The sequence below is a fragment of the Cebus imitator genome, unplaced genomic scaffold (genome assembly GCF_001604975.1).
Source record: "Cebus imitator isolate Cc_AM_T3 unplaced genomic scaffold, Cebus_imitator-1.0 Scaffold49, whole genome shotgun sequence".
Lineage (NCBI taxonomy): Eukaryota > Metazoa > Chordata > Mammalia > Primates > Cebidae > Cebus > Cebus imitator.
This window is the reverse complement of record NW_016107364.1, coordinates 2,907,588-2,979,676: the sequence shown is the minus strand read 5'-3', so window position 1 is coordinate 2,979,676 and position 72,089 is coordinate 2,907,588. Positions and strand designations below refer to the sequence as shown.

The following is a 72,089-nucleotide window of genomic DNA, read 5'->3' as shown; positions in this document are numbered from 1 at the left end:
CTGAACTCAGTCAGTGCTGCTTACAGTGACAATTATCTAAAGTACATAAAGTATTCAGCCTACCCTTCTTCATCCAGAGAAATGTAAGGGAGCCATTCTTATGCCACGCGCATTGTTCTTCAGTGCAATCACCAGCCAGATCCCCGCCATCTGAGTTCGACGTTCCAGTAAGGCTGCCTGGGTTTGGCCTGCACTCACCACTTATCTAATGGTGAGTTTAAGAGAGTGGTGAGTTTAAGTGACTTAAACTCACCACGCCTGAGTTTCCTAAACTACAAAAGGCAGATAATGCATGCTAACAGAAATACTGAGCACTAAGAGAGCAATCAACGTTACCTGTTAGATGTACCTGGACCCTTCTTATAATATAACATAGCGCAACACTTTGCTAAAGCCCAAGGGTATTTTAACTTTTTCAGAAAAAAAAAAATGGAGAGGGGAAGAAATAAGCCCACCTTTCTGAATGCACTTTGTTGGTATTTGAAGGACCTTCCATTCTAAAAGGATGGGTGAAGTATTTTTTATAATGTTCTATAGATGCTCATTATTTTCTGATAAGGAACAATTCATCAAAGAGAAATGCTTATCTGGAATCACATTTTGAATAATAACATCCAGAATTCAATCCAATTTTTTTAACCTCTACTTAAATCCTACCTAGCTTTATAGAACTTAAATAAAAATTTCTTAATGTTGTATTTCATAGGGTCATATGTTACGGCGTGATAGGTATATACGTGTGTTTGTGTATGGGCACATGTGTTTATAAGGGTATGCGTGTGTATTTGCAGGTGATGGGCAGAACTGAGAATGTCATTAAGACTGTCCTAAAAACCTTTATCTTTGTCATCACTTTTAAGAAAATGTTCCCTAACAAATTCAGATTGTTCATATATGAAATGGGAAGTCCTGGTCGTTACATCCTTCCTCAATAATTAGAGACATGCTTTTTAGATTTGGAAAAGAAGACCCTATATGCAAAAGTAGGAAATACAACTGAGACAGAATTACCCTCTGACAATTTATATGACATTTACTTAGCTCTGGTTTATTAAGAAGCTTTGATAATAATTTTGAATTTTAGTGACCTGGTGTGTGGTTTCAATTACAAAGTATGATTAATCAATGCTTGGTATCAGAATTTATCTGTAACCAGATGTAGGTGGATAGAAGGTTTTATTACATATGGACCCTAACTCCCTCTTGATCTAAGTACAAAGCACTAAAATTCATAGGTCACAGATTTCCTAAGCCAATCATGGAGCTAGAAAGGTATTGCTTCAGAAATTGGATTATAGCTGGAACTGTGGAAAGAGAGACAAGTGATGATGCACCATATACATACACATGCTCATATGCATTTATTCACATATTTAACGAGCACCCATGGCATATCCAGTTATCTAAACAAGAAAGACAAAGCCTTGCCATTGCTGAATTTACTTTATTGTTTTTGCCACCAGGTCAAATAATGTATCCTAAAGCAGAAGAATTTCAAAAGAATTATGACACTTGTGGAAGCCCAGGTCCAGTGTACTTAGGAGTATAGAAGGACCCTATTTCGCAAACTACGTTGCCTCTCTAAACAAGTTCTTAAAAATCCCGAAAGATAAAGCTCAAGCTCAGAGAATATACCTCCGCATCCCAGAAGCCGAGAAAACTTACTTTCAGTCCTGAAAAACAATTCTGCGAAGTGAGCATTGGTTACTTTATGCTTAGTAATCCTGTGGACTAACTCAAAGAATTATCCATTGGTGTATATGTGAAAAACAGCCACGTTGACTATGCCTTAAGATGTCATGATAGAGGAAAGCGGCCTTCGGACACGGGTAGGGGCAAATGGTCACAAAACAGAAAAAAAGAGGACCAAAAACACGCATCCTGTTTTGAAGAGATACAGGGAAGTCCAGCATTCAGTGAGGATGCAGGAAAACTTCTATAGCCTGTAGGAATTAGAGGTTATGTGGTAGGATTTAGAATATGAGTATGTAACCCTTGGGAACAGTTGCCTAAAGAGCCTCAAGCCTTCTGATTTATATATGCACATACTACATATGGTATTTGTTAAAAGCTAGATCGCCTCTACTTTTGGGTGGTGTGAGTGGGAGGGGAGGAAGCAGTAGGCTACAATCAGTCTTTATACATGTCTGAGTTTCCCTATATAGCTTGCAACCACAGGGTATTAACACTGAATCAGCGTGTTTTGCACAGAAATCTATTAAAGGCTTCTCTTTCTTTGTTTATTGTTTTAATTTTTTTTAAATTTAAGGTAATTTTAGATTCACCTGCTTTTGTAAATAATAATAGAGTAATATTTGTTTCCTAATAGTAAAATAACTTTGACTCATTTTCACTATCTAAATAAGCAAATATAAGGAATCTAGCCTTAATTTCACTGTTGAGATAAAAATGGGCATTTAAAACATGAGCATGGAGAAGTAATAAAAGAAAGCATTAGAGACAGATTAAAATAATCAGATTGTTTTTTATTGCCAGAATTTTATGTTTTGAAAGCATCTGTGGATGGATAAGATTTATCTGCATAGCAGTTTAATAAGAATCAGGTGTCCTGAGCCCTAATCTAATGCTTTGGACATCAGACCAGCTACCTGCCAGCAATTAGACAATCACCTGTAGTGTCAACATGTATTGTGAAAGGCTTTAAAAATGACAAGTAAAAATTATGTTGACATCTTTAACCTTTAACAAAAAGGTGAAGAGAATCCCAGGTTCTTCCCCAGGCACTATAAATGTAGAACACAGAAATTTTCCATAGAAAATGTTAGAGATTTTGAGCGATGAGGGTAGAGAGAGATCTCAACTAGAAAATACTTGGCAACTAAAGAAACTTCAAATATTACTATAAAAGAAATCAGAAATATGTCTAGGTTGCTTACACAGAAGAATATACTGAAAATCAACTAAAGATTATATCTCTCATTTCTTCAGATATTTTAAAATTTCATTTTTATAAATGGGAAACAAAAAGGCATCAAGCCTCCTTTAAATTCAATATTTTAAATTTAGAATTAATGTTTTAATACTACACTGTCACAATACTAGCAGGCTTTCTAACATTCGCCACAAGTTCCTGCATCAGTGTAGAATATCTCAATTCAGAGGGCGAATTGTGGAAATTAAATAATTATATATAAATAAAATATTTTCACTTCTATTTGAGACCTAATGCAAAAAGCTCAAATGTTCATATTGTAAGAAGGAGGAGTACAACTATTTAATGCAACTAAAATAATGCAACTATTTTGAGAGTCCTAAGCTAAATTGGGGTTTCAGTATCACATCCACCAGCAACCCTGCCCTAATTAGAAATGAAGGGGAGGTGGATCTAAGTGTTTACAGTGTGCCTTTCACAGGATCTTTCTATTAGCTGGTGAGTTGCCTAATGTCTGGTTGTCTCACCCATGACCAGAAGGTGGCTCACAAGGGAAACCTGATGATACCAGCAGAAGCCCTTATCGCTCTTGTCTGACCCGAGTGCAGTTTATGCCTGCCTGGCTATCCTCCGGTACTAGGGGCCTGGCCTTGTGTTCTCCTCAGCTAGGGCAGTCCCTTTTACTTCAGATGGAAGAAAAATCAACCCACCACTACCACAGAAGATAAGCCCAAGGATTTATTACTTAGAGATTCTGGGAAAGGAGGGTGTAATTATTTAGGAGAGCAGTAATGAGTCAGTCATGCCAGAATGAAGAGGCAGGCAAAGAGAAAGAATACACATGGCAGCCAGTAGTGTATATATAAGGCAGTAGGGTGTGGGTTACTTTCAGTTCATGGGGAAATGCCTGAATGGTCCGTTTAAAGGAAGCACTGGGCAAGTGGGTGCCCCCACCTACTAGGTGGCAGAGATGCCCTAAGTTCTTAACTCTGGCCACCAGCTTGAGCCATGAGGGTATGGTACAGAACTGGACGCTGTGTCACAGGTAACTGAGACCTGCTTCTGGTCTAAAAAAGTTAGAGCTATATTCAAATAAAGGACAAGGCAATATAAAAATCATAGGAAGTCACTGCAACAACTAACATAAGGTCTTCCAACGTAAGAACATATTTTCTATTCTCTGATGTGCTTTAATTTCATAGGCTATGGTAACAGATAATGGACATCTCTTTAAAGAATAAAGTGGGGCCATTGTAACAAATATGAAAAACATATTTGAAGATGTAATTTTATTAAAGATTTAATAAAGATTGCAGTGAACTGATTAAAAGAAATAAATTACCTATGGAAATATCCCTATAGTACATTAGTGGACAATTTTCCTTTCTTGTCAATAGAAAATTTCAGACACATCTTTACTTAATATTGCCAAGATCATAGATTAAATCAGTGGTAAAGCCATTTATGAAATTCCAATTTACCAAGAGCCAAATTCAATTATATTTTATAATGCTATGATCTGTTAGTTGCTGCATTTTACTGTCACTATTATCTAAATGTATGTTAAAGTGTGACACAAAAACATCATTTCCAAAATATAAGTTATATAGTAAAGTTAATCCTGTATTTCACAGAGATTAATGTAAAGCAAAAGCACACACAAATATACATGCACATTTAAGAACTGTGTTTGCACTTTCTCCTTTTAATAAGCAGAAATCATACTTCATGAAGGTTTCTTGAAAACATGTTTCAAAGAGCTGAAGTTTTTGTCATAATGAATTACAACATGATAAGTTAAAGGAAACAGTAAAGTTGTCAGAATAGGATAAGAAATAATTTTTGATGCTCAACACAAATTCACTGGAGGTAATGGAACACATGTAGTAACTTGGCTCTCAGCCATTCTCTCCATCCACAGCAAATACCTTCTCGAAATAGGCAGCTGCACCACACTTATCTCAGGAAAATATTTCATTGCTATTGGCAGTGTAGTCAAAAGTTTTGAAACTCTGCTCATTATGTGAAGAAAGAGCTTAACAAGCAGGCGTGAAATACTGTACTGCCTCTAACCTGTTCTTCTTTCTGAATTTACAGAGTTTAATGAATCATTTAACAAAAACAGCCTAACTACCCAGGCATTTAAAAGTCTGATTCATTCATCACCTGAAAGCCTTAACCACAGGGATGATACAGAGATGTCTTACAAATTGGAATAAGAATTCAACCATTTCTTGCAAGCTGAGTCTCTCACCCTCCAAGTGTTGTTAAGGATTACATAATATGTTTTCCCCCTTATCTTTGAATCTTTAAACATTCTTTTCTTCAGTCATAGTTTTATCTTGGAAAAAGTCTTGTCCTTTAGTGGCAAATCTTCCTGAAATCTGGGGTGCTACTTCTCTATTCATTAGCTGGATTGGGAACAGTGGCTTATGCATAGCAAGAAATAGCAGCTCAGTAAACACATTTGAATGAGAAAATGAGGAAATGAATGCATGAGTGAGTGAGAAATGGAAAAGTGTCAAATGAAATGGGTATTGATTTCAGTGAGTTGGGACTTTCTAAATCTCTCTAACCACTTAGAGATCTCGAGGTATTAGTCTGTTCTCACACTGCTATAAGGAAATATCTGAGATTGGATAATTTATAAAAGAAGTGGTTTAATTGACTCAGCATTCAGCATGGCTGTGGAGGTCTCAGGAAACTTACAATCATGGCAGAAGGCAAAGGTAAAGAATGTACTTTCTTCCCAAGGTGACAGGAAAGAGAAAGATTGAAAAAGGGGAAGAGCCCCTTATAAAACCATCAGATATCATGAGAACTCACTATCATGAGAACTCACTATCATGAGAACAGCATAGGGGAAACCACCCCCCACATAATCCAATTACCTCCCTACACCAAGTCCTCTCTGCCAACATGACACAGGAGATTACAATTTGAGATGAGATTTGGGTGGAGATGCAGCCAAACCATATCACTCAGATATTAATGCATACGAAAGGATTGTCACCAGGTTCCTTTTATGGCCAGAGTCACTTCTAAGTTACCATTAGAAGTTGAGCACCACTGTGTGGAACAATAGAGAGAGAAAAAAAAAAAATCTTCCCACTGAAGGCACTTACAGGCAACTACAGTGGGACTGACCCAGGGCATCAACAAGGGGAAATGAGAGGTTAGACAGATCATCCATTTCTTCCTACAGATGTTTGTCTTATCAAATGAAAAGCAAAGGAAAACAGAATTGTCTTCATTTCCCTAACGTAGGCATCAGAAACGTTGAGTTGTAACCTTATTTCTTTCTATGGCTGTCCAGGTAACCCAGGAAAGAAAAGTTCATCTCTCTGTGTTTCAGTTCCTTTGTCTCCAAAATTAGGATATTAATTTTGACATCTGAAGGTTTGAGAACAAAATGAAATTTTATTTCTGAAATTGATTTGAAAACAGTTAACTGCCATACAAATCTAAGTTATTAAACTTTTAAAGATAGATGAGTTGAAGCTGACAGCTGAAGGAGGCAGAAATGGGTACTGAATATTTATGTTAAACCCAGAAATTTCTACAGCCAGAAGTGCAAGTCAGAATTATTACAAAGTATGCTCACAAGTCGAGTTCCAAAATTGTTGAAAATGACATCTCTGCCTGACAGCTACAATGGAACTTCTCCAGTGAGCCTTCACCTCAAAGTAACTAAAAAATACATTTTTAAAGACAAAAACACACGCATGTGATTATACCCTTTCTGTGCATCTTCCTGGCTCTAATACCTGGGGTCTATATCAGTCATGTGTCCCTTTAAATTCCTTGGGTGTTGCATCAAAACAGGTAATAGCAATGCCTCAACCTCTAATTTTTGCCTCTTATTCTGTTTCTCTCCACTGATAATCTCCATTTTTCCATAGGAAGACAAATTCTAGTTTAAAAAAAAATAAACAGAAACAAGCAAAAATAAAAACTGGGGAAAAATGATTGAAGTTAAAAAGCAGGAATTTGCAAATTAAAAAACCCATTCCATGCTCAATATCCATGATTAAGGAAATAAATACTCTACTGGAAACATTGAACTCGGAACAAGATGCACAAATTATGGTATTGTTAAATATTGTATAAAGATGTCCTTTCTCCCTCCTTCCCTCCCTCCCTCCCTCCCTTCCTTTCCTTCCTTCCTTCCTTCATCTTCTCTCCTCCTTTTCATTTTCCTTCCTCACTCCCTTTCATTTTCTTTCTTAACTTCCATCTTCCTTCTATTCCTCACTCTTTTGTCCAGTTTTTTCTATTTCCTTATTCCTTTTTCTCTTTTTCGTTTTGACTTTTTTATTTTTCTCTGTATGTTTCATTATTTTTCCTTCCTTTCTCTTCCTTTTTTTCTTTCATGTTTCTCTTTTGGCTTATATCTGTATCCACAGCTTCTCCTTCTATGGATTCATCCAGCTATGGACAGAAAATATTTTAAAAAATAAAAAATACAACAAAAAAAATACAAATTAAAACATTCCCTATAAAAACTATTTTAAAACACTTTATATTTGATATTACAAGTAATCTAGAGATGCTTTAAAGGCAGAATGTGGATTGTTTATATGCAAATACTATACTATTTTACAGAAGGGGCTGCAGCAACTGTGAATTTTGGTCTCTGCAGTGAATTCTAGAACCAGTTCTCCATGGATACTGAGAGATGACTGCATATAATATTATGTAACAGAAACATATTGGTCTTATAACTGGAAAAAGGTATCCATATATATAATATTTAGATTTCAAAAAAACTATTAGGAAAGGATAAATTGAAAAAGAGCTCATATGTTGAACCCTTCAGCTATCTATTGGCTCTGTGCACCTGGGACTTCCTTCAATAAAATTACTCCCTGATTTGAAGAAAGGTGACTGAAGAAGCTGCAGTAAATTCATCTTCCAACATTACAAACTAACTCTTCTTCACAAAATTACAGAGGACCTCTTTTGCACTCATTGCAGAAATAGAAGAAACTATCTCAGTCAGGAATAAAAAGTGAAAAAAGAAACCAAAGTGGCTTTTTTTTTATTTCCAGCTTTACTGACGTATAATTAACAAATAAAAATTATACATATTTGATGTGTACCACATGTGTTCATGCGCATATATGTTGTTAAATGATTGCTACAATCAAGCTAATTAACATACCACCTCACCTAATTTTGTGGTGGTGAAAATACTTCTCTTTTAGTAAATCAGAAAATTCAGTAAATCTCTGTTAGTAACTCTCAAGTGTACACCACACAGTTATTAAATATCGTCACCACCTTGTTATGTCTCCAGAACCACGGTGTTTCTTGATATTTCTGCTACTGCCAGTAAGTCCATAGAAGATTATCAACAATAGCTTTTGTAACAACCAATCAGAAAAGTTCTCTGTTTAAAATAACATCACATAGAAATACTCATAAATGTCTTTAGAGGAAAGTAAATAACCGTATCTTTTATTACTGAATAAAATAAAAGGTATGTTAACAAGATGATCTGTTTTATTACTATAGTATCATATTCTTATCTGTACGAAAGAAAAAATCAGCCTAGCAAGATTTTCCAGATTTAAACTAAGACTACATTTACATATAGAAAAAAATACATAGGCCGGATGCAGTGGCTCATAACTGTAATCTCAGCACTTTGGGAGGCCAAGGCGGGCGGATCACCTGACATCAGGAGTTCAAGACCAGCCGGGCCAACATGGTGAAACCCTATCTCTACTAAAAATACAAAAATTAGCCGGGCATGGTGGTGGGCACCTGTAATCCCAGGTACTAGGGAGGCTGAGGCAGGAGAATCACTTGAACTCCAGAGGCAGAGGTTGCAGTGAGCCGAGATTGCCCCATTGCACTCCAGCCTGGGCAACAAGAGTCAAACTCCATCTCAAAATATATATATACACACACAGACATATATATGTACAAATATACATCTGTAATACATAAGATGCTTTAAAATATATTGAATATTACATTAAATGGAGAGATAATTTTACAACAAATCAAACAACTGACATTATACCATAAAACATATATGTCTAGATTAATGTCTAGATATCCTGATAAGAAGCATAAGTATTTTTCTGATTGCATGAAAACATGTTTATTAATGGGTATACAAACTTCAGATTCAAATTACTATATTCATACCTTTCTCTAACTGCGCCTTACATCATAGCATAGTAAACTATTTGTGTAAATAAGTAAATGTATATGGCAAAACAAAAATATTGCCCCATTTCACAATTTATCTTGTTTGGTACTTTAAGCAGCACACTGAATTATAATTAAAATTATCAGTAAAATGACATTTTGAAGAAAAATGGCAACAGATGAAAGAAGCTGAACATAATTTAAGCCAAATCACAATAAGTGTGTAGAGACCAAGGATGCTATGCCACATGTCATTCAGTAACTGCCATATGTGCAGGTCTTTACAAAATTTTCCTGACCTTTCAACATAGCTTTCCCACCAACGTTCTTGATGGTGATGATAACGATATTATCTAATTTTCTAATATTCACTGTAGAAAACATACCTCAAAGAATGTCACAGGGAGGAAAAATGTTATATATAAGCACACATAGAGTTAGACATTCACATTTGTATACATTCTATTATTTTAAATGCATCCACATATAAATCCACCATTTATTATAATCCATTTTAAAATATTTTGAATTCCTTAAATGAAAGTTTCCAGGCAAAGAAAAATAATTTTTTAAAAAATACTTTGAATTCCAACAAAGCTTTAAAATATATGATTCCAGAATGGATAGAGGGCCAGGTATGGTGGCTCACGACTGTAATCCCAGCACTTTGGGAGGCCAAGGCAGGATGATTGCTTGAGCCCAGGAGTTCAAGTCCAGCCTGGGTAACTTAGCAAGACCCTGTTTTTATAAAACATTTAATTTGATTTAATTTAAAAATAGAAACTAAAATTAATTTTAAAAAGACAAAATGAATAGACTGATCTAAACATACGCTGGTAGTATTTTACACTATGGCATATCATGACCACATACAATGTATTAAGCTACAGGAGAATATGGTATAGAAGAATGAAAGCATTCATCCTTCACGTTTATCTTTTCTGAGCAGACCTAAAGTTTATTTCAGAGAAAAGTACCTGAACAGAATAATGTAAATAATAAGATCCTAGACTTTGCTGTTTATCTAATGCATGCCTAGGTGTTTACCTTAATTTCATCATAAATAATGTCACATGAAAGCAGATATTGTTCAATGGCCTACTGTTCTCACTTGTATCTTTTGATAATATAATTTAAACTATATTATAATTTAAATGTTATTAGTTCTTATGTGTTAAGCTTTTCTGCAATGTCTGGAAGGTAAAAATCCAAATAGACTGAACATTTTCTATGTCCATTATCTAGTTCCATTTTATTTTCTCCCCTGTGGGCTAAAATGAAAATTTTGTAATTAATATTCTTTGTATGGCCTCCTTAATGCCATTCTTTTTAGAAACACTTGGTTACTTAATAAAGTCATTTGTTCAAGCAGATCCTTTAAGCAAGCACATTGCTCCTTGGGAATAAATTAGGCATTTTCAGAAGTATTTTAACACTTTCACAAGGTTAGTCATTAATACCTCATAGAAGTCAGTTAATAAAAAGGAAAGAATATAACTCTTTTCTATACAAACTCTTCTATAAATTGGGAATAAAGATTTGTGCTTAGAATATACATTAACTAGTAGACTCTTGAGTTGTATTAGTCAATGATAATAGCAATGAGGATACCATAAAATTACCTGAAGAGCAATCTAAGGGCTAGCAATCCCTCATGGAGTGCCTTCCTGCAAGGTAGCACCAGGACAGCTCTTCCATGTTTATCACCTAATTTCATCATCTCAACTTTCTGAGATACATATGCATCTCCACTTGTCCATTGAAAATAACAGAAATGTTGAGATGAAATAAATAAAATTTTCAAAGTCAAAACCAAGAAACCTTGGATGGTAGGACCAAAATTAACTTCTGAAGCCATTCCCTTTCCATTCTAATACATTACCTTACCTCAAGTGGGAGGAATTGAACAAACCAAAATATAAATGTTGTTGTTGTTGTTGTTGTTGTTACTATTCTACTTAACCTGACAAAGAAAATAATATATAAAGGTTTAATCATGTGTATATGCGTTATTCATTTCCATTAAAAATTGGATACTGCAGAAAGAACAACAAATGCATGTGAATAAAATATATTTAATTTCCTTAAAGGGTTTTTGGGCTTTTATCATTCTTTCACCATTACAGTACTTTAATCAATTTTTTTTTCTCATTTAATCTGTCCCTATGCAAAATTATTAGCACAGAAAGTTACAAAACTAGTCAGATGGACCAGAGCAATTATTTAAAAAAAAAAAAAATTGAATGGGGTAAAACAGAAGGGTGGCAAGAAAAGTCATATACATCTGAAAAGTAGCAAAATAAACAAGCAGCAGAAACACGGCCACCAATGATTAGATGAAATAAGTGAAACTTTTTGAAATTTTAAGTTGACTAAATGTACTTTCCTTCAAAACAAAGTTACACTTTTGGAGATATCAGGATACATTAATTAAGCCTTTTCGTTTTATTATGTTTATTTATGTGTATGTTTATTCTAGCACTTTCTCCAAATCTTTCCAGCTCACTTCCTTCTTGCAGGCTCCTAGCAGCTTTATGATAAGGCATCTATGCAGGCATGTACATGGCTCAGTGTCATTAAACAATGCCGCATTTGATTTACTCACACTCCTCAGAAAGAGACAGACACAGAACACAGATGGAAGGCAGCATTTCTCCATGGAATGGAGAAAATGAAAATAGGCAGTCATGGGTTAATCAAGTTCATATTTTTGTGCTATTCATTTTATGTAGCATGTTAAAAAACCAACAAATTATTAAAGTAATATACATTGTATTATATGAGAAACATTTCTTAACAAAGGAGTGATTTAATACTTCTCAAATCAAATGGTCTTGATACCCAATGAAGTGTTTATCAATGCTGGTTAATAAACTGCAATTAATATGAAAATTCAGAAGCAAAAATATTGTATGTTTACATTTGAAAGAAGATCAAACTGAAAAAAAGTAGTCTGTTTGGAAAGAAACATTTTAAGAATATCAATGGATTAAATATTCAATTACCTAAGCTAAAGAGCCATTATAATCATGTAGTATTTTATAATAAAATATAACATTTTGTTTTCTTAAATACATAAATATGTAGAAGGCTAAGTTCTACAGTCTTTAGTTTTTCTATTACCATTTTGAATCTTAGTTACAAGAATGAGGCAAGAAGATAAACAATTTATCAATATATGAATTATAAAAATTTTCCCTCTAGGAATTTATTTCTCTTCTGATTTTACCTTTATTGAGTTATGAATTTATCAATTCCCATTATTTTTTTAAAAAACCATATTTTAAATACTACATTGAAAGCTAGTCTTCTAAGTTCCACTATATTTAAAGAAAATATATTTAGGCTGTTAAATTATACTTTAACTTTTTGGTCAATTATTTTGATGAATTCCCCTCTTGAATTTCACAAAACTATTTGTATTTGCTTTGTGTATATATCCAAATCTTTTTAAGGTTAAAATTACCTACTCAGGCTGTGGTAGCAAAATTCTGCAGTAGACCCCAATATTCTTTTTTGAATAATTCAAATACACAAATGTTGAAATATTCAAATAATAGAATACTTGTGAAATTAAGATACCAGGTATGTTTGTTTTCTGTTCACCCAAAATTATACTGGATGCGCTGGCCTAATCTGAAGGAGAAGATCTAGAGCATCAAAGAGATTCTGCTGCTGGCAATGAAGAAGGCTGCTATATTGTGGGCAGGGCTAATGGAAAGAGCTACAGGGCGAGAACCTGAAAGAGTCTCTAGGAGCTAGGAGCATCCCAGCCAACTGCTACCAAGAAAACAGGGACTTCAGTCATATAGTATCCAATGCATCTGCCAACAGTTTGAGAGATCTCGGAAATGGATTCTTCCTTAATAGAGCCTCCAGATGAGGATATATACAGCTGAGACCTGCTTCTGCCTTATGAGAGAGACACTGAGCAGGAGGCCTATCCAAAACAAGCCAGGCTCCTGACCTATGGAAACTGTGAGATAATGAACTCTTATCGTGTTCAGCTGCTACAGTTCTGGTAATTTGTTCTGCAGCAATAGGAAGTGAATGCACTCTTCCTTCCCCCACAATCACATAAAATGGAAGATACCGCAATTAGGAATATTTAGGCCATTATTTAAAATCTGTCTGAAAATGAATTGGAGAATTGATAATATTTTACACACACTAAGTTAGGACAATGAGAAAATAATGAGTCATTATTCTATTTTCAAAATCCAGTTGAGCTATATAGCATTTACATTTTTTATTCACACTATAATCTACGTTTGGACATTCTTTCCTTTCCCTTTCTCAATTGCTTTTCTTGTTTTTTACAGAAAGATCATAATGTTTTTAGTTATTCCTGTTTAAAATTTCAGAATTATTGCATTTACAATCATATCAGGCTCTTATAAACAGGGTTATATTATTGACATTATTGTTTATTACTGCATCTTTTGTCACTTATTTTTTAGTTTCCACTAATTATCCAAAACATATTCTTTGATTTTCCCATGGTTATATATTATTTTCAAATGGCTTCCTACTTTAATGGATTTTTATTTGGGAATACTGACCTGCCCTAGAGTTGGCTATTACATAAATACCGAAGAGCTAATTGTTCTGAGAATGATTTACCTCAATTTTCTAAAATAATTCTACTTTAATCTTATTTATATAAGCATTTGAGAAACATTATAAACAGGAATTAGAAAACTGTACATAGTAATCCTGTCTAAAAAATAACATTGTAGCACAAAATTTTGGAAGGAATATATATTTGAGATTCTGTTCTACAATCTTTCTGTCTCTCTCTTTCTTATGCTCTTATTTTAAGCACCTAGTCTCAGGTAAAAGATTCCCTCATCTAACTTTAGCTTTTATAGGAAAATAATGAGTGCTTTCACTTCTCTATTTACTTAAAAGGACCCTGGTTTGATTTATGTTTACCTTCTATCATATGTCATGGGATTGAGCTAATTTAAATATAAATAATAATTCATGGTGAATTTTTATTTTTATATAGTTGTTTTTATTTTCTTTTAACTGTTGTATCATTTAGTATCCTTTTTTGTTTAGGAGAAAGCTAAGTTGTATCAATAATGGAATTCCCTGGATAATCAAATGATGTCATATTTGACATTACTTGAAAAAAACAATTTAAAGTCATGTGATAAAAATTACCTGATTAAATCCTATGACAATCCTACAAGATGGGTGTAAAAACCTGGCCACAGGTAACGGAGTTACTAAGGGAAAGGTTGGAAGTGATCTGGGAAGTCCGCCCTTCATGTGTTGTGCTCTATGGCATGCTGCACTGAAGTTGTGGCTCATAGACCTTTAGGCGTACTCTGAGACTTTGAACCTATTCTCCATGCAGAGGGCCTTCAGTAAAGTATTATTTACTGTGGCCCCCCACAATCTCAACTTGAATTGTAATATTCCCCATGTCTCAAGGGTGGGGCCAGGTGGAGAGAATTGAATCACGGGAGTGTTTTCCCCCATACTGTTCTCATGGTAGTGAATAAATGTCACGAGATCTGATGGTTTTATAAACGGAAGTTCCCCTGCACAAGCTGTCTTTCCTGCCCTCATATAAAATGTGACTTTGCCTCTCATTCACCTTCCACCATGATTATGAGCCCTCCCCAACCATGTGGAACTGTGAGTCCATTAAACTTCTTTTCCTTTATAAATTGCCCAGTCTTGGGTAATTATGTCCTGGTATATAGGAGGATGCATTTGCAGGTACCATGATCCTCTGATACCTGTTAAGTGGAAGTGATGCTAGAATATGTCTATGGATTGTATTGCCATCACCCAATCCTGTGCACATTACTTAAATCCTAGAAACATCAGTTTTCTCCTTTGTAAAATGTTGATTAATAATACCTACCTTTTTGTATGCTTATTAAATATTAATTACTGTTTATATTTAAGTACTAGAAGTATATTATGTATCCATCATTAGCATTATACTAGGTAATTATTTGCTAATGACATTAGACTTTAGGAGTTAATCTATTATTATTTAATGCTAGACATTCAAATATTTAAAAAAAAAAGAAGAAGAAAGTAAGGAGGTCTTTGGGCTACTGAAAGAATAACAATATGCTAGATCACACAAGAAAGGATAAAATTTGTAGTTGTTGAAATTAGGGATGTATCCAAAAGCCAAATCATATATTATCTTAGAGGCAAAGATTAGGATTTTGAATTAATTCTTCATGAGATGGGAAACAAGGGAATTTTGAATACAGAAATGATATGATCTAACCCATATTTTAATAGGACTTTTCTGGCTACTCTATAGAAATTAAATTCTGAGGCTGGCCAGTTAGGAAACTTCTGAAATTGTTCAAATGAGAAATGATAGAGCGTTGGATTAAACGTTAAGTGAATATGCTGAACGCTAGTCAGATCAGATTGTATGTGTATTTTTGAAAGTAGAGCGACAAAATTTGCTCGTGTTGAATTAAGGAATCAAGACAAACAGCAGAAGCAAAGATCATGCTAAGATTACTGTCATGTACTACTGAAACATTGGATTATTGGGTTTGGCTGTGTCCCCACCCAAATCTCATCCTAAATTGCAGTTCCCATAATCCCCATGTGTGATGGGAGTGACCTAGTTAGAGATAATTGGATCAAAGGGGTGGTTACCTCCATGCTTCTGTTCTCATAATAGTGAGTCTCATGAGATCTGATAGTTCTAATAAAGGACAGTTCCCCTGTAGATGCTTTCTTGCCTGCCACCATGTAAGACATGCCTCTGCTCCTCCTTCACTTTCCTCTAGGATTGTGAGGCCTCCCTAGGCATGTGGAACTGTGGGTCCATTAAGCCTCTTCTTCTTTATAAATTTTCCAGTCTCAGGTATTTCTTCATAGCATTATTAAAATGGTCTAATACAATTATCATTAACAGAGGTGAGGAAATCTGAAAAACATATTTTGAAGTGGAAAATCAAGGGTTCATTTTGAGATATGTGTCCGTGAAAGATGCTTATAGATGGATTCACACACACACACACACACACACACACACACACACAGTCATTACTAACCCTTGCAAGATCTTCTCTACTATACTTCTGATCACTTGCCAAATCCAAATTGAACAACAATAGCTGTTAAATGATGCCCCAAAACTTGCTACCCCTGAATACTATATCCTGATTAACAAATCCAGGTTTCCATACTTTCCAAGAATTCAGAGAACAACTCTCAGAAAAAAATGTCCTTTCCCAATCTATGTGTAAGATCTGAGAGCCACTCACCTTGAGCTGTTGCAATGCTGCAATGGGTTTGTTTGAGTTGAGGTAATAGCTTTCACTATTGCTTCTCCTTCAAGAAGAACTGGATCAGGACCAGGTTCTCATTACTCGGACTGGGATACTTTAGTGAAGAAGGAGAACAGCACAAAAGCAACACTGCTCTCTCTCCCCACTGGGGCCTGTGTGGCAAGACAACCAGGTGAGCTCTGATTCTGCTTGGAAATCTTCCTTCTTGTGTTGAGTGGCACTCACATTTTACACTGTTACTATTGTCACTTACTGGGGCTTTTATGTGTGAGATAAAGACATACTGTTTGTGATGGAGGGGTGGTAGCATGTGTTTGCTTCTCACCACTAGAATTGTCATAGACAATTTTTATAGACTGCTTATTAATATTTATGTTGATGTGAACAACACCAAACATAGAATGTGACATGAATCTTGCCAAGGATAATTTACAACTCCAATGATCACTTTGAAGAATTTTTGACATAAAGAAAATTGTTCATTCAGAGGCATAAAAGGGAGAAACCGTCATAAGATTTTCTTTCTTATCTGAAACAGAGATCATATAAAAGTGAGGTCATGTTATTTTAATCAACTGTAATAAATCTCATGTTTGTGTGTACGTGTGTGTCAATGTTTGTTTGTGTGGTGTGTATGTCTGTGTCAAAATGGGTTTCCTGCCTCCAATCTTTTATCCCTGAAGAGGAAAGATAATTACATTTTACCAATGAAAATCTAATATTGTCTGAAGCAAGCTCCCACTTGCTTCTCCTGTTACTTTTTGTCTCTTTGCTTCTCCCACTCTTTTCATCTCTGGGAGAAATTTAGAGACTTATATATCAGGTTTTTTTTTTTTTTTTTTTTTTTGCACTTGCTATTCTTTCTACTACATTGCTCTTCTTCCATATGTAGAAATTGTATGACCAATTTCCTTCTTTTTTTTTTTTTTTTTGGTCTTTATGTGTGTATCCTAAGAATATTTAGCTCAAAGTTTGCAAAAAGAACTAAAATTATTAAACTGTATTTGTTTTGCTTAAAAACATATGGGGCATGTAAAAAAGGCAACAATAAGAACAACAACAAAATGCAATCTAGTTACAGACTTTGTTGCTATTTATAAGATGTGTAGTTGGAATAAAAAGAATGGAGCTTAAACATGATTTTTGGAAGTCTTTAAAATGTTTAATGAATTCAAAGGTTTATAAATTATATTTGAGAATTGTGTAGATTCATAACAGTCCTGAACAAATACATGATTCCTTGAACAAGTTAGTATATACTAAAGGTATTCTCTAGAATACTGTGTATCTCCTTCCACATTTTATTATATAAAATTAATGTCAATACTAAATGTAATTTATTCAATATCAGGGTAAAACTTTTCATGCTTCAAATTTTCTAAATACAATACACTGGTTTTGAAACTCAGCACAGTCACAGATACTTTACATTTTGCAGATGATGAAGTTTGGGAGTCCCCAAGACAGCCCTCACTTTTGATACTAGCAACAAGTTTGGATTCCCAAGGCTACCCTCATATTCAGTAATTCACTAGAATAACTCACAGAACTCAGAAAAGGCATTATACTCAGGATTACTGTTTTTTGCTGCAAAAGAATACAGACTAAATTCAGCCAAGAGGCCAATAGGGTGGGTCCAGGAGTCACCAGATATGCACTTCCAATTGTCCTCACAGTGGACTCATGTGGATAGTGCCTATTTCTCCCAGATATCTTTGAATATCTTTGAAATTCCAATGAATAACAAAACAATTTGCTTCCTTACCTTAAAAATACAAGGAAAATAAAAATGCTTTGGCATTCTCCATTCTTCAATTTTTAATAAATGTAACTATAATGGAAACTTGTTGTTTATAAAATTTAACATGCAATGGGCAAAAGAGTCTGAGTTGAGAGAAGTTCAGTTTTCATAGTTTCTCTGTATATATGTAAAATGTATTTGTATAAATCATTTCGATATTTCTTATCACTTAAGTTAAACAAATATACTCATGTTCAAGCACCAGAACTGGTGAGTGATTCTCCCTATTAACATTTGCTTTACAATGTTAATGCATATCTCAGTCAGGGACTATCAGTGGCAAATACAGCGGCTTCATGGTATCAACTGAAAGTCCAGGGAGCTTTGTCCCCATGTCTGTTCTTACTCTTTACAACAGGGGTGCCTAACCTACAAGCTATGGACCAGTACTAGTCCATGGCCTGTTAGGGACTGGGTTGCACAGCAGGAGGTGAGTGGCAGCTGAATGAATGAAGCTGAGCTCTGCTCCCTTTAAGATCAGTGGCAGTGTTAAATTCTCATAGTAGTGCAAACCCTATTGTGAACGGCACATGCAAGGGATCTAGGTTGCACACTCCTTATAATAATCTAATGCCTGATGATCTGTCAGTGTCTCCCATCACTCCCAGATGGGACCATCTAGTTACAGGAAAGCAAGCTCAGGGCTTACACTGATTCTACCTTGTGATAAATATGTAATAATAATAAAAATTAAGTACACAAAAATGTAATAATGCACTTGAATCATCTTGAAACCATTCCCCTGCCCCCCACTTTGTCCATGGAAAAACTATCTTCCACTAAACCGGTGCCTGGTGCCAAAAAGGTGGGGACTGGGGCTTTACGTTATTCTCAAGTAATCAGGAACACTGTGTTCCTATTCTCAGAATAATCATCAAACTGTAACTTAGTTCTCCAGGCTATCTTTTAAGAGTGGATTTCATTCTCTCACTTTGATAATGCTAGATAATGTAGATGATTGGCTAGACTATTAAGAAAAGAATTGGCTGCAGGCTTAAAACATTGGCCAATTTTACTCTAAATTGTTGAGGATGTTTTTGGCATGTGTTTTTTCCTGCCAAATGAATGACCGTAGCAAAGCTGTAAAGGTGGAGCACCGGTGGGAATAACAGCCTCCATGAAGACTTTGAACATTTGAAGATGTATTTTATACATGGTCATATTTACATGGGTATAAATATCTTCTAACTACTGTCTGTTTTCTGGAGGCAAGATTTTCCCTGTGAAAAAACAACTACATTACCACTAGCTTAATTTTTTTTCTAGACTAGGTATTCTTAACTGGGGTCATACCAACTTACTTAACCAGTTACAGAGGTACCAACTTTATAGAGACTATAATCAAGGAGTTTGCAAAATACTGTTCATCTTCCAGAACTCAACTGTCCTTATTATCATCAATGGAAATCGAAAGAATAAATATTATTCTTTATACAGCACAAAATCTCTACAGCAATTGTCAATTTTGCAAACTTTAATTTTGCAAAATTGACAATTGCTGTAGAGATTTTATGATGTCTATACAAGTCTATAATCAACAGATGCATTCAACTTATTCCAAAGATAAATAAGAGAATCCTGCATCATCTTCTGCCCAGACTACTGGTTTGCTAAAAATGACATCAACTTCAATGCTCTTGGGACACAAAAAAAGACTTTATCAGGCACTATTAATCATAAATAATACAGTAAAACCTCAAAGAATGAAACTTTGGGCTCACATCTCTCAGTTAAAAGTCATTATCCATCTCTAACATCTCCATACCAATGGGAGCTATCATACAGAATCTCTCAGGATTCTTCAGAAGCAGGCATGTGACAAAGGCGACTGTTTTCCAAAGAACACTGATTAAGCAACAGGTGGAAAACCTCTACCCAAGATTTACTGTTTTGTCAGGGTAGGTAGCTTCACAGATTTGGACAGGAGAGTTCCTGTCCCACTGGAATGTCAGGCAACCATCAGGTGATGTTCAGGTGGTTGTTAAACTATCACCCTAAAATAATAATTGGTCACAGCCAGTTCCAGGGAAAGGCAGTCTCCCAGTAAACAGAAAACATCTGAAGCTGGTGATGAGCAGCTTTCCGATAAGACTGCTGGAGCTGGGCAAGTGGGCTCAATCATATGTACTAAGAGGCAAAATGGCAGAGTTTAACTTGTGTATGACCTTTCTCTCGGAATATTTAACTGGTAAGGGAAAAACGCCACAAATGAGCATGCACACAACTTGAGTAAATACACTGCGCATGCAGCCTCTCTCAAGTGCTGGCACTCCACTGCACATGCAGACAGCCTGCCCCAAGGAAAAATCAAGGAAGAAGAAACACAAACCTCAGAACCATACAGTGTGTAAAAATCTCAGGTCAAGGAAAGCACTTGGATCTCTCAAGTTGCCCACTTGGTCTCTTCCAAATGTACTTTATTTCATTTCATTCCTGTTCTAAAGCTTTTTAATAAACTTTCACACCTGCCCTAAAACTTGCCTCCGTCTCTCCCTCTGCCTTATGTCCCTTGGCTGAATTCTTTCCTTCCAGGAGGCAAGGATTGAGTTGCTGCAGACCCATTGAATTTGCTGGTGCTATGTTTGACTCCTGCATCCTTGTAACCACCAAACACTTCTTGTTCTTTCCCTAGCTGTCTTATTCCTGTCTTTTGAGTTTAAATTCAAGATTTTTAATTAACAAGGATTTAAACACTTCAAGAAATGCCCTCCTTTAATAGTAATTCTTTCATTTTCTACAAGCAACTCTGTTGTTTTCAGAATACCTCACTAATCAGATACAAAATGAGACACAAAGGAAACAAACCCTGACAACCTGACTCTTCTGCCACATTCTGGGTCGTCTGGATCAATGAATCCAGATGGAGGGTGGAACTTTGTTTTATGATTAAAACCAGGTAAAATGGTGGGCTGGATGAGCAGCCTTTCAAAGACTGTTAATGATTCTAGTTTTTGTGTTCCTAGGCTTCAGAGTTCTACATTGTATCCTACTCACAGCCCTAAATTCCTGTTAATAGCCACCCCCAGACAGAATATTACAGTGACCACAGAAATATGTCACATAAGGAGCTGCTGAATGCACTCAAGACAACAATCTCCAAAGATCATGGAAGGTACAAATAGAAATCTAGACTTTGCCAATTGTCTTTAGCATGTTATCTTTTACACCAATGCTGGCCAAAGAGGACTTAAAACGTTGTTCTGATCTTTACAAGAACTTAGTTTCCACTGTTCCTTTCCACTCCTTTTGCTAAATTCAAATTGACCAACCAATAGCTGCTTACCTAGGGCCACACCTTGCTCTTCCTGTGTCTTATCCCACAAGCAACACAATTTCAGTCTCCCCACAATTTCCTAGAACTTCACAGTGAATAATTCTTGGAAGAAAACTGAACTATGACTGTGAAACTGCCTTTGCAAAAATTATAACTGAGAAAATTAAGACAGTGAAAGAGATGTGTCCCAACTGCCTCCATCTTGCTTTTAACCTCCAAGCTGTCTTATTCATTACTGGTGTAGGCTAAACTAACTTTGCAAGGAACTTAGTTTATGATTTAACTTTGAAACCAAGATAATAACAACCCTTTCCCCAAACAAACCCCCTCTCCTGCCTAGAGTCTAGACTGCCTTTACAGGACTAACAAAACTGCCACAGAATTAGAAATTATGACTTAGGAGTCATGCAGCTTGAGGGTACAAGAATCTGAACCTCTCCAAATTGCTCCTGGGGATAACATTGCCATTGTAAAATCTAAGATCAGTGCTTCAGGTATTTTGCAGACTCCGCACTTGACGGATCAGCTGGCACTGAGGAAAGAGACCCTTAATCACCTTCAGCCTTCTACATTGCATCTCAAAAGAAGTTAGAAGCTAGCCAGAGGAGGGACCAGCTGGTGCCGCCAGCCAGGTTAAGATTAAGACCCATACCGCTACCCACGATCCCATCGATAGATCACAGATATGGTATGGAGGAATCTCTCCGAAGACATTGATTTTACTTAAATAGGATCAAACCCCCACCCCACGCCTACGTCATGGGTCAAGACCCTTTCACATGTAATTTCTAGAGTTGCAAGCCTTTAAAAGGGCAGGGACTTTCTTTGTAGGTGAGCTCAGCTATTAGGCAATTATGCCACCCTGCTCCCAGCTAAATAAATCACCCCTTCCTTCCCAGTTCAATGTTCAAGAGGTTTGTCTTGCAACTTTTCCTGCTTTAGTACCACTCAGGTCTTCATGAACTGGCTCATCTGGACTTGTGGCCTCCACTGATTCAGCACCTCCACTGATTCAACAGCTATGAATCCCTATTATTTTATCTCTGATCTGATAACATTCAGCACTGCCCATTTCTGACCCCCTACACACCATATTATTCTTGAAAACGTCAATCTCTAAGTTTTAGGGGATACTGAGTTAAGTAATAATAAAACTGGTCCCACGTACAGTCAGCTTTGCATGAATTAAACTCTTTACTGCCATTCCCCTGTCTAGATAACTCAGCTCTATCTAGGAAGTTAACCTGCTGGGCAGTTACATCTGGCCTTTCCTAATTCTATCTTACAAAATATTTTATCTACTTGGTTCCCACAATACAGTCATTTTGAACTGTGTTTCATGTTGCAATGTTTTAACAAAGGCTTGAACTAACAGCTTTTGATTAGTTTCTTGCCTTCCACATTTATTATAATTGCCTACTAAATAATATAGTACACAAAGGATAAGATTGTTTTTCACTAACCCTCAACTAGTGAACAGTTCAAGAATTACACAGGACCAGTTATAAATCCTCCAAATTATGCATGTGCAACAAAGACAAAATATTCCAGGTACGCACCAAGGCTAAGAAAAGCCACACTGGTTGACAACTGTCATTCATACACTACCCAGATTCTTCTAACCACAACTTAGAGCCTCGTTTCTCCATGTACGACAGAAATAAAGTTCTAGGCCCCCACCAACTGACTGAATAGAGCCCTCTTCTTGACCAAGAGCATTCCAAAGAAAACTTGAAAAACTAGTCAGGCTATGATAGAAAAGAGGGTGGTTAGACATGCCTCATTATACTCTCCTCCCTTTGGAATTAAGACACAACTGACCAACATTAACATTAAAACAGAAATCTTAACATTGACCAAACAGGCTTTTTAGAGCAATAAAACATCACATTCCAACCTGACACAGGTATACCATCACATGACAGATAGAAGTCCCTGAAACAAATCAAAGTATTTTACCCTGAAATATATTTCTTTGACATAACTTGAAAGGGCTCTTCCCAGGCGTTTCTTGTGAGGAAAATCTTTCTTCTGTGAAAAATCCTCTTCCCCTTCCAGGTCTCTTCCTGATTCGGAAGAGATTTAACTAAAAGTCTTGCATCCTTTGGAGTCTGATAAGAAACCTTTACCATCCATTCTTCTGAAGCCTGCTACCTGGAGGCTTCATCTACATAACAAGAACCTTGGCCTCTACAACCCCCTGCCTCCCCCTCCACCACCACTTAACTACAAATATTTCTTTCTGCTGACTTCAGCTCTTCAGGCAGAGCTTAACCCCTTCAACAACTTGATAATTAGGAAATCTTTGAATCCACCTATAACCTGGATGTCTCCCAGTCTTCTCCACCCAACTGCCACCTTTCACTTCAAAAAGTCCCGCCTTTCCAGGCTGAATCAATGTACACTTTATATTTATTGATTTATGTCTTTACCTGTAACTTCTGCACTCCTAAATGTAACCCAACCACCTTAGGTACATGTTCTCAAGACCTCCTAGGGCTGTGTCATGGGTTATGGTCCTCTTATTTGGCTCAGAATAAATCTCTTCAAATATTTTACAGAATTGTCTCCTATTTGTTGACACCCATTAGCCAGGAGCATTGGATCTGACCTCTTACACATCTAACCTTTTCTGGGGATTGACTGGGATGCAGTCTTACCCACGGCTATCACATCTCCTTGGGGTCATGATGCATCCAAAACCATGACAAATTATAAAGACTTCACACTCAGACGTGTATCTTCCAATCATCAATGACATTTATTTCTTATCTTGGTTACTATTTGTGAAATTTATAAAAATGTCTGAAGGCTTTAATAGGCTTTTGGTAAAGGATTCAGTTCCAAATAGGTATTCTCTAGGAACAGTCTTTTAGAAGATTTGAACACAGCTGCTTGTTTAATGCCACATCTTCAACATCCTCCCCATACAAATCAATAAATATTGAATTAAGAAAAAGTAATGAATGAATAAATAATTATAAACTATGATGGATTTTAAGGAATTCATTATTTAGTAATAAATGACAACAGTGCCAATCTTGTCAAAGAAAATGAGTGCACCTCATGAGTTACTGCCAACACTCCCTGTGATCGTTAAATATCACGAAGCCTTTATAATTAATAAAAATCTATATTAATAATGTGAACAGTACTATTGAACACAGAAAACCTCTCTAATCATGCAGTAGTAGAGTCATAGGAAAGATTTTAAAAAGGGCTAGGGCATCAGGGCTTGTCTCCACTTTTAATGTTTATAGAAAAAAAAATGTAACTGAAACCAAGTTTTGAATTTACTGAGATAAATGACCCAATTTCTTTCCCCAAATCAAATTAGGCAAATTTACAACATCTGTCATGAGTTTATGTTTTGCATATCATATTGTGAAAATAAAGAGGCATTGTAAGGTGGTGGTATTGAATGGGATGAGCCAGCAATAAAAACAGGGGCTTAGAAAAATAAAGATGCATAAATTTAAAATGATAAACAAAAATAACTCAGAAAAAAGGCAAAATAAAATTTTTATGATGACAACTTGTTCTTAGTGTTTGAATAATTGAGGAGTAAAATTCAAGTTTATGAATATAAGGCATCTTGATGTGGAACCAGAAAAATTAACATGAATTACAAAGAACAAATACATCAGGAAATGAGGGAATAAATATTACCTTTTAAGAAGAACAAAAGACTAATAAAAGCAGCACAGGGCAAGATTTATATTTCCTTTTGGTTTTAGACAATAGAACTAGGGGCATTAAAATAAAACGTAAGGATTTAGTCTTGAGTGCACGACTCACATTAATGTCAATGTGTAGCCAACGTTTTTCAACATAAACTCAGTAAAAGTCACAAGAAGCTTAAGAATGACATTCAGGCAAAAGATTACATCAATGATTACATCAATTCATTTATTATAGTATGGAAGCCAGGTTTATGGCCAAGTCTCTTAATAAAAGTTCATTCTTCCTTTTTAAAGTTTCAACAAGATTCAATGCATTGAATTAACACCAAAGGGAGAAATAAAATCCACATAGTTTAGATTAATTACCATTTGGCCAAATCCCATTTACTGTGTGGAAGTCCACATAATCGTATTACATATTACACTGTAATATGAGCACAGAATGCCAAATACTTTGACATATGGGATGTCAAATTTAAAAATCCTATCAATTGCTAACAATTAAATCAAAAAAGTTATTAATCAATATTTTCTAATAAAATTGGAAAACTCAAAAAACTTAAATGTGACTTATTAACATGTCTCTATCACTTTGGAAGTATAATATTTCCATTTTATTTTTCAAGGTAAGGTAGAAATGAGAAAATTTCAAATTAATGTGTTAATTACTGCTTTATTGATATATGATTAACATACAATAAAGCACATATTTCAGGTGCATTTTGATATATATATATATATACAGATATTAATTCATAAGCACAATTAAGTTAATGAAGATGTAAATCACTTCCAAAAGTTTCTTTCTAAACTCTTTATAATCTTTCTATCCTACCCCCTCCTCATATCCCCCCTAACCACATTTCTAGGCTTCCATTGATCTGCTTTCTTTAACCATGGATTAGTTTGCATTTTCTAGAATTTTATTTAAAAATGGAATAAAGTTCAATATGAAGTAATTCAATTCAACCACCTTATAACTAATTCAGAAAGCCAATTCAAACTGAAAAATAAATACAGCATTGCTACTGAAACACCAGGGTCTCGGTCCTGCTGCCCGCTGCACAGAAAGCCAATTACTGAGACAACAAGTATTGCCAAGGAAGAAGGCATTAATGGGGTGCTGTAGCTGAGGAGATGGGAACTCAGTCTCAAATCCATCTGCCTGACTAAAACCAGGGGTTTATATGGCAGTGAAGACATGTAACAATGTACAGGAAAATGGAAACTAGGGAGTGGCATGAAAGCAATCATGATGAAGGAGGGGTCCACATGACATTGTCTGGTTGTAGTAATCTGCTGAGTTTCAGTTATTTGATACATTTTTGAGAGGCCTGAAGGTACTTTCCTGTGGAAGGAACTCAGATATCAAATGCCTTGTCACCTGACAAATGAGGACTGTATCTTTTCATCAGTAAACTGAGTTAAATTTTTATATTTTATGATGGTAAACATTATATGACATCTAAATTTTGTAATTTAACAAACACTGGTATATTACTATTTATGGAGTTAATCACTGGGAGAGTTAAAAATAAAGAAATGGCAAAAGTTATAGCCTCCAGAGAATTGGACAAGGTATAAACAGGGCACCACAGTTCTTGATGTATAGTAGATACAAGATAAATATTGTCTGAATAAATGACTGATAAATGTGGTAATTGTTCAAAAACTATATTAAATATTGGTAATACCACCCTACTTTAATACTACTTTTTTGAAATTATAATAATTACAAATTATAATTGTGAAATTATAAATTAGAACCCTGCATTCATAAAACATTGATCTCACAATTGCTAAGAGTTTGAGGCAAAAAAAAAAAAAGATGTGAAATTCTCTTTCATAGGCTTAAATTAAATTTCTGTTTCTAAATTGAATTTTTGACTCCCACAGTCAGAGGATTAAATGTTGGAGTAAGTTGTCAGGGGAGATGATGGATTCTCTGTCTAGAATAGTAAACTATTTCTTGGGTTAGGTTCCTATGCTGAGATGGGAAGATTGTCTCTCTGGCCCTCTCCAATGTCCAATGTTGTATCTGTTTCCAGGCAGAGGGGCCAGTTAACTTTCCTACATCACTCAGAAATTTTCTTATTACTCTGTAGTTTTTCTGACAAGTGGGTGTCTGATGATAAACACTCATTTTAATTAGGAAACAGTTACACATTACCACAAGAATAAAAGGGATGTTTTTCTTACCATCCTTACTTATTAAAATCTCCCCTTTCCACCAGAAAAAAAAAGGGCCTCAGAACTTGCAATTATAAAGTTTTTGTGGACTAATAATTAGAACTGTTGTTTTATATTTTCATGCTAGGTAATTTCTTATGCAACATGTTAAGTATTTTCATGATTAAACTCATTTAATGCCAACAAACATATAAGGTAGTGCTAACAGTGGTAGAACTGGGATTTGAACCCAGGCGACCTGCCTCCACATCTCATCTACATGCTGCTTTGTATGAGACAAGCTTTCACTAAAAGATGGTGTTTAAAACATGGCAGTATAAAGTCAGTTTTCTGAACCTTTTTAAGAGTTTTAAAAAAAAAAAATAGTAGGGATGATTTCACTGATTTTTCAAACTCAAAGTCCTAAGTCTTATGATTCTTTTTTAAAACCCACAGTAGTCATTATATTGCTAAACACAGTAGGATATTTTAGGAGTTTGGTAACTATTTGAATGTTGAATATTTTAATCACAGAGAAGTATTTTCTGGAAGAAATAAAAACATATCCATCATTTTAAAATTGTTAATGTAACCATTTTACTATCTGTGAAACTATTCTAAGTCAATTATTAACTGCAACCTGAACCATTGCATTTATTTTTTCCAGACATGCTGTTTTGTGTTACAAGCATGTTTTCTGCCATATTTTACTATGTTGTGATTCATGTTAGAAATGAAGTACATTTTTTTTTTCAGGTAATGCATTTCGTGTAATCCTCTGTATGTGATCTTAAGGAAGTTACCACTTCTCAATCTTAGTTTGAAAACTGGTAAAATGACAACACTAATTTCAAATAAGTAACACAAATATTTTTATAATTTCTAAGTTATCTATTTAATTAGAGAACGGTTGTAAGGATTGGCATTAATATTACATGTAAACATTTTCATGTTGACTGGCACTAGTAGATACTCTGATAAATATTATTCCTACTACCTGCCATTCAGTACTGGCATTTGAAAATTTTAAGAATGGTCTATAACACACCATGGAAATGGTTTATCTATTGTTACAGCTCTAAGAACTACTAGATATTATTTGGGTTGGTTTACCCAAATCTAACACTAGAGAAATCTTGGTTTTATTTTACTTACTTTTAAAATTATTATTCTTGTTCTTTCTATTTTGTAGCAAAGAGGTCTCCCTATGTTACCCAGGCTGATCTTCAATTCCTGGGTTCAAGTGATCTTCCCTCCTCAGCCTCCCAAAGTAATGGGGTTATAGGCATGAGCCACTTCATCTGGCCAACACCATGGGTTTAGCAGAATCCATTGGGGGAAAACCTTATAAGTGGGCTAATTTCATTCAGAAATGCAGCCTTGTGTTCTACACAGCAGTATCAGTATCTAGAAAGAAAGATATTAATCCTGGAATGTGTAAGTACATGTGATTTTTAAAATCAGTCTTTGAATTAACTTATAAAACAAATTGACTCTATGAATAGATTTCCCTCCCTCTTTTGGTTACCTAGAAATGTTATACTAGAGCTTATTCAATATTTAACTAGTAGTCTTTAACCTAAAGTTCCAGGTGGAAAAATGAATTATGAGTCAAAAAGACTTAATTATATTTAATCTCTGCCAATAACTTAATATGCCTGTGTAAAGAAGTTGCTTAATTTCCCTGGGCCTAAATTTCCTCACATATGACGGGAAAGATTTTTATCATTCTTGAAAATAAACTTGTCACCTTAAAAGTCTATTACTCTTTATAGAATAGAACTTTTATTATAGGAAAATGTCAGGACACCTGCTAGCAACCCTATTGTCAATTAAAGGATAATGCCAAATGATTGTATGGCAGGCAGAGTTAGGAATGTAGATAGTAATTGTATGGTAGACAGAGTTAGGGATGGATGGGTGGATGGATGGATGGATGGATGGAGAAATAGGTTAGAAATTTATAGAGACAGAGAAAGAGAAGTCAAAGAGAAAGACCATATGTGTTGAGAAGATCATATTTTGCCATAGGTAGTCTTGGTTTCCAATTCTGACTTTCAGTGGGGACTCAGACATATTATTTTATCTGCCTGAGTTTCAAGCTTCTATTTTATATAATGGAGGGGTTATCTCCCATGACATTATTCTGAAAATTGGAGAAAATATATTTAAAGCAGCTAGCATGATTCTGGCCTAGCATGTCTGTATTACTTTCAAATAAACCAAGCTGTTTCTATTCTTAAGCATTCTATTCTTTTTCTTTTGCAGTAAAATAAAAAGAAAAAACTGCAATGTAAGGTAGATATTTAAAAGCTGGTTAATGCTAATTGCAATTTATTTTTCAGCAGCCAATTAAATGTTACATGAACTAAAGCAGCAAACATCGGGTACTTGGAACAGGGTTCTCCCCTGGACAGCAGCCACAGCTGGTATTCCATAGTGAAAATTCCAATTCCAGCTCAATTTGATTACATCAATTATCTATGAAAGTGGCATAGAAATTATAAAATGTATGTTTTAATGAAGTAGATTAGGCATGTGCACTATCGTGGTGAGAATTAGCAGGATAATTCATACTTAAATGTTGTGCTTTTGATTTTTTAATGAGGAAAACACTTGTCATTAGCTTCATGCAGTAAATTTTTCTATAGGTTTCTACTTGATAAGAATTTCCATGAGCTCTTCCACGAGCTGTAGAATTTAAGTCTTGTTTCATTTATTTGAGTGTTTTTCAGTTTGTGATCTCAGTATCACCTGCAGCAGAATCTCTCAAGATTCTTGTTGGAAATGCCCCAGCCAGACACTGAACCAGATTCTTATGGAAGTGTGCCCCCAAGCAATTGAAATTANAAAAAAAAAAAAAAAAAAAAAAGAAAGAAAAACTTTGAAGATTATTTTCATGCACAGTCATTTAAGGAAGCATGCAGAATGTTGGTACAATATAGAGGGAAGATCATTATACCAAGAATCAAAGATCACGGATTACTTTTGTGATTCTGTAAATATCAGCAGGCCCTCTTGGAGTAGCATGAGCATCTAACACCATGCCAACCAGGACTCTTAAGATAGGAATCATTAAACTACTTCAAATGCAACAAACAGAAATTTCCAGGTAATCCAAAATATATGATTGCTAAATTTAAATGTCTTTTTAAACTGTTAGGGCACCTTAAGTGAACTTGCACTCCAAGCTTATTTTCTGTACTGATATTTAATTTTTCTGGCAGATGAACATAGTTAACTTGTTAATATTCAACTCCTCTCTGTGGTTGAAACAATTTAAACTCCAAAGGGAAAGGAGTCAGTTCAGATTTTGATACAGAAACATTCATCCCCAGATCATACACTCAAAGAGAGTAAGCATGTTTGGATGTGTACCTCCCACACTCACCTCCAGTGAAAGCAGAGACTCATAGTCACCAGCCATCATCCATCAATACAATATGGTTTTTTTCCCCCAAAGAAATAGAGGAACAATGACAGAAAAGGGAATTAGGCTTTGTTGGAAGCTGAAAGCACTCTACCTTAAAACAAGTATACATTAACCGGCTCTTTCTTTCTTCAAATATATGTCCTTAGTATTAACTGTAAGCCAGGTATTCTCCTAGGCGTTTGAGATGCAGTAACGGAGACATGCACACTATTTTCTTTTGAGTTGGAGTTTCGCTCTTGTTACCCAGGCTGGAGTGCAGTGGCGCGATCTCGGCTCACCGCAACCTCCGCCTCCTGGGTTCAGGCAATTCTCCTGCCTCAGCCTCCTGAGTAGCTGGGATTACAGGCATGCACCACCATGCTCAGCTAATTTTTTTTGTATTTTTAGTAGAGACGGGGTTTCACCATTTTGACCAGGATGGTCTCAATCTCTTGACCTCATGATCCACCCGCCTCGGCCTCCCAAAGTGCTGGGATTACAGGCGTGAGCCACCGTGCCCGGCCCACACTATTTTCTTGAGCATAAATTGTACTGATAATCTTTCGGTAGTCCGCCCAACTGGTAAATTTGGCTGCCCATAAATGTCCACACTTTCCTGTTTTCCTGCCAACACATATCATTCAGTGTACCAATACAGTCAGAAAAATTTATGAGATAATATAGTATTTTATGCACACACACACATACACAGAGAGAGAGGAAGACAAGGAAGGAGGAGAGCAAGAGGCTCTGTAGCTGGAGCCACTGCTGGGAGCCGGTGGTCTGATGTAAACAGAGGGCATGGCGCCACCCTCGCCAGCTTCTGGACACGCTCTCTCAAAGTGGGCACACTGCTGGCTGCAGTTTTGCTTTTGTCTTTCTTCCTGCGTGCAACACAGCTGAGAGGTGGAACTGGAGCACCACAGAGTGACTGTTTGGTGACCAGTATGAGGCTGAACAGCACACACTGTGTTGGCTGAGCAGAGAGAGGAAAGAAACAAGCATGGGCCTATCACCTCCTGGCTCGCCATCACGTGTGGAGATTACTACAGGCCTAACTGCAAAATTTTAAATTTACACAATGACCAGCAACTTTATGGAGCATATACTGACAATCACAGTCTACATCTACACAAAAGAAATCCAAGGATTTTACATCAATGACACTTATGTCCCATCTTCAACATAGAGTGCCATTTTTTTCTGGGTCTCTATGTGTTTTATAATAAATGTGTGGAGAAGATTTCCAAATATCTAAAGTGGTTTGAGGTTTGAGACATTTTATTAGCCAGATGTTTCATCTCACTCTGATTCACTATTCGGAGTGAAATATATCTTCAACAATGGAAGTCTGCAGACTTACCCCTGAAGCATAAGAAAAAGGCTTTTACTTTTATACTTTGTAAAGTACATATTTTGCATTCATTAAGGTCCTCTAAATAAGTAAAAATAATAATCACAGATTGGTAGGCTTTAATGATTCTCAACCAAGCAGATTATTCCTATAGTGTAAGCACTGATTATTTTATTAGAGAATTTACTTGTGATACTCATAGTAGGTCCATCCCCAAATATAAGACTCCAAAGGGAATCATCAGAGTTATACTGTGCTGAAATCTGCAAAAAAAGATGGGACATTTGGGCCTAGTGATGTCCAGAAGCAGAAGGTATATAATTTAGCCACATTTATAATAGAGGTAATTTTAATAACTAGAATTAAAATTACACTTTTCAGCACTTACAAAATCTAAAGTATCATTATTTCATATTCACTTTTCTATAAAATCTCCAGCATATTCTAAATAAATATTCAATAAGTAAATATGCTCTATCCAACATATACTATAATTGGGGACATACTTCCTGTGCCTAGAGCACTTAATGCCTTCAGCGTAAGCTGATCATTGACAAAATTAGAACACTGGCCACTCTTCATTAGTCATTCTGCCAAGTCTCTATAAATCACTTCGTTTTTAATATAAGCATACTTTAAAATATATTAGTCAGGGTAAAATAGTGTACGGTGCTGTAACAAATAATCAAACCCTGAAATCTCAGTGGTATAACAAAACAAGACATTTAGCTGTTACTCACGCACAAGGTCGGTGCCTCTTCCAGGTGAAAGCTCAGGGATGCAGACACAATGAGCCATCGTTTCTCCATCGCAGCAGGAAGTTTCCACGGTCACTGTGGCAGGAGAAGAAAGAAGCTAGAGAAGCCATTTACTGTTCAGTCTGAATGGGCTGCAAGTCCCATCCTTTCACAATCTATCAGCCAGAACAAATCCAATGACCCTGCTTAACTATCAAAGACCTACAAAATGCTGTTATTACCCTCCAAAACAAAGAAAGATGATTGGTAATTTCCATCCTATCCACCTTCCAAAACTGGTTTTTCTTTTATTTCTCATTGTGCCAATAGAATCAATGGAATGGGACACAACTCATTCTGTGAAATAGAAGTTACCTTGAATTCAGCTTAGTGGGCACAGCATTGCACTTTGATGAGTGTCAGTTTTCCAACTGAAAGTGAGAGGTTTGGGGTTGAAAATTCCTATTGTTCCTTTCAGAGCTGAAATTCTTTGGATATGGCAAGCAGGAGTTTGGTTTACCGTCCTGCATTAAAGGGCAGTGAGGACCCATTTACTGTTGACAAGAGTCTGACAGGCAGCCTCGTACACTTTAAGTACCTGGAAGATAACATATTTTGGCATGCGTTATGGCAGAAACTTACTTCAATATATATTGCCTTAGAGAAATTTATTCTGTTCAGGACTTCAGATCTTATTTCTGGAAATCGAATCCCTCCTCTTTGCTTTCGGCTAGAGGAAAAGTAGCACTCATCTTTCGGGAGACACTGTGTGGTAGTTTGCTGTCAATAACATCCTATAGAGCACTGGGTCTCGCAACCTACCAGTATAACAGCATGGTAGATGGCGTCTGTGATGCGTGTAATATTGGCCTCTTCTTGGAAAGTGGAAATGGTTTTATAAAGAAAGTGCAGAAAGAAAATATTTAGAAAGAAACTAATGCAGCAGCAACTTACCTGTAATATGCCAAAGAAATAAAACATAGTAAACATGCAAAGTAATTTCTTAATGTCGTGAAGATCTGTAAAGTGCCATGCACTGTGGTAGCTCATATCATTGTCACAGATCTGCTATTTCACCTTGTTGGCATGGGCCACAGCTCCTCCAACTCCCATTTTGTCTCACTACACATATTTTCAGAATCTTGGACCAAGTGTTTTTCAGCTCTATAGAAAACGAACCCAGACTCCTTATCAAATGAAAGTATAATGTGCTAATCCAGCTCCAGCTTGTCCTAAAGATACAAGTAAGTTACATGAGTACATTGTTCATATGCCCATGACCAGAATGCTTGTTACAGTCTGTGAGTAAAGAACTATATAAACAATTTACAGGTGAAGAAAAATTGAGCCTGTCTGCAGAAAATGCAACACAATGTGCTTACAGTACCTGCAAGTAGAAAGTTGAAGTGCTACAGCCCCACTCCAGGCAATGCTCAGTATAGGACACTTCCTGGTGGACAGCACCTGGTGCATACCTGGTCATTTACTTTGCCTTCAAGAAGGCATGGGCAAAGGAACCATCTACAATGGACACTCATGCAGTGGCTAATAGTTTGGTAATGGGTGAAAAGGGAATTGCAAATTACTATCAGAAAATTATTAACAAGAAAGCCTGGGAAAAAAGGATGAGAATAGAACTCTATGAATTGAAAGGAAATCTCAATATATTTGTGCCCTATGCAAATTCTTACCAAGGAGAAATTGAAAGAGGAGCAGCATAATATTCAAAAGGACCAGATGATTTTTTTTTTTGAAATGTAGTCTTATTCTGTCACTGAGGCTGGAGTGCAGTGGCGTGATCTCAGCTCACTGCAACCTCTGCCTCCTTAATTCAAGTGATTCTCATGCCTCAGCCTCCCAGGTAGCTGGGATTATAGATGCCTGCCACCATGCCTGGCTAATTTTTGTATTTTAAGTAGAGATGGAGTTTCACCATGTTGGCCAGGCTGGTCTCAAACTCCTGGCCTCAGGTGATCCACCCCCCTCAGCCTCCCAAAGTGCTGGGATTACAGGTGTGAGCCACCATGCCCAGCCAGATGACATATTCTTTTGACGCCAGTTTTTGTTGTTTCTGTAATAATCCCCATCCTGGCCCAATAGGATTGTTATAAAAGTGGCCATTGTGTGATGGGTAGGGAAATAACATTGATTCAGCAACATGGACTTCACTCACTCAGACAATCTAGTTGCAGCCAATATTGAAACCTAACATCATTAAGACACTACTGAGTCCCAATGAAACAACCTTTCCCATGGGAAGGGATTTGGGGAGGGGTTCAGCCAGTCTCTGGAAGCAGGTTGATTATACTGGACTATTTCCATCATGAAAGGGGCACATCTTTGCTTTCACTAACATAGATACTTTCTCTAAATGTGGATTTTCCTTCTCTTCTATCCATACAGTTCTGCTAAAACTGTCATCCATAAAATTACAGAATGCCTTTATCTTGATATTCCACATTGCATTGCTTCTGACCAAGGAACTAATTTTTCAGCAAATGAAATTTTAAAAATGGGGCCCAGAGCATGAAATTTTCATTGGTCTTATGTCTCCAATCAAGCACCTTGATGTCACTGGCCTGATATATTAGTGGAATGGAATTCTAAAGACTTGGTTACCATGCTAGCTAGTGGAAACATTTTGTGAGCCTGGAACAATGCTGTCCAGGAGGTGGAGCATGCTCTAAGTCAGCAACAGCTGTACAATGCTTCCCCCATAGCCATAGTCTTTGGATCTAGTATTAAGGGGTTGAAACAAAGAGTGGCCCTTCTCTCTATTACTTCTGGTAATCCACTAGCAACATTTTTTCCTGGGGCTCTGCTTGTCAAACAACGTTAGTTTTACTCACTAAAGTTCAGTGTAGGGGGTTGGACCCTAGAACAGCTCACAGACATCCCGCCCACTGACTTTGTTTCTGTGGACTTCACCCAGGCCTGCAGCACTTTCACTCCCCGGGATCTTTCTTCAGTTCTGAGTCCTGAACATGTGTGTGTCCAGCTCTGTGGGGAAAGCTGCCAGCTTCTCCTGCAGCTCATCCACATCACCTGGGTTGGAGATGGTGAGAAACAAATCTAAGTTCCAGTTTGTTCTAATCAGTTTTAATTCATATTAATAGGTGTCAGTGTGTGGGTTTTATTAGGCCTCGCTGTATGTCCCAGCTGCCAGCCTGGCTTACCTGTAACCTGTCACCTGTTACCTGTAACAGCCTTGCAGTCAGATACCATGTCCATTACTTTGCATAGACTTCTTAACCAGTGCACAATCACATAACATCTAATTCCTAAAATAAATTGCTTATTGTATGTCATTCATAGAGTAATAGTTCTCTGATCGAACCCTAATAGAAGTTATAACTGGTATTTATTTTAACCTGCCAAACACTAAGGAAACAGAAGTACTACATTATTTTACTTTTCTAAGTCACATTATTTCTCATCATACGGTCTCACAATCTCAGTTGTGTATGAGCACAAAATCCACTACAAGTCTGGGGAAGTAGAACTATGTGGCTCAGAAATTGGTGGAAAAACTAGTCTTTGGCTCATCATGATCTCTGTACAAGATGCCCCTCATCCAGCCCAGTGTGGGCCATTTCAATGCAGTCTGCCCTGGGTTTCTTCAGGCATGGTTCTGAAGAACTTAAACTCTACTCTTCCATTTTAATGGATCATCTTCGATTATTCCAAAAAATAATGGATGTACCACTGCTCGGAAACAAATTGGAAACAGAGCTTTGTTCTCCTTCACTTCTAGTGTTCCCTTCACAACCAATTATTTCTTCATTTATTTTTAAAAGCAAAGCCCCAGTTTGGGTCACTTATGCCCATAATCTGTTTTAATGTGGAAGTTACATAGCCTCTTTATCCCCGCCAACAAATATATATATATATATACATATATATCTATACAAGCACAATAATCTATACAACACATATATATATTTGAAAAACACAAACATATATATATATATATATTTTTTTTTTTTCAAGACAAAAATCCTCTTAATACTGCCTTTGTAACAAGAAATGTTGTATCAAAGCCAAAGCTGATAATTTAGCAATGGAGGTCTAGAAAGCTGTCTCTCATTATTTAAGATTATTCTATGATTTAGGCAAGTTTAAAACTCAGAATCTTATTCTGCATAAATTGGTAAATAGTTGTCTACACAGATAGGTGTTTTCTTACTCACAGGGATTAGTTCTGTCAGAAGAGGCTCCTTTCTGCTTTCCTCTGTTTGATTTTTTGGGAAGAGGTAAAACTCCATTTTCAGTTTGGTTTTTAAATGGGTATGTATCACTTGCTCCCAATTTTGTTTGAGTTAATGTTAGAAGAAATATTTACCTGTTTTTCCTTGAAAAGTTTTGGAATAGGCCGAGTGCAGTGGCTCACGCCTGCAATCCCATGCTTTGGGAGGCCCAGGCAGGCGGATCACGAGGTCAAGAGATTGAGACCATCCTGGCCAAGGTGAAACCCCGTCTCTACTAAAAATACAAAAATTAGCCAGGCATGTTGGCACGCGCCGGTGGTCCCATCTACTCAGGAGGCTGAGGCGAAAGAATCGCTTGAACCCAGGAGGTGGAGGTTGCAGTGAGCCGAGATTGCACCACTGCACTCCAGCCTGGTGACAGAGCAAGACTCCCACTCAGAAAAAAGAAAAAAAAAATTTTGGAATAAAAACATATAGACATCCATAATTACAATGTACGTAAAGCACAAACTTTCTGCTTTGGGACAATGAAAAAGAATACAGTAAACAATGTAAAGTGGAATAAATTTCTTCCCATAATCAAACATTTCATTAATAATAACAATAAAAAAAAAAAAAACCACTGGCTGGGGGTGGTGGCTCATGCCTGTAATCCCAGCACTTTGGGAGGCTGAGGTGGGTGGATCATGAGGTCAGGAGTTTGAGAGAGGCCTGGCCAACAAAAATTAACAAGGCATGGTGGTGCATGCCTCAAATCCCAGATACTCGGGAGGCTGAGGCAGGAGAATTGCTTGAACTCAAGAGGTGGATGTTGCAGTGAGCCGAGAGCATGCCACTGTACTCCAGCCTGGGCAACAGAGCAAGACTTCAAAACAAAAAAAAAAAAGAAAAAAAAAACTACTATTGAAAATTTCACAGGGGCAACTAGAGGGCAATGAGTACTGCCAAACTGAAGCTTTGCTTTATAAGAAGCTGGAGGAAATATATGCAGGATTCTGTTCCTTTAGTTCCTCTTGAACATATGTGTACATTCTAAATCCTACAGAACATTTTAGTCCTGGGTTGTTGCAATTAATACATATGATTAAAAAGCAGCTATATATAAAATAGACATACTTAAATTGCTGCAATTAAAAGTATAAAGAACAAAGTACTATAACATTTCCAGAAAGGTACAATAATCTGTACAACTACACATGCTGGTAACAACATAGTCAAACAAATAAAGAACTTATAAAGCATATTTTAAAATATTGATTAAGATACTTCTAAACATACGATGTACTTCAATCTCTGATTATAAATATAACTATACTTTTCAGCTCTTCTTAGCTGCACAATTCTTCAAACTACTGACTTCAAAAACCCAATATTTAACATGTATTTTTAAATCACCACACCCACTCTTTTATTTAATAAATATGCAACTATTCTTGTTACTCAAGCTTTTCATATCTATTCACTAATCTATTATTAATAAGACAAATCAAAAGAAATAACCAGAGAAATCAAAAGAAACAGCAAACACAAAAATGCCACAATCTGCTTCCTGAATTTCATTGGCTGTGTAAGCATTTCACATCAGAAAATATTTCCTCCTACCTTGCACCTACCAAGAATGTATTATACCTGGCACAGTACCTGAAATGCTAGCCTGAAATAAGATTAGCATGAGAGTATTTATGGCAGCAATCCTTCTTTTTCTGTAATAATTAGGTTTCACAGTAATAACAAAGCTCAGTAAATTACACATGTCCAATGAAATATATTATCTATATGTGTAGAGGGTATAGGAAAATCCCAAAATAAGTTAATACAAAAAGAAGTGAAGTGAGTTATTTTGTCCTGCTGCTATCCTAGGCATAACATGCATTCCTTGGGGGTTGGTCACCTAGAGGCAGGCATGGATTACTGCTTTCAAGAAGAACTGAAGCAAAAATATGTGAGAGAGACCCAAGCTGGTTGTCTCCTTTAACCCCTGTCTCCTCTCATACATCAGGTGGGGAAGCAAGACGGTATGAAGGAGCCCCTTGTGACAGAACTAATTATTTTCAGACTATTATGATACAACATATAACAATAACTGACAACAAAGTGTTCAAGGTAAGAAATGCTCTTGCTATTACCTCCTAATCAATGCACATAATTGACTTAAGGAATCAACTTATTTTTAGCAAAGGAACTAAAACAAATTAAATTTATTTCAGTTGATAGTTGGCTTTAAGACACCATCATATCTTGCAGATTTTTAAAAGGATAAATTAAAAGAAAAGTACCCCCATTAGAAAATAACAGTTCTTAGACTGCCCACTGCTCTAAATTCCAGGAGTTATTCCATCTCTCAAGGTTACTTAAAAGCATGATGTATGTTGGCATGCTTAAGCTGGTAGTCATTCTGTGCTTTTATATGGCCCAACATTAAAAATTCAAATTAAAATGTAAATCCTATAATGTTAATATTGGCAATAGTCAAGAACAAGCTCTGAACATGAGATTTGATGGCATCTTAGATTGTCCTTTTAGTTTTTACTACCTGGGCTTTGCTTTGAGAATTATGAAACAGCCCTTTTCATTATTCACAGAAGTGGTCAAGTAAAACAATTACTTTAATTCAAAGGCAGGAAAAATAATGCATCTTTTTTGGGTAAAACAGGTGCTTTATTTTGATGTCTTGTTATTGTACCAGAGAAATTTTCAGGTAGAATGGCAAAAGTATATAAGCTGTGATGCATGGTATAAGTTAAAAGTGTGACTGTATGAAAAGCAAACACAGGGTCAGATATAGAAGCAGGACTATAGCTATAAACTCTTACTGTAATAATCTATACACTGAACATAAATATGCAGCAGTTTTATGTCTAAGTTACTTAGCAGCCAATGCAAGACACCATAAGATAGAAGAAAATGAAGAACTTGCAACTAGCTTCAAGGCAGGGTTGAGGAGGGGACAGGACATTGAGGGGTAGGGCAGTGAGTACTCAAGGCTATTAGTGGAGGGATTCCAGCGCAGCCATGTGACAAGAGAGGCGGTCAGAGGAAACAGGATGACAAGTGAGTTCATTCTTCCACTACAAGCAGAACGAGAGGAAACTGTATATCCAAATAGGAAATGAGTTGCATGAAAATTAATTTTTGATAGTGGGACTGATTGCTACAAGAAGAGGGAATCTCCCTCAGTAAGGGCTCTCTAAATAAATTCAGAAAATAAAGTCACTAGTCTCATGGATATCACCTAAGGGTGCAGAATTTGATTCACTTAGATTTTAGTACCTTTCATTTCTCAGTATTGTATCTTGTTCCTCTTCAGAAACAGATGACATGCAGATCATAATCAGAAAATAAGCAGGCCCTCTTTATCACTTACATGCCTTTCTGCAACACATTTCTGAATTGTTGGGTTAATATCTCACATTTGAAAAAAAAAAATCCTGCAAAGAAGATATTGATGGCCACTCACAGCTAACTTTTTAGTTATCATGATTAGGAAAAGAGGCTGGTTGTAGCCAAACTGAGAACAGTGACACCATATAAGCTGAACCTGCTCTGGAAAGAAAGAAACAATCTATTATTAAGCAGGCAGGAATTTAAAATCACTGGTTTATATTTCCTGTGTTTTCTTGCCTACTATGCTTTTTGGAAAATTCAATTTTACTTAGTAAAATTTCACTACAAGGTAAGACCTGATGCTTTGTCCAGAGAACTCTCCCCTGCAAATAACTTTTATAAGATTTTTTGAAGGACATAGAATGTGTGATTCACCAGTATCCATTGTCTTCGTTTTCTGGAGACCAGGGATTATGAGAACCACCATAAGTAGTAATTCAGGTAAGGGCTAAAGAAAATGTTAAAAAGCGCTCTCCTCAACAGTATTTAGGGTTTTGAGGTGTCTGGTGTGCTTTCTCTCCTTCTTCTGTTCTACTCTTCTCTTTACTCTCACTAATGACCACCCTTTAGGTACCACGCTTCAGTGGTCAGCTTTAGCTGTCCTTCTCTGTTGCTGTTTCCCTCCCTAACAGCAGAAGTTGCTGAATTCCACCGTACTGCAACTACACATTCATGGTTTCCTCATACCATACCTTAGATGCAGAGTTTAGGTCTTCAGCATGTCCCTTTTTAAAGATATCACTGAGGGAAGTGCAGATTTGTCTCTTATATTCCTCATCAGTGGGTGCCTTGATCAGCTTAAATATATCATGAGGTGTCCATCCAGCCCATCCTTGCCTTTATTATTCTAATGTCCAGCCTATACAAGGCGACCTCACCTGCCTATGAGTACCTGCAGGGAGTGTTATTTGCCTTTTCCTTCTCACCACATAATCTCTCAATGTCCCAGTGCCGTTTTACTTTGCACTCATGGTGACTATGTACATTTATAGGTATTGGTGGTCAGCAAATAATGCCAGACTCTGCTTCTCACAGAAAATACAATCTTTAGAGTGAATGAGGGTTAATAGCAACCTCCCTTCTGAGAGTGAAGAGAGAAATGGGTAAAGTCGTGTTGCTTTACACTTTCTTCAAACCCTGTTCCCTATAAACTCTCCTTCTAAGATCTGTTTCTACTCCTTCCATGTGGCAAAGCCTACCTGGCCATTTGGGCTTTAATTGAAACCAGCTGCTTATTACAATATCTCTCCAGGAAATGCTAAAATACAAAAAAAATCAGAAGGCTGGTACACAACAAAATGTCAGGGATAATTATTCAGAAGCTGCATTTTTCTTAAAAACCATCTTTCTTGGCTGGGCATGGTGGTTCACGCCTGTAATCCCAGCACTTTGGGAGGCCAAGGCAGGTGGATCACCTCAGGTCAGGAGTTTGAGACCAGCCTGACCAATATGGAGAAACTCCATCTCTACCAAAAATACAAAATTAGCTGGGTGTGGTGGTGCTCACCTGAAATCCCAGCTACTTGGGAGGCTGAGGCAGGAGAATTGCTTGAACCCAGGAGGTTGCAGTGAGCTGAGATTATGGCATTGTACTCCAGCTTGGGCAACAAGAAGGAAGCTCCATCTCAAAAGAAAACAAAACAAAAACAAAAACTATTTTTCTCCAAGCAGGAAATGCTGCTTCTTTTGAAGGGCAGAGTGAAGGGGCTGCACATTAGTGTGACATTTCTTCTTACAGATCTGCCAGTTATAGAGAATGAAACCTACAGGGCATTAGAATAACAAGCTCTTGAATTCAGTATCAACCCCTGCACCCAGGCTGGTTACAGCCACAGAAGTACAGTCTCCAGAAGTGTCCTCCAATCACAACTACTTCTAGTATCCATCTATGTTTTTATCTTTCAGTAAGAGGGAAATGGTCATTCACCTATAATGAGACCATGGGGGTTACAGATAAAAGTCAAGTCCAAGAATTAGAAGGTGCAAGCATGAAGACAATGCTTTGTGACTATGATGATGTTGAGGTCCCTATGAAAAATAGGGGGAGCTTTAAATATAGTTCTGAAGTTCTTGAGACAGGTTTGACAAAGAACTAAGTAGGCACAGTAACCACTGAGGGAGAGTTATCATTGTAGATAGCATGCCCAATTGGGGAAGCATAGAATGGACAGAACTCTCCAGGAGGAAAAGCAACATTTCAGGCCAGAGGACAGAGGAAATGTTAAGTTGGTTTTGCTTAACATAAATTAATAATTAACATTCTCTATAAATATTTAATAGGTTTCTAACCATATTGCTTAAATTATCTTGAAAAATAAGTAAAATAAATGTGAGGAGTTAAAGTTTTCAAAAGCAGCAACATAGGAAGGAAAATGTCAGGCTACAATGTGATGAAACAGACTGTAATCATTAAGCACCACAGAGAAAGGAAGAGTAAGCAGAATGAGGACGAATCATTAATGCCTAGCCTGCAAAGTAAGCCTGCACACCACCCCCGCGTAGAATTTATGAATAATTTGCAAATTAGAGAAGAAACCAATGAGGATAAGTGTTGTGATATTTCTAGGACAATTCAGAGAAATGTTTCAAATTATTTTATATCAGCTGCTGTCTCACTTGTTTTTAATGCATACCATAAAGAAAAGAGTGGAGAAATTATATTCAGTATCTTTGTTTACGTCTCTTGATGATACTGGTTGGGAATCTTTGATTAAAAACAGTAATCAAAGCACCACGAATGACAGATGTTTTAGATTATTGTGGGCTTAACTTAATAGGGCTGTATTTTTTTTTATTGGAAAACTGTATGTATAAACTTTTCAAAGATGCATATAGAAATAACATATGCAGCATTTTAACATACTACAAAGGATCATAAATAATTGAATAGAACCACACTTATTTAAAATAAGCATGATATATTGTAGAAAAAAGTGCTTTATTTTTAAACCATTATAATCTTAGAATATATGAATAGCTTCAGTCAGCAGTGCCATTCCAGAAAATAGAATTATTACTCAAGGTGCTAACTTTTTATATTGCTTCTTTAGGTTCACCCTTCAATAAACAGTCTTGACCATTGTGCATTCTAGAGTATTTACATTTATTTCAATCTCATGCATAGAAATGTTAGTAACTATATATCTAGTACCTTGCAATTTGCTTCAAACATATCCTATGAACTATTATCATGTAACACTAAACCAGAAACACTTCTTTGGGTTTTTAGGCCTGGCAAAACTTTGCATAATTTTAATTTGTTACTTATTTCCAACTTATCCATCAAGGATCTGGAAATGATTAAATTAGTCATTAGTGTTTTATTACTGTAATCAATAATTTCTTATCATGTGCTTTAAAAAAAAAAAGATGATGCTTTAAGGAAAAAGATGATGATGATAAGAACTTCCCTCAGATATTTTTTTAAAATGTTAACATAAGACAAATGTTAGCTGTTACCTCTAAATGGTTATATTTCTACTCATTTTGCTTTTCAAAAGCTTGTTTCATGTTTTGTAATAAATATATTGCATTTTAGGACTAAAAGTATCATTTACTTTAAAAATAATTCATTAAAGATCAATTATTTAAAGCAAAAAAGAACTTCCCTCAAAAATAATGGCATGATTTTAAAACCTAAAGCTTTTACTGGGGGTGGGGGGCTAAGAGAGGGATAACAGAGGGTGGGGGGATTGGGGAGGGATAGCATTAGGAGAAACATCTAATGTAGATGACGGGGTGATGGATGCAGCAAACCACCATGGCCTGGCCAATAACGCGGTGGGGCACGGTGGCTCACGCCTATAATCTTAGCACTTTGGGAGGCCGAGGTAGGTGGATCACCTGACGTCAGGTGTTCGAGACCAGCCTGGCCAACATAGTGAAACCTCCTCTCTACCAAAAATATGAAAATTAGCTGGGTATGGTGGCAGGCACCTGTAATCCCAGATAGTCGGGAGGCTGAGGCATGAGAATTGCTTGAACCCAGGAGGCAGAGGTTTCAGTGAGCCGAGATCGCACCACTGCACTCTAGCCTGGGTGGAAAGAACGAAACTCAGTCTCAAAAATAAATAAATAAGCAAGTTTTGGGGAAAAAAAATTAATGAGATTTTGTTCCCACTCAGGTTAATGTGGAATGGGGCTAGATTTTCATTGACTTGGCCTCCCCTAATGGGACTTCCTTTATCCAGATGTGGCCTCAGTTGTTTCCGACACAGAATTTCAGGGTTTCAGGTCACAGAGCAACCCAGCTTTGACCACAGAGAGACAACAAGAACCTGAAGATGAAGATTCAAGGGAAGGAAGGGCTTGAATGTTGACAAACTAGAACTGTCCAACCAGACAGGACTGGACAGAATGTGGAGGAAAATACATTTCTGTCTTCTTTTAGGATTTATCTAAAATCTCTTTAGCAAAACATATCAAATATATACAAACGTGTATACACATACATGTATTTTATGTGCTATAAAGATATTGAAAACTTGGTCAAGAAGATATTCCCCCAACAAATTAGTCTGCCAGATTAATTTAATATGAATCTATGGCATTTTACAGAGACAGACACACACATACACACATACACACAAACACACATCCTTGTGTAATGTAGGAAAGATAACAAAAATGTCATAGACTGAGTGATTACAAGATGCTCTTTTAGGCAGTGTCTTTTCATTTTGCACTTTAGTACTTACTCATGTTCATTTACTACATTATATTCTTTAGAGAAAAAATGATACTAATAATAGCCTCTTTCTCTCAAGCAGCAAATAGTCTGCTGGTTTTCAGTAAAATATTTTGTAAGCATTGTGTTCAAATAACAGCTGCTTTGTATTTGAACTAGATGAACTGTCTAACTACAATTCAATGGCATCTTTCAAAATTCATATTTTTCTATACCTCATATTTCTGGTGCACAGTTTATGTAAAACAAAACAATAGCATTGGCTGAAAAACTGTTATATAATTGATGATAAAAGTTCTGTGAAAACAAACTTTAAGAGTAGAAATGTACAGAAAATGTTTTTCATTAGAAGATATTGGATTTTTAGTGATGCATTTTTTAGAAAGAATTGTAGGCAGTGTTAATGGACGTTTAAGGGGCTGCATTTAAAAGCAAACAAAATATATTCACTTACAAAGAGGAGCATAAACATACTCCATGTAGCATATCTTCAATGGAAGCAGAGAGGAGAAAAACAACATCTGTAGTTGAAAGAAATCAAGTCTTGAAAGAGTCACCAAATGATACCAACTTTCACTATTCAAACCACAACACATAAAGATTAAATTTAATTTCATCCAAAATCAGTGCTTCAGAATATATTAGATAAGAATACATACATAATAATATATAACTAGCATAAAATTATGAAATGGGAAATGATTTCTCCCATTAGACGGTTAAAAAAAAAGGAAAAAAGATTTACTTTGGCTCAGAAAGTTTAAAAGATTAACATCACTACTAAGGCATATGGTCAAAATACAGAGATAAATAGAGTAAACATTATTAGAGTCCAGCCACCTGAAGTGACTATAGCAAATTTTAGATATTGCAAACTCAAGGACAATATATGAGCAGACTTAGGAAAGAACTGGATGAGTTGCTGATCAGGAGAGAAAGTAAATTTGGCCAGTGATTAACAATGAGTGATAGAAGACAGGATCAATTCCTTTCTTTAAACTCATTGTGAGTATTGTAATTATGAAGAATACAATAAAGAATATGATTAATAATGAATACATATTTTTCCCTCCCATATGTGTTTGTAGAATGTTCATATCAATGACAAACCTTTTTAATTGTACTTACATAAAGGAAAACTATTATGAGTAAATATTAATGTAGGCATTTACCTCATAATGCCTAGGAAAACCTTGAATATATAAATTTTACAGAGGAGCATGATTCACATAAATAGTCTTATTACTTTAATAAAATAGAGGCATATTAAAATAAAGTTACATAATAATTAGATTTTATTCCCAATTCTATCTGGTTAGAGATAAAGCATGTATCTTTAGAAACTTTTTTTTTAAAAACAATGACTAATCAAGTAAATTCTAAAGATTGATGTTGATTAAATAAATGATTATCATTTTAAATGCAGAAAATGGCAATAATGACAATCATTCTAGATTTTAATAGTTACCTTTGATCTCTGTCATTATAAACTTATTAATAATAGATATTACAACATAAGATGAGAATATAATTAATGTTTCATAGCCTACTGCAACAGATTTATTAGAATTTATTTTTAAGTATATTAGCTGTAATTGAAGAAAATCTACATTTGACATACTAACTAGCTAGCTAGCAAGCTACAGAGTCTGCATAATTTATAAAGGCTATACATGTTCTGTAGAAATAATATATATTATTACTGTACTTACGCATTTCAGGTAAAAACTAAGGAGCATTTTACCCAATGAGATTTAACAATTTGCATACAAATGCTTTGACTATTTCACAGCAAATTAGGATATATGACTGAGAGGATGGTTTTGTTTACTTGCATTTTCAGCCATACAACAACTTTCCCCTGTAAATTCAGTGATGTCTCACAGTATGTACCGTTAACAACAGCCAATTAAGTACGACCATGTGCCAGTCATTGCACTAAGCTCTGCATTTTCAAATTCTCACCACCTTCAGTATGTTGCATAAAAACATTTTCGTTTTTAGTATCCTTTAGCATCATTGCACTTCAATTCATCCAAGGTGGAAATAAATGCAGAGACAGAGAAGCCTTTATGAAGCAGTCACCTGAGTCAGGGCATACTCCTTTCTTTCTAGAGTGCAATTTTGTTATACCATGCCATTTGTAGCAGTCCCATCATTTTCTGAGCCCATTTTTTTTTAACCTACAACCTGAACTATTCTACTCAGCAGTCATTCCTTATGCTGTTGGATCTTCCTCATTTATATTATTTTTAATGGCTCAGAGATTGTCCTCATAATTAAAGTTTATCTATGGTAGCTGAAAAAGCAGTTGGTTATAGTTTCTTCTCTGGTCTCTTGCTCTCTGAACAGGAGGACTACATGGAGTATTTAGGCATGATCTCCTTGTAACAAGACAGCCACATGTTTGCATCAGAGGCATATTATTTGGGATAGCTCATTTCTGATCATCATACAGTCTATCTAAGTTGCTTCATTTTAGTGAGGCTATTTTGGGAACATGAGAGTCAAGCACGCACCATTCTCAGTGTACACTTAAGTCCTCACTTAATGCCATGAATAGCTTGTTAAAAACTGTGACTCTTAGCAAAATAACATATAATGAAATCAATTTCACCATCAGTTAATTAACATAAACAGAAGTTCCTATGGCATACTTTGCTACAAAATCATCACCAAACCTAAATAAAGGACAAAAACACTTCTAATATTAAACACTGAAATAAACATGCACGAGTAAGATGATTATTTACCCAATTATTCCAGTTCAGGGTATTGGGTGGCCAGGACACATAGAAACTTAATCTGGACAGGACGTCACCTCTTTGCAGGGTGACTCACACACACTCACACTGGAACCATCAACCAGACAAACCTGCAAATCTAATGTGCACATCTTTGGGATGTGGAAGGTAACTAGACAAAATCCACACAGATAATGGTAACAAGGTGTAAACTCCACCCAGATCAGTGACCCACTGGTCCACAAGGGGAATTAGTTTTATTTTTATCATCAGACTTGTAACAAAAGGACTTCATTTGTACCCACCCTCCACCTGGACCCTGCCTACACCATCTATTCCAAAAGGGGCAATAGATGAAAACTAAGGCCACCTGAGTATTAACAGGTACTCAGTCTGAATAGTACTTCCAGTCAGCTGTGGCTACCATTACATGATTAACTCTTTGATTATTCAACAGAATCCAAGAAAGCAAGGTTTTTAGAGCAGTGGTGATATTTTAACATCAAAACAGCCCATGTCTTTAGTTGTATATTCCTGTTCCTATAGTCATGTGTCTCCTGCTACTATTTGATCCCTTCAGTAGTATCATAAGTGCACAGTATGTTGTTGTATGTTATATAATTTATTTTAATTTGTTGAAAGCCAAATAGCCACTAATGGCAAAACGTTATTGTTTGATTGAATTCCTCCCCTTCAACCTTCAGAAGTAATTTTTAACATTCTACTTTAGGTGCATATCTGAAAGGAAGCAAAGCTGGAATTTTCAGTGATTGCTCAACACAATTCTAATAGAAGCACATTGGCTAGAAAGGATATAGGACAAAAACTTTTTCTTATCTAAGGCAACTAACAAAATCAATTAGCATATGGCCATATTTTATTAACTATTAAAAGCTTTCACTACAGGTTACTTAAAATTCTTCAGGTTTTATGCTTTTAAAAATTGCTTAGGTACAAGTTATTTTAATATATTTTATTTCAAAATTATCCTCTAAAATGGTTAAGATAGATTGATTACATTGACACAAATATCACAACATTTAGACTTTTCTAATTTTCTGAAAAGATCTTTCTTTCTCAAATGGCTTCCTAAAACTTAGAGTTCTGCAGATGATTTAGAACAAATGCATTACATAATGACAATGTGATAAAATTGAATGATAGCTTTAGACAACTGCATTGCTGTGTACAATACAGGTTTGAGTGGCTTAGTAAGAGTGAAATGCTCTGACTTTAAGACATGTATGTTGTATTAAAATGATAGAGCATTTCAAGTTAGAAAGCAATAGACTGATTTTATACTTTTCATACTACAGGTATAAATGAATTTTATGAATGACAAAACTTATAATTGACATTTTATAAGTTTTATCATTCTAAAATCAAAATCTATTAACTATAAAGTATTCTGAAATAATTCAAAGCAAAATAGTAAGATATAGTTTCAATTTTTGTATTGAGGCCCAACAAAGGGTTATAAAGACATATTGGAGGAACAGCAGTAATATTAATGGATAAGTGGCTTAGAAAATATAAGAAAAATTAGCTTATTTTCCAGATTGATTTTTCTATTCTAGGAATGAAATATGTATGATACATAGAGAAATAAGAGAAGGGAAGGAGAGAAATACAAAGAAAAAAAAATAGATTTTTATTGAGAAAAACGTATGAGGCAAATGACATGCTGGATGCTTGTGTGTTGAATTAGGACATTTCCAGTTTCCATCCTCTGGGAAAGCTGTTTACTATGCCCAAACTAGACTGTCACCCCTACTTCTGTCTCCTCTTGGCCCTTTTCTTTTCCTCTTTGAAGACAATTCCTTTCCTCACTTACTCTTCAGCATTACCTAAGCACTCATTAACAAAGGCTGAGTTACGTTCTCCCAAAAAAATATATGTTAGAGTCCCTCAGTACCTCAGAACGTGGCCTTATTTGGTTCAAAATAGGCTGTTGGCCCAGGGCCTGTCAGGGAGTGGGAGATAGGGGAGGGATAGCAGGGGGGTCAGGCGCTAGAGGAGAGATAGCATTAGGAGAAACACCTAATGTAGATGACAGGGTGATGGATGCAGCAAACCATCATGGCACATGTAAACATATGTAACAAACCTGCACATTCTGCACATGTACCCCAGAACTTAAAGTATAATCATCATAATAATAAAAAGAAATAGGCTGTTGTCAGAAGTCCTAAGTTAAAATGAGATTATTAGGATGGGCCCTAACTCAATCTAACTGGCGTTCTTATAAAAAGGAGACATTTAGACACAGAACACACTGAGAGGATCAGCAGCACATGAAGATAAACGCAAAGATCAGAGTGATGGTTCTACAAGCCAAGGAACTCCAAAGATTGCTGAGAAAACCACCGGAAGACGGGAGAGGCATGGAACACATTCCCCTACAGCACTCAGAGGGAGCCAACCCTGATGACACCAGGAGAGCAGACATTCAGCCTCCAGAGCTAAGACAGAGTGAATTTCGGGTGTCTAATCCCAGTTCGTGGTACTTTGTCACAGCTGCCCTAGGATATTAATAAACTCATTAAATATCTGTACAACATAATTGAGGAAAAATGGTCCTTACAACAACTCTGTTTAAAAATATATAAAACATGATGTATCCATAGTTATTCATTGTTTCTAGAAATCATGTCATTATAGCATTAAGAATATGGGTAACTACTTAGGATAATGGCATCCTATAATTAAATCATAAAATTAAATGAGAAAAATAGAAATTATATGTTATGCAATTTTATTTTGAACCAAGCTATATTAACACTAAATTACAATGAGATATTAAAGGTGGTTTTATCTAGTAGGTGAAAAATAGGCAATCTAAATTTTATTTATTTTAAAATTATTTGTCTGTAAAATAAATTGCTTCTTAATCTAGAAAAAAAATACAATTTAATGAAAATATACTTTTAAACCAAGCAAAATCCTACTCTATGTACTGTTTTCCAAAGTGCTCTCTCCAGAAGGAATAATTTTTCCTCAAATTCTTTTTTCCAGTAAATATAGTTATAAATACAGATAGATAACTTTTAAACAATTAAAACATATTATATGTTTATATGTTTATATATATAATATATAGCAGTATATTTCTAGAATATAATCTCTTGAAAGGAATGACTAATAGTTTTGAAACTGTCTATAAAATGTAACTTAGTGTTCTAGTTTTTGCTTAATATAGATAACTGTAGCATATTTTAGTTTACATTTTAAAATAAACATTTTAAAATTTTAAATAAAATTATTAACTGATTAATACAATAAAATCATTTTAGAACAATTTTAGAATTAACAATCAATGCTATCTTTGAAATGTAAATATTCACATAACACAATGTGTTTTGTTGTTCAGAACATTGGTTATGGTGGTTAATTTCACGTTTCAACTTGTCTGGGTTGAAGGATACCCACATAGTAGATCAAACACAATTTTAGGGTATGTCTGTGAGGGTGTGTTCAAGAGATGGGTATTGGCTCAGTAGATTAATTAAAGAGAAGTTCACCCTCACCAGTGTGGGCAGGCACCATCCAATCAACTGAGGGCCAAACAGAACAAAAAGAACAGCAAATTGTCTCTGTCTCTACTTGAGCTGGGACATTCATCTCTGCTCTCAGAAATTAGCTCCACTTGTTCTCTGGCCTTCAATCTTAGAGAATTACACCATCAGTTCTCCTGGTTCCTCTTCCATAATCACACAAGTCAATTTCTATAATAAATCTCCTTGTGTATATCTATACATATCCCATGGGTTCTGTTTATCCAGAGAACGCTGACTAATACAGTGTCCTCACCAGGTTTTTCAATAGCTCTATGAGAAAAGATTCTACGGTAAAACAAATGAGACAAATTAGAATGTTCTATCCTTCTCTTTAACATATTTTTAAATTCAGAATTTCCTAAACTGCTTTGATTACAGAATCTCTTCTGTGAGCAATACTTACCACTATTTTATCAATTTAGTTTCCCAAATAATGAAATTAGAAAAACACTGATTAATCTATTTTTTATCTTGACTAAAAGAGAAAAGGAAAGAGTTAAATAGAAATATATGATGGTAGATATTGATAATTAAAAGAACCTTATATATAGATGTATATACTGTCTATCTAATATCAAAATAACCTATTAAACTGTGTATTAATAATCTATTAAACATAGTATTCTGTGTACTATGCATACAGAGGAACATTTTCAATAGATATTTACTGTTATAAATACCTGTTTTCATAGTTGCAAAACCATGAGTAGTACAAAAAATCTTGTTTAGAAACACCAATTAGCAATTATGCTTAGACTAAATTGCATAATGTTTGAAAATCTAGAGAAACATCTGTTTGCATCTATTGAAAACAAATATTCAAAGATACAGTATAGGGAGTTCATATATAGAGATTTGACTCATAGTGTACCTTTATTTTAAATATTAGATCTCTTTCAGTATTGAACTGACCAAAAATTTCAGTTATACTCTCATTTACTTTTAATAATCTTATACAGTGGGATATCTGGGTTTTGATCATCATGCCTTTGGATAGTTGCTTGTGGTACTGAAATTAAGTTATAAAAATAATTATACAATAATAATGTAGGCGTGAAAAAATACACAAATTATTTAATAATGTGTTACTTAATCATAATCATGGAGATATGGGGTTGACCTAAAAAGGTAACATTTAGTTATAACATTTTTACCTATTTTGTGCTTTTAACATTTTACATTCACTTTCTGTGCTTTGCCATGTTTAGAAATGGAGAGAACATAAACAAAGATTATCTTTTGACCATCAGAACAGAATAATTTGCTGTACATCTTAGAAAATTGAAAAGTTCTGAGAATTATCTGTATTCTTGATTACACATGTTAATAATCATTTCAATATTCATGGTGATTATCAGAACATGGACTATTAGATATTTATTTGACTTGTTCAGCTCTGAAAAACACCATCTATTTCTAGCAAATTACACCGTAGAATATGGCAATCGACAGAATAGACACGAACACCAAACTAGTAATTCCAGTTGCCTAATTTCCTGCAATGTAGTAGTTTATAAAAGGAAATATACACATCTACATGTAACAGAAATGTGTATAATATTGTACATTAATACATATTGTGGAAGATAGAGTTGAACTTAGAGCAACGATTCATAGGAAAGTATGTTTCTAATAATAAAAAGGAGAAAATGTAAAGGAATAGGAGCAAAACAAATGGCTTCAGTCCTTAAGTAATAACACATGCAATAATCCTAGAACAAACAATAAAATATATCTATTATTTTATCAATAGAATACAGTGGACCATACGTATAAATGAAATATTGCAATAAAAGATAATTTTAATAAACAGAAAAAGAGATGATGTTGAATAAAGCAATAATGATATATGCGGCACAGAGATCAAAGTATAAATAAAAGAAGAATTGAAAAAGATAATTATTGGATAATGTGAATCACAGCATCTATCATGGATGCTGTTTCTAGGAAGTGATACTAGATAACTTGTCCAGACATGTTTGGTACATGCATCCAGTTCCTGTTAACATTTTTGTCCCATAGCAATAGGTGTGGGGCTCTGTGCTTCAACCTCAATGCTCAGCCTTATTCCCCACTTCACAGAGAGCTACAGAAAAGAACTGGCTGGGGTAGTACAGCATACTGAATTGCTTCCTGCACCTTGGCTGTATCTCAGTGGATGATGCTTTAAAATGGGATAGTTCATTATCATATCAGGTAGAGAATACAAAATAGGAAGGATTTGGGAAAAGTCTGAGGCTTCATGTTTTTCATTTCTTGGGATTCTTTCTTAACATTGTCTCATCTTTTGTTTTGCACTTCTGTTTAAGTACTAAATTTAGCTTCAGTGTGAGACAGAGAATTTAGTTCTTGTGATTTCACAAGATGCATCATAATCTGAATATGAAGGCTCATGAATTGCTGGTCATAGGGAGATGCATCCTCTTCTAAGAAAATTGTGTGCTGTGCACTTAGCTCTCTTAAAGAGTCAAGCTTAAATGGAAGCTGTTTTGTTTCCTTGCAGTGTAGGGAATGACTCAGGATTTAGTTAACACACCAGAACACCTTGCTATTTTTCTACTTCTGGAGCTAAAGCTCTATCCTCCAGTCCACTCATAATCTGAGTTCTAAAATACAGTAGGGAATGGCTTAATTCACTCCTTTAGTGCCCATAGCAAGGATTGACAGCATCCTTGCTAGGAATGAAGTAGCTTTACTTTACCTCAGGAAAGTCAATATTTTTCTGCTTATTACTTGCTATATGCTATATTCTGGTACCAACTTCTGTATCAGTCTTTCAAGTAATAGACATCTAATTCAAATAAACATAAGCAAAAAGTTTAAATTTACTGGCGGACACATCTGGGAAGTCCAGAGAAACTTGCCTCTCCAGCAATCACTCAAATAATATAATGATTTTACAAATCCCAGCTTAGCTCTTTACAAATCTATGTAGGGTAGAGGGATAGCGTATAATGACCACATCTACCCTGAAATTTCCACAGCTAAAAATCAAGCTAGATTCTTATTCTCAGTGTCCTCATATTAGTTCCAATGGATAGTTCTGATTGACTCTGAGAAATATGCCTTAGCAAAAAGAACGAATTACTATGTTCAAGTAAAACCAGATCACATGTACGGCTTTGTGATAGCAGAGAAAAGTGGATGATGGGCATTACGATTGCTAGGCCCCAAGAAGTATGTTTGTACTAGAGATAGGGGATAGTCTATATTTTAAAAAATACTGAGCAGAACGAAACAAAATATTTTCTCTGCAATATCCCCAAAACATATACAAATAACAAAACACACATTAAGTTAAAACTCAAGTTTATCTTTTAAACAAATGGCGTGTAAAGTAGTAAAAAATGTAATCAAAAGAAACCACATTAGAAATATGAGTAAAACACAATGGATTCAAAGGAGAGAGAAATAATATGGATTTTCATGAGTGAAATATTGCAGTTGAATCTTGAAGAATAGGCAGAATTTCAGTAAGCAAATATGAAAAAGACAATTTATTCCAGGTATGAGGCATGACATGAAGAAAAGAATGAGGATAATATCATACGCCATACTCAGAAAAATATTTAATGAAAATAGGTTGTATTCATGAGAAAAATGTATTAATTGATGGTTAAATAAACAGGATACATATATTTACACACAGGCATACATATATATATACTTGAAATGTTGTACAAACTTTTGTTTTTTAAGTGTATGTAGACACACAAAGAGATATACACATACAGACATATGCATGAGTGAGTTCATGTATATGAAACACACATATATTTCCTAGCTCTGTCTGCTGAGAGAACCAGAAGCAGTAACACTCTACTAACACCTACCACCCAGATCTTGGTTTCTAAACCCTATTCACAATAAAAAGAACCAGGGCTTCTTGTAGATGGGGTTAATTTCCAGACTACAGCAGGCAAAACTCAAGATAATCCTGGAGCATCATATGGTGGTACAAGAAAATAAGGATGCTCAAAACCTTAAAAAGAAGGAAGGCTTGTTAAAAGAACATGGAAATCAACCTGAAGGAGTTCCTAATGGCCTAAGATGGAAAAATTTGAGAAACACACAAATACTATACAATTAGATTTTAACTTCAAAAATGAGAAATATTACTGAGTTCATACTAATAGAAACAAATCTTTGAGTAAATGATTTAAAAAATATAAAGAAGTAAATGAACAAGAGAGAAGAGACAGCTCTTTGTCACTGTAGAATTCCAATTAATAGAAAGTAAGATATAAAGAATCATCATCAGGCAAACACCATGGAAATAAATGTTCCAATGAGGTACATCAGTGGAGACTAAAATTAGTGAGTGAAAGCTTACAGAGAAACAGGATCTTCATAGTCTCAAATTATCTCCCCCAAGATCTTTAACAACTACTAAGGAACAGATAATGACTTTATCATAGGGAAACCTAGTAGACACACATTTAGCTAAATCACCAATAAGACATATACACATCATTGATTCCTTAATATGATACTCTGAGGAAACAACACAATCTCTTTGGTATTGTCAAAATCACATAACCTATTCTTATCACCAGAAGGTATCAGGCAAACCCAAACTGAGAATGGCTATGAAATGACTAATCTTCAAGACTGTTAAGGTCTTGAAGTGTCCTTGTTTGTCCTTTCATAGAAGGACAATGTAAAAATGTGAAAAACTTGACTTTTACAGTAGTAGAGAGTAGAGTAGTTGTTACCAGAGGCTGGGGAAGGTAGAAGGAGAGGAAATAGGGAGAGATTGGCCAATGGGTACAAAATTAGAGTTAGACAGCATTACCAAAATGCCAGAGTTTTGGCCTAAGTCATGCTGCTCACCATATAGAAAGCCAATCACTGTGACAATGAGTATTACCAGGAAGTGTTTAATTGGGTTCTGCAGCCAAGGAGAATGGGAGGTCACTCTCAAATCTGTCTCCCTGAACAACTAAAATCTGGGGTTCATACAGCAGGAAATAAATGTAACTACGTATGAAAAGAAAGGAATTAGGTATTATAAGGAAGAGGAATTGGTCAATAGGAAGCAGATGGTCACTTAGGACATCATGATGGTGATGAGTCTGATGTCCCATTGTCCAGGCATAGTGACTTGGTGAGTTTTAATCCCTTGATACTATCCAGGAGTCCCAACAGTTGGTTTCCTGAGAAAGGAACTCAGATAACACAAATGTAACTATCTTGAGTTTCAAGACTGGGAGGGTCAATTTCTATGTTTATTCTAAAGAAACCATAAACATCAACTGTCAGCTATTTTATGGGATAATTGGGCCAACAGGAGAAATAAGTTCCAGTGGTCTATTGCAAGTAGGGTGACTATAATTGGTAATCACGTATATTTCAAAATAGGTAGATGAAGATATTTTGAATATTCTTACCACAGAGAAATGATAAATTGTAGAGGTTAAATGGATATGCTAATTACCCTGATTTAATCATTACACAATGTATGCATGTGTCAAAACATCACACTGTACCCCATAAATATATATAATTATTATTTATCAATTAAAATTGCTACAGTTTTAGTTTGTCTCCACTAAAACTCCTGTTGCAATTTGATTCCTAATGTGGTGGTGTTGGGAGGTACAGCCTAGTGGAAGGTATTAGGGGCATGGAGGTGGATCCCTAATGAATGGCTTGGTGCTATTCTCATAGTAGTGAGTAAGTTCTCCTTCTGGGGTCACTGGATTAGTTCTCACAGGAATAGATTCATTCCCACAAGAGTAGATTGTCATAAAGCCTGGTCAACCTTCCCCTCAGATTTTCTCTCTTTGCACATATCAGCTTCCCCTTTGACTTTTGCCATGTTATAGTGCAGTAGGAAAGCCTTCACCAGAAACCAGGACCATGCCCTTGAACTGCCTAGCCTATGGAACTGTGATCTAAATAAAACTCTTTTCTTTATAAATTACTCAGACTGAGGTTTTCTGCAACAATAACACAAAACAGACTAAACAAAAATAAAATAATACTTTTTAAAAAGTTTCAATATCATGAAAGACAAAGAAAAATTGTGGAGTGGTTATAGACAGGAGAAATATAAGGGAAAAATAACAATTTTATGCAATTGGATATCTTGATTAGAATCCTTGGACATAGAACGAGCATTAGTAGAAAGTATTGGTGAAATTAGGATGAGGTCTATACTTTAGTTAATGAAAATGTACCAGTGTTAAAGCCCTTTTCTTAATTACACTATGACTACATAAAATTGTAATATTAGGAGCAATGAGATTCGAGATGTAAGGAAACTTTCCACATAGGTTTTGTAATTTTCTGTAAATTTAAAATTATTTCAAAGTAAAACTTTTTAAAAAACTGTATGTGTACACACACACGTGTGTGTGCATAGGTAAAACATTTGTCTTTTATGGTCCTAATGCCTCCTCTAGACCTGGTTTAAAAGTTCCTACAGGAAAAAAGACCTTTGGGCCTCTATTTGCTGAATTGGAACTACTACCCCTAACAACCTCATATTATGCTTAATTACATAAAATCGCATAATCATTTCAGCAGTCTAATAATTAAAATTATATATCACCTATTATAGTGGGGCAAAGATCTCATACCCATAAATAGTGAAATAGCTTTTCCATTCTATTCATAACCACAGTAAGTAATAAAGTCATGCTAAAGGAAGCCTTCTCATATGCATATTTTAGTCATTGTCATTGCCACATTTCTAAAATAATTTAAATTATCTAAATGTGTGGAGTTTTTATCTAGAATAGCTTAACAGGAAAAGCACATATTGGCTACAAATGGTATTTTAAAATTAACTCCTGTTGTATTTTGTGACTCAAAATATATCCACACCAGCCTACATGAATAGGTGCAGGTTAAGAGACTACATAGCAACAAAAGTAAGAGTTGGGAAAGAGATGTCTTTTTTTGGTTTATTTGTTGAAAGCTTTGGACACTGCTGTTCAGAAAACTGCCCCCACACACATAAACATAGAATTTGGGGGAGTTGAAGTGATTACTTTTAGAGTAAGTGATATAATTTTAGCGTTTAAAATAGCAGCACTCCTATGCAGAGGACAGTGGGATAATATGAAATTTTATGATTGAAATTAGGCTTATAGGAGCATTTTATGTGACCATTCTTATTAAACTATAAATCAATCAAGATAAATGGAATCAGGAGTCAAATCCTATATTTAATTAAACTAACCATTCATTTGACTGTATTAAAAGCTGTTCAAGTCAAATGAATTATGTAACAATACACTTTTTATAAAACACATTTTAATATTTTTCAAGTATAAGTAAACGTTGCCACAATTGCATTCACAGTTTTGAAATTTCCATTTCTATCAATATTACTGGACATCTTCATGATTTCGATGATTCAAGCCGTAACCTAGCATTAGGGTGAACCTAGCATTAGGGTGAACCTAGCATTAGGGTGAAATGATACAATATTTCATATATTAGATAGATTAGATAGATAGCAGATAGATAGATGGATAGCAGATAGATTGATGATGGATAGATTAGATAGATAACTGGCTGGATAGATAGACGATAGATAAATGATAGAAGAGATGATAGGCGATAGGAGAGGTGATAGATACATACATAGATACATAGACATAGACGGATGATAGATAAACAGATTAGATGGATAGATACATAGATAGATGACAGATGGATAATAGATTAGATAGATAGATAGATAGATATAGAGGATAGATAGATAGATATAGAGGATAGATAGATAGATTAGGATAGATTAGATTGATAGATTGCTCCTAGTTTTTATGGCTGATTGTGGGGTTGGTAGATAGACTGTAAGATCAAGAGTCAGGATATGTGCCACTCATTTGCACTGTGTTTTATGAGTTTTGCAAGTGCTCTTATGCCTCACATGTGGGTAGGCAGGTATTATTTCTGTTTTACAAAAATCGTCTGAGAGATTGAAGGTCTCCTGGACTTTGCAGTTGACACCAGGACCAGAAGTCCACCTCCTGACCCTCCATCTTACATTCTTTCTCCCACCCCAAGAAGCAGTCTAAGAAACCAGGGGCAGGGCCTCTGCTTTAGTTCCCTTATTTGTGAAATGAGGATAATAATAGTACCTGTTTTGTAGGGTTGTTATGAGGTTTAAATGAGCTGTTATACACCTAGTATAGTGCCTGGCATGCAAACGTGTAAGCTCTCAGAAGGGGTAGTGATATCCCCTAACTGCTAACCCTGTTACATGAGGGACAGACAAATCATCTGCTATGGGTGCCCCATCCTGTCATGCAGATAACTCCCACACTCTGATGTCTACAAGATGAAAATCTATGAAAGCTCGTGGTGTCATACAGTCTGAACCTGAAGGTCAGAGAAACCGGGGAGCTGCTGTCATAATTCCTAGCATCCAAACACCCAAGAACCTGGAGCTCTGATTTCTATGGGCAGAGGAAGATGGATGTCCCAGCTCAAGGCGGAGTGAATCCACCCTTGCTATGCATTTTCATTCTATCCAGGCCCCCAACAGATGGGTTGATACCCACCTACATTGGTGAGGACAGTCTTCCTGGTCTAGACATTTAAATGCCAATTTCTTTCAAAAACACTCTCAGGCTTACCTAGAAATAATGCTTTACCAGCTATGTGGACATCCCTTAACCCAGCCAAGTTAATATATAAACGTAACTATCACAGATGTCCTAAAAATAAGTAACTTTTATGCTCCTTTGCATATTCTGTTCACTCTGAGCTCTTCTCTGGTTAGCTACTTTTAGACCTTTAGACTCAGCTTGGTCACCAGCTTCTACCTCCATGGCAAAGCTCTCCCACAAGACTCGCCACTTTGTATGAAAATTACCCATCAGAATGTGAGCTCCTTGAGGATAGGGGCAATGCCCATCTCTGTGTTAGCTTTCACTAGGAATAACCAAATGCAAACTCTCTCTGGCAATTTGTTCTCAGGCTCATCTGCTGCAGGCTGAGCAGCTCTGCCCCATCCATCCCATCCTATGACCTAGAAAGACAATGGCTGCCTTGAGGACAAGCTCCTCATGGCAAAGGTTAGAAGCTTCCTAAGGCATAAGTAGAAACACATATACATGACACATGCTGCTAAATCTTGGAAGTGACACAATGTCACCGTTGCTTACGTTTTATTGAACAAATAAAGTCACATGGCCAAGCCAAATATCCATGGAGAAGACAAACATGTCCCTCCCATGGAAGTGGAGACGTGGGAATATGAATGAATATTTGCTTACAACTAATCATTTATCATGATCTAAATATCAGCAATGTCTAGGACAGAGTCTCTGGCATATAGTAGGTGTTTAATCTTAGTTTTAGTAGGCTGCACTTCTCAACAAAAGATTTAAATGTTTTACAATTCCTGAAATTTTGAAAAGTAAGCAGGCTAAAAGCAGGGTCAAATATAGCTCAGTCACTAATTTAGAATCTAATCACATTTCCTACAAGTTCTTTGCTTGTTTATCCTTCTCCTTGGCTCCACCATGATCTCCATGATGTCTCATCTCATTAGTACCCTCACCCATGGATAGTTCTCTTGACATCTGGGAAGTGAGCACGAAAGGCTCCTTGAGTAAAGAATAAAAGAACATCAGTTAGAAAGAAAAAGAAGACCAAAATAAGTCAAAGCAAAGCTAAGGCAACAAAGCAAGCTGCATACGTGCCAAGAGGAACTCTTCCCCTGTGGAGCTCATCACTGGACTTCTGCATTTATTAGAATATTTGTTCTTTCCTTTGAAATGATAACTAAAAACATTTTGCTTAGCCATTTGTTATAATTTATCATAAGGTAAGCCTCCAAATCTACTTTTGCTTGCTATATCATTAGTCATACAGGGTAAATGACGAAAATGCAAACTGAGCAAGATTGAGATTTGAAGTCCCTAGAACCACAGAAAAAAGAATCATGGAATATTTATAGCTCAGTGAGCTTTTACAGTTAATCTAACCTTGCTAGCTGAATTAGAATACAAAAAGAGCAAATGGAAAATAATGATAAATGGTACTCAATAATACAACTATCCATAATTATGTACCTATGAAGGTACAGAGTCAAAAAGTAACCCAAGTATCTTGTTTAGATTTCAGTATTCTTTGCACTTCCCTCTGCCTCCTCGATATTTGCAATTAATTCTGGTATAAAAATATTATTTGTATTAATATACTCACATAAAAATATTAATCTTTTCTACGTATTTCACAATTATGGCTTTATACTTATAAAGAGATTTATACAAAATCCATGGATAAAATTCATAAAGTTAATATTGAGCAAAAGAAAAACAGCAAGAAAATTCAATGTACTATTGCATTTATGAAAAATTCAAAATCAGGCAAAATACTGGATGAGGTTAGAAGTTGAGGAGTGGTTACTTTTTTTTTTTTTTTTTTGTATATGGAGTTTCGCTCTGTCGCCAGGCTGGAGTACAGTGGCGCGATCTCGGCTCACTACAACCTCCACCTCCAGAGTCCAGCGATTCTCCTGCCTCACCATCCATAGTAGCTGGGATGTCAGGTGCCCAGCATAAAGCCCAGCTGATTTTTTGTATCTTTAGTAGAGATGGGATTCACCATGTCGGCCAGGCTGGTCTCGAACTCCTGACCTCTTGATTTGCCCACCTCAGCCTCCCAAAGTGCTGGGATTACAGGTGTGAGCCACTGTGCCCGGCCAAGGAGTGGTTACTTTTACTGAAGGGGGAGTATTGGGAGGGAGAGAGGTAAAGATTGGTTTGGGAAGGCTTGGAAGATGCTGTTCATGTACTGTTTCTTCCTCTAGATGATATTCACATGGAAATGTCCATTGTACGGACGCTTTAAAAATTCTTGCCACCACTCTTTCTCATTAAACAAGTATTAGTGTACTTCAGATATTCTTGTATTGTCATTCTCTAAATAGTTTGGCACTGCTTCTTAATTTGTTTTTCCTGAAAGTCCTAGTTCCCTAGTCCTCCAGGCAATCCTGTGTCCAGTGTCCCTTTTTATGACACCTATACCTCTGTTGCAGGATTCCTTGGAGACACCTCTACTCTGCCACCCTTTAGAAAGATGACGCTGCTGACTGGGCATGGTGGCTCAGCCTGTAATCCCAGCACAGGAAGGCCAAGGCAGGTGGCTCATGTTAGATCAGGAGTTCAAGACCAGCCTCATGGTGAAACCCAGTCTTTACTAAAAATACAAGAAATTAGCCAGGCAAGGTGGCATGCACCTGTAATCCCAGCTACTCAGGAGGCTGAGGCAGAAGAATCACTTGAACCGGGAGGTGAAGGTTATGGTGAGCCAAGATTGTACCATTGCACTCCAGCCTGGGCAATAAGATTGAAACAACGTCTCAAAAAAAAGAAAAAGGAAGGAAGGGAGGGAGGGAGGGGAAAATAAAAGAAATATGATGCTTCTGAGAACACCATGCTTCTGCAGTTTCAGCCCCTCGCTGGACAATTACATGGTGTCCAAATCTCCAGTGACAGATAACTTTCCATTATGCACGTTTCCGTACTACAAAGATAATAAAAGGCATTATAGAAAATCATATAATTCTATTTAAAAAAATTATTTCTCCCTTCCCTTCTCCTTCTATACTTAAACATACTTGGACATGCACAGGCTCCAAAGAAAGAAATAAAAGGAAGACACTCAAAAGAAGAAAAGGAAACCAACAGACACTTTTATCTCCAAACACACATGGAAAACAAGACAGTTTTTTGGGTTACCTTTATTATAAAATTGGAATATCAAATGTATAATTCATGAAACTTCTTTTCACCTTATACATAAATAGGATTTATATATGGATATGGTTTGTGCTCCATGCTTCTGGAGATAAAAATAATAACATATGTATTCTACTCTTGGATATTTTTATTTTTAGTTTAAATTATGTTAGATAAATGTTCTTTGTTGTGGAAAGGTAAATCCAGAAAAGTAAAATTACTAAATTGAAGAGGATGGACATTAGCAAATGGCTCTCCTGAAATGCAACAATTTACCTGCCCAGAATAGATGCATAAAAGTGCTCTGGTGCCAATTTACCTGATAGGAGACAGCAGTGGCTAACTTTTGTACATAAAAATGGAGCTTTATGCTTTTGATTTGGTTTGGCTTTTATAAATACATGAAAAAAAATTGTCTTATCACCAAATATCTTATTTGCTTGATTGGTAATTAAGGCAAAAATAATTTAAAAGGCATCTCTAGCTTTTTCATTGCCAAAAAGCATATTGTATTAGTTTCTTATTGTTGCTACAACAAATTGCCACGGATGTAATGGCTTAAATAGCACAACTGTATTATTTTACATTCCTGGAAATCAGAAGTCCAAAATCAATCTCACTGGGCTAAAATCAAAATGTCAGCAAGGGCTGCATTCCTGCTGGTAACTATTCTCAAGCCTTCCACATTCTCCCGCTGGCAGCCCCTTCCGCTGTCTTTAAAGCTGTCAGCATAAGCACCTTCAAATTTCACTCTGACTCAAACCTCCTTTGCCTCCTCCTTTAAGGAATCCTTGTGATTAGATTGGGCAAAGAAAAGCCAGAATAATCTCTTTATTTTAAGGTCAGCTGATTAGCAATCATACCTCTATCTACAAGCTTAATTCTCCCTTGTCATGTAACTCAGCATATTCACAAGCTTGAGGATTAAAACCTGAACATCTTTGGGAGCCATTTCAGCCTACCACCCACTTTATTATCTACCTCTTAGCTATTTATACAGAAGAGAGAAGAAAAATGAGAGAGAGAGAGACAGAGACAGAGAGACAGAGACAGAGAGAGAGAAATAGGCACATACACACATACATAGAGACAGGGAGACTTGACTTTCCCAAAACGTGTGCAACCCTCTATAAAGTTTCTTGTCTTGCTGCCAAAAAATGTCCTCAAGACTTGCTTTGTTTTCAAGACCTGAACTCTAGAGGAAAGTTTTCTCATATTATTTTTTGTTGGTGCCTGCAGGATTTCTATCTCCCATGATAATGTAGAATTCAGAAGGGGAAAGAGCTGTAGTTTTATAAAGTGGGATAAATCCAGTAAATTAAGAAAGGGGACAAAAGGAAGACTTCGGGGACCTCAGGCAGATTCTTGAATGATAGCCTTTAGGGAACAGAACATATGAAAGTCAAGGATATGGAAATTAATTTCCTTAAAGACTTCTTGTGTTTCCGGTTTGAAGGCTGTTGCTCTAGGAGATTGTGTGGTTCCTACAAATACTTCAGTCTAAGATTAGAATTAAAAAGAAAAACAAATTAGATTGACTGTAATTTTAAAAAATGAATTAGAGCTTTTCTTGTCTCTAATTAGCAGAATAGAGTTTGAGAGAACAACAATGTCAGCAAAAAGGAATTTACTGCCATGAAAAAATCTTTTTGTTTTGTTTGTAGCAACCTAATGTCAGATGGGTAGTGTTCCCTCTTAACTTGGAATTGGCCGTGCCCACAGTAATTGTTCACATTTGCATAGTGCTTCTTCTGTATTGGGGATTACTGTAAACAGTTTTCATATACTAATTCATTTGATCTTCCTCAGAAATGAGATATAAACTATTAAATCCTCACTTTTAAAAGTAAAAAAAAAAAAACAAAAAATAGAGGCACATCATAGTTAATAGTCATATAGCTAGCAAGTTGTGGAGCTGTCGTTGAACTTGAGCATCTAGCACAAAGTAAGGCTTTCCAGAAGATGCTATATCTCATTCCTGATCTGACAGTAGGTTGGCCCATTTTTCCATCTGGCTTGTTCCACTATACCTTGAAGATGTTAATGCCTTCCGAGTTTCTGCCATATATTATGTATGGTGCTGAGTTCTAAGAATTCAAAAATGAATAAGCAACAATTCATATGTAATTTTCACTATTCGTTTTAACAAAAATAGTGTTTCTATTGGTTATAAAATTGTCATAAATTAAAAACTAAACTATTATCTAAATTTTTAAGAACATTAAAAGCACATAACCATACATACTTTACAATGCTATACATCTTAATTTGCTTTCCAAAATATACCTAGAAGAAATCATGTGCAAAAAAAACCTGTTAATACTAGACCCTCAGCTGATGTTCAAAGGTCATTGAGACTTTTTCAACCAAACCAGAGATCCTCTAAGAGGCTTAAGGACATTGTTGCTCAGCAATCTTAGTGGGAGCCACAAATAGAGATCACCTTAAAGAGATTTCTAAGTGTAGCTTATGTATAATGGAGAGAAATCCACACTGTTACTGAGAAAATGGTTGTGGCAAAGGCTTGGCATCGTGAACTGGAAGGGTCAAAGACAGTACAAAGTAAAGGAGGGGTTGGAAACCCGAGGCTCTATGGGCAGTAAGCAGGCTGACAAACTGCTCAACTGCATGCAAACATGCGCTGCCTCTCAAAAAGAGAAGGATGACTCAGAGGGTGAAACCAAGAAACCAGAGGGTAGAGCCAAAATCATGGAAGATTATTTCCAGGCATTGAAACCTATTCAAGAAAAACCCATCATTTGTCCTGTTGGATTTACGAATTGTTGTGGACCAGTGATCCTTTACCTTCCATTCTCCCTCACACAGATCTTCATAACCACGACCTTATGCCAATCTCATTACTGTATCTGGGGAGTACTGGGGGCAGAAAAATTGCCAAATGATAGTTTAGTCTACCAAATGGAGAAATTTGAATTGGAATATTTTCAGTTATCTCCACAGGCTAGAATTTTTACACACATACCTAGCAAGGAGTGACCACCCTGCCACTACTCTCAACAACAACAAAAACTCCTACAAATAATATGTATTTGGCCAAAAGATTGAGAGAGAGTCATCACCTCTCTATCTCCAAACTTAGATATTTACAAAACATACAGATTAAGGAGCTGAGGCATAGCCCTGAGGAGTATCCATTAAAAATTAAGACAATGAAATGTAGGATGCCCATTACAGCTTGATTTTATGTAAGAAAGAGGACAAATATGCAATCATCCACAAAGTGTGGATGATTGACAAGTATAAATCGTTTACATCGACATATATATGTATCGATAGGTCGACTTTTACTTGCCAATATCTAACAGGCATAAATATTCTATATGCATATGTACTTATATGATTACTTTTGCAAATAGAGGAAAAAATAGTCTCTATAATAATTGAATTTCTTGGGTATACTTTTGGGAAAACTTATTTTTATATGTGTGTAAAAATGCAATTAGTAAAATAGGAAATGGAGAACAGGTAGCTTGGATGAAATATTCTTAATAGCTTAATTTGCCTGTAACTGTGACAATATGACTTAGCATTTGGATACTTTTGGTAAGAATGAATGAAAAACTTTCATTTGCTGAAAATATGAAGAAAACTTCTAATAAGATGCTTTCATGGCAAGGTAGCTTCTATTTGCATGAAGTGACCATATTTATATTGTTTCCTATGATTCTTTGATGAAACTATTACAAATGTTTTCAAACTGCTAACATTTTCCTGTATAGTATGTTTTACATTCAGAAAATGTTTAATTAATTCACTGATTAATTTTTTTAATGCTGCTGCTATTTGACAGTTGTTTTGACAAAACTGTCTTCATCATTGTAGAAATTCTACTTGTGAAAGGAAGTCAACCATGGAAAATGGACTTTATTGAATTATCCACCTCACCAATTATATAGTATAAAATTATTCATCCTCATATAATTTGATCAGGAAAAATCATTTATCTTTAGCAACTGTATAAAATTTGATATTATGCTGCAAGATAGCTGCAATTTTAAAAGTGACTGCAGTTAAAAAACTTAAAATGTATATGAACACTGAATTACTGCCTATTTTCTCATACCACTTTGCTATAAAAAAGGTTAGTATCTAAAGAATTGCTCCACTGAGTCCACTTCTCTCCCTATTTAAAAAGCATCATTTAGATTGTTTAAAGTAAAGTGTCTATCAGTTATTATTATTGGCTGTGTAATTAAGTGGATACCTCATTCTTATTATATTTCAATGTTTATAAATTAATGAATTCAGAATCAATTCATTTCCTAATAAAACCAACATAATTAAATTGGAAACTCTGCTGTATGATCATTATTATAGGTATATATCAGAGGCACTGTAGCAAAGCATTTGTAAAGGTTGAACTGACACTTAACATTTTTTACCCATAGTGCTATACTCAGCATTAATATTACTTTCCAATCTATTTATAGTTCTTTGTATCTTACCTTATTTAAAAACCATGCTTGATGTATTTGAAGATTGCCTTTCTTTCAGCTAACCAAGTGGATTTAAATCGGCTTATCAACTAAAATGAATATTTCAATAAACTAAAAATGAGCATTCCAGCTATTATTTAAGGCTGAACAGATTAATTTTTGCTATTTGCTCAATTCTTCCAGACATCTTCCAAGTAATATGTTACTTAGCTTAAACTCAAGAAGAGTATGTGGCTTTACCTGAAATATCTACCAGTCAACCAATGCATCTATGTACACTATACCCATCCATACATAATTTATAGGCAAAAAGACTGATATATATCCACATAACACCTACAATTTGGGGAAAAATCTGAAACATTTGTGACAAATATAAATTTGTCTATAAAAAGAAAAAGGTTAATGGGATAATGACCAACTGACTACAGCATCAGAAAGAAAATATATGTTTATCATGATGCATTTAATTTCTAGTTATTTTCTGTTGAGAGTCGTATGAATGGTACTTCCAATTTTCGAAGGAATCACCAATATAACTAGCTAAAAATGGACAGATGGGAAAGTTATTTAATGTAAAATATGTAATTGTCTTAGAAAAAGATATATAAAAATTTTCTCAATAAAGATTTTTGCTACATAACAACCCACTCATTCCAAGAAATCTATAAAAATATTTGTAAAAAATTATGAATACTCAATTAACTTGTGACTTCGATATGGTTTTAACACCCCCATGAATACTGGATTCCTTCGGAAAAGCTCTATACTCTAAAAATGTTTTCCATTTTGATTGTAAAATATTTTGTTAAATCAATATTTACCTACTCCTGTAAATTAATAAGTGTCATGATATTACATAATAATTCTCTTTCTAGTCCCTTAATCCATATGAAATAATCAGTGAGCCAAAATACATCTTGAATTTCTAAAAATTACATAAAATTAGCTACATGTGTTACAATTTTTTTAAAAAAACATAAAAATCTGTATCAACATTATTCTATTTAAGAATGATAAAAATAAAAATTTGAATATATGAACTTAAGTTCATTATATGTTAAAAATGTTTCTAAATATAATATGTTCACTCACTTTTCAAATAAATGCTCTCCATAAAATATATTTTATAAAACAAGTACATACTGATTCTGGTTTAGAATAACACAAAAAAGCAAAATTTTGTTATTTCCATAGTCACAAATACAGCTTATGAACCTTTTTATTGCAAGGTGATATTTGATATACTTTTCCTTTGAAGAATAAACAATAAGACTTTCTAGTAATATGGCAGACATCCTCCTACACTAAAATAGATCAATCAAGTGTAATAAGGAACTCATATCAAAATCACATAAATAGAAAAGAATGAGAACAAAAAATGAAAGTAATGGGAATAATTCTGATGCTGGTGCTCCCCACATGGGTATCAGGTGGTGGTGGGTACTAGCTAGACTCAGTTATCACAGATCTTGGGTTTTAATGGCCACAGGAATGGGAGATGGGACCTTGTGTTATCATCATGCAAGTTATTGGAACTTAATAAAGCAAAGCTTTTGAAACTAGTCTTTATATTTATTATAATAAAACACATTAAAATCAATATAAAATCAACTAAAAATTATATAAAAGTGATAACCTAGGTAATAACCCTCTAGTTCATGGCAGACTCAAAAGAAGCAATACTACATTTGGGATACAGCCACAACTTAGCTGTCAAAGAATTCTCTCAGATAACCTAAAGATTAAAATCAGCATAAACACTAAAGGTTAAAGGGACACGTTGGGGGAAAAAAATCAACAAAGTTTGAAACATGAATCAATCCAATTTCACAGAAGAAATAGAAAAATTTATCAAGGAGCTACTTCCACAAAAGTCACCAAACCGTTGACTTTACGAAAGAATTCTATTAAACTTTGAAAGAACACATATTTCCAATACTCTAAATTATTTCTCTATATTGAAAAGGAGGGGAAACTTTCTAATTTCTTCCATGAAATATAAACCTGACACAAAGACAAGCAAATAACAACTGTATAAAGGAAATTATAGACCAGCGTACTGATGAATATTGATGCAAAATTTCAAAAATGAAAAAATACTAGCAAACAGAATCCACTAGGAAAATGATTTCCATTAGGAAAGTAATACGCCATGATGAACTGAAATTTATTCTAGGAATAGGAGGTTAGTTCACTGTTCAGAAATCATACCATGTTAACAAGTCTAAGTAAATATATGATATTATTATCAATTGTTTTCGTATTCCTGAGAATCCTCGACAAATTTCAATACTAAAAAAAAAAAAAAAAAAAAAAAAAAAAAAAAAAAAAAAAAAAAAAAAAAAAAAAAAAAAAAAAAACCTCGAAAAATTAGAAATTCAGGAATATATTCTTAGCTTTAAATCTTCTTTGTAAAATAGGAATAACAAAGTACATAAAGTACTGGCACCCTGACCTTTCTCTGGGACATCTGCATTTGGATGGATTTCTTACATTCTGTAATTTTTAGACTTTGAACTATTTCTTGGTTTACAGAAAAGTTGTAAAAATTGTTTAAAGAATTTTTATATAACCATATTTTAATTATCCAAACTGGAAATCAACATAAATATTAGGGGGATACTTCCTTGACCTCTCCACGGACAGGAATTGGAGTGCACGGGCACTGGCAGGGGTGAACGCCACTCACTGGCTGCTTCACCCCTCGCAGGAGGAGCGCAGGTGAGCAGGTGCAGGAGCTGGGGCAAGTGCTTTTGGGCACCAGCAAGAGCAAATTCTATACCAGGCCTGTGGTAACATCGAGGGAAAGGTGCCCATGACCTGTGAAGGCCCAGAAGAAGTGTTACAGTGCCCTTTTAGCTTTGCTGCCCACAGACAGCTTGAGTGGTACAGCTCAGTGGAGGGCCAGATTACCACCAGGGCCAGATTACCACCTCCAGAGACTAGATGTTTGCTTTGCAGACTCACATAGTCTATGGACAATCCATCCAAGGTAAAAGTGATCTTACAGACATAGATGCAGTGACTAAACTCATGAAGACCATAATGAAAAATTCCACACGCCAGTTTATTACTTTTTTACAGATGGGAACTATTAAATGGATTATATAAGCATGCCTCTAACCAGTGTATTCTCTGCTTGTGAAAAAATTGTCAAAGGAAACAAAATTATAATCACTTTTTGTAGCATTAAATAAGGGTATACAGAGTTATTTGAAAACTCATTGGTTAAAAACACTACCTGCTCTATGTTCTTAAAAACAGCAGCTACAGTGTAAACTGAGTTAAGATATAAAGTCAGCAGATCACAATGATTTGAGCTTTCCTTATTCTATGGTAACAATTGTGGGTTTTCACACTAAACACATCAATTTTTTCTTCATTCAATATTTCTAGATATGACTTTTATACCTAATTTTATGATTAAATTATTTGTCACATGATTCTATTTTAAAGATCAATTTCTCAGAATCATATCCAATTTTAATTTTCTAAATCATTAAGAAATCTAAATAAGACATATACCCTCATCAAAATGCATTATACTTACACATCCACAGCTAAGTCTCATGCAATAGTCCACAGTTTCTTATAAAGTACAGTTACGATATTATTCAGATGCTTGCTATTTCTACCAACGACTAGGGGAATTCATGTAATATTATTATGAGTTCTGTAAACCCTAAGTTAAAATAACATTTGTAGGCAACAGTTAAATGCAAAATAAATACTTTGCATGACTCGGGTATCATAACAATACGTTGCCCTATTAATTTGGCACTCATTTTATTTCACTCTGGAAATGACATTTCCTTTCAACATCATTTAGCGAATAGGTATCTAGCTACCATGGCACTTGACATTTGACCAGCATTGAATATTAAGAGCTGTTCCTCCAAGTGCAAGTAATTAAATATAAATAAATTATCTGAAGGACCAGGAACAGTGCAGAAGTCAAAGTGGAGAAATCAGACATTAGTAATGGCATTGATTTTTTAAGAGTAACTCCTCATAAAGCTGGGCACTGTGGCTCATGCCTGTATGTCCAGCACTTTGGGAGGCCAAGGCAGGCAGATCACCTGAGATCAGGAGTTCCAGACCAGCCTGTTCAACATGGTGAAATACCAACTCTACTAAAAATACAAAAATTCACTAGGTGTGGTGGCGGGATGACCACAGCTACTCAGGAGGCTGAGGCAGGAGAATCGCTTGAAACCTGGAGGTGTAAGTTGCAGTGAGCCAGATCAATACACTGCCCTCCAGCCTGGGTGACAGAGTGAGACTCTGTCGCAATAAAAAAAACAGAAAAGAGTAGCTCTTCATAAAGCATTGTGGTAGGGTGAAGTTTCGCCTTATTCTGCCAGATCATGTTATACTTTCAGCTGTCTTTATTCTTGAGTTTTTCCATCAAAACTGGAGATGAAGTATTAAGAAAAACAACCTATATGTAACTACAAGTAGAACCGTGACAATCAATGTATACATAGCTAGGTGTGCCTTGAGGTTCTTGCTTTGGAAACTGAGGGTCAGGCCTGACCTTTCCCTTAGAGTCAAGAGGGACTGTAGCAAT

General features: G+C 35.6%; 1 long non-coding RNA gene across 1 annotated transcript; it reads right to left on the bottom strand.

Moving 5' to 3' along the window:
* Nucleotides 1-31,936: 31,936 nt before the first annotated feature.
* On the bottom strand, nucleotides 31,937-35,797 carry LOC108303585. Its single transcript, XR_001824911.2, has 3 exons — nucleotides 35,680-35,797; nucleotides 32,775-32,867; nucleotides 31,937-32,045 (listed from the first exon to the last, which is right to left on the bottom strand). It is a non-coding gene; the product is annotated as an uncharacterized LOC108303585 (long non-coding RNA).
* Between the last annotated feature and the right edge of the window lie 36,292 nt (nucleotides 35,798-72,089).